Here is a 72,089-nt window from a genome sequence, read left to right on the forward strand (position 1 = left end):
AGACAAGCCTGCCAAGAGCGCGGGCCCGAGAGAGAGACAGAGAGAGGGACAGAGAGAGAGACACCAAGGGGTGCGGAACCAGGGAACTATTTACATGGAAAACGGGCAATCTCCCCAGACTGTACGCCTGTTTCACTGTTACCTGGATACCTCTTGGGGGATATCCTCTATATCCTCTTGGGGGGAATATCCTCTTGGGGGATATTCTAACAACAAGTGATTATAAGACGATCTGTCAAAGTGCAATGAAATACAATATGCTGGACAGTATGCTTCTCAAAGTGCTTTACGGGATAACAACAATAACAACAACAATTTTACAAGTCCTGGGAGGAAGAATATCATCAATATTAATAATAATAAACTTTATTTTATATAGTGCCTTTAAAGGTGGATTTAAAAAAAAACTTTTTTTAAGTGCATTTGCATTTGCACGCAGAGCAGTGTTTACTTGAACATGGAGATGCCATACTGAATAATTCCTGCACACAACCATTGCAGTGGAATTTGCATCGTTTGGCAGGGCTATGATTCATACAAGTGGTGGTGGATTTGGAGACAAAATGTATTTACATTGGGTTGCTGTAAGTGGAGCGCTAACAAGCCCAAAGCTCTCTACTTATTATTTTACAAGAGAATGCGCCTGACAAGCTGGACAGTATGCTTCTCAAAGCGCTTTACAGGATAACAACAATAATAACAACAACAATTTACAAGTTCTGGCAGTAAAAATATGATCAATATTAATAATAATAATAAACTTTATTTTATATAGCGCCTTTAAAGGTGGCTCCTGAAAGTGCTTTACAGGATAACAACCAATGAAACAACAGTGGCTGGGGGTTGAAAATACCTGGGAAACTGGTTTGTTTACAATGTACTGTAGACACAGAGTGTTACACCAACGTATTAGCATGTTAAAGCGATTCCATTGAGGAGCCGGGCGCGATAACTGTTTTATTCCTTGATATCTGATCTGCAAGGCCATTTTGCTGCAGCGAATGTGAATTCTGTCTGAAAAAATAAAAGTATTTTAATCAAGATTCCTTTATAAAATTAACGTGAAACAAAACAAAAACTAAAAATAAGATACAATCTACAGACATTCACAACAAACATATCTTAAAACATTTACATATATTGTTAAATTATTACTTTAAATATATACTTTAAGTTACTGAAACAGCCAGTTAATAAAATCGTTGCAATTTTGTTCTTGTTTGGAGGTGGGGATATTCTGACAACAATTGATTTAAAGACAATCTGTCAAAGTGCAATGAAATACAATATTACGGGGGTACCTTTAAAGCGGAGACGACGAAAATAAAGTTTATTATTAATTTGCTGGACAGAGAGGTGAAAATTATTATGCAGAGGACAAAGATAACGATTTACGTTGCATCACCAGATTGTGAATCAATAAAAATATTTAATTAAACACGGGTTTGCGATTTAAATGGAAATGGGGGTAACGGGAACTCTTAATCTAAATAAAAATAAAATAAATAAAACAGATTTCGATAGTTAATAACCACTTTTTATGCGCGAAACATTTTTCTTCCTCCTGATCAGCTTAGAAATCTGTGTACGCTGAAAGGTTTTTACTTCCTAATTAAACTTTTAAAATACGCATTTTGAATAGAAGCAGCATATGCTCACGTCTTCCTGTTATGTAGAACAGATCAGCAAGTTTTTTTTTCCCCAGTCAGAGGGGTGTCAGATGGTGTCAGCCAATCACCATTCTGAAGCCTACCGTAATCTCTGGTATAGGAACACCCCAGAATTCTGTCGCATTTTCATTTTAATGAAAAGGCCCGTCCGTGCCTTCTTAATTCATCCCCACCTTCCTTTATCTGGGTCTACATGGAAACCTACGTCTACATGTCTTCTTGTTACTCTTTCTGTGAAAGTGCACAGTTGTCTGTTAAAGCCTAAATGGATTGCGGAAATTTAATATATGGAATTTGTTAAGAACTTAATTGTCTTTTCACAAATAAATACAGAATGATACAAAGAAGACATTTTATAGTCATAAACTGGAACCAGTAACAGTATCTACGCAAACATTCAGAAGAGATTACAATGCCAATAGAAAAAAGCATTTGCTCCGTTAAATTAGATCACTTATCATTTTAAACCATTTTTTAACGCAACATTTGGTGGTGCTAGTTTCCGCGATGAACTAAAACACATTTTTTTCTCTTACAGGATTTCTCGTTTACTTATCAACGAGTATAGAAAGAATGGGGAATAAAGCAGTTTCGCAAATAACCCAAAGGTCTGTCACCCTTTGGGAGATGTCAAGCACATTGAGCTCCTTGGACATAAAAAGTGCCATAAAAAAGCCAAAACACGACTGTGGAACTGACTTAAGGACGTGCAGAAACTCCCTGCACACAAGCTATCCACCACAATCAAAGAACGCCCGCAGTTCCTCACTCTTTCGTTTTCTTTACTACAGAGTTAATTCATGGGAATGAAGAAATAAGGATTGTGTTTCTGCACCATTTCGTGCACAGTACACAATTTTTATCTAACAATAACCTGTTTCTGGACTAAACGCATCTACACATCTACTGCTACATCTGTTCTCTTTCTTTTTCTTTTTCTTTTTCCCGTTTACAACCACTTTTTGTGCAATATATGCCAGGGACCTGTGCAATACATTTATATTTATATCTATAGTTACATCTATATTTATATTCATATGTGTGATATGAGTATGATACGATTTTCTGTGTACTGTTCTGTTCTAGTTTGTTCTTGTGCGTCCGGACTGTGAGTAACTCTTGTATTGTATTGTATGTATTGTACTATTATTATATAATTCGTTACACTGTGGCTGTGTTGTGTGTGTTAAGCTGCTGTTGCACTGCAATTTCCCTCACGGGATCAATAAAGTATCTATCTATCATCTATCAATAAAACAACAGACACAGCAAGGGCTTTACACGCAGTATGGGTAATTTCCCCCTTTTATATTTCTGCCACTTTATATCGAACCTGTTATACTCCTAAAAGTGCGCAGTAGCTTGCACTTAACAAAACTGAAAAGTTCACCGCTGGTATAAACATACAGTATGTGTGCCTTGTTTGCCTTTGTAAGCATTTGTTTAAAAAATAAGTTCACAATACGTTAAAACACAAAAAGCACAAACTTAATAATACATCGATACAAAATCAAAACCAAATCCAAAAGCCAATTAAGTACCTATCCTTTGAAATTAGAGAACACCTTTATATCTACAATAAAAACGTGACATTTGTATCTACGTTTGAATTACTGTACAAAGCAGACAGAGCAGTCCCTGAATTCAAAGATCAGATATTGGCGAAAACAAGACAATCAGACGTGAGCTAAATTCGGAACAAGAGCCTCTGCTTCGTCGTTTATTGAACTCTTTTATCAAAATACACAAAAAGCCTCTTCCTTCAAGCTGGAGTCAAACCAGCATCCTAAGGATTCCCCACTGTTTCCACTATAGTCCGCAGCGCTACCCACTGAGCTATCGAAGGGAGATCAGCTGCTGCTCTCTGGCACATACTGCCCAATGTAGTGAAATGTTCCGGGTGATTTAAATTCCAGTTCGACATCAAGTTTCCAACTCGTTTCCTTAGTCTTGTTTACCTTGAACTTAAGCCACGAACCAGTATTCTACTGTATAATCCAGGGATATTACAAAATGTTTGATGGGGCATCAATCATTCCAGGCGGAAATTGACTCCTTTTTTTTCTCGAGGTATCATATTAAACATTTCATTAGGATGGAGAGGAGGATCACCATGAGACACAAAACAAACAGCTTCTTTCTGTCTTTATTAGAAAGTAGCATTTGTGCTACATTAATAATATTTTTGTAGAAATATTGATTGTTGTAAATTTTAAAATTTATATTTGAATCGAAGTGTGGGTTTGAGTTAAATATTAGCGTGTTCATGAAATTAGTTTGTGTTTGTCATTACTATATATATATATTGCCATGTTACTAGAATTTGTAACTGAAGTTTACTAGTTGTGTTTTTTATGATGATTAATTTTGTTTATTACAATATTGTATATAATGTATAATTTGAACTACATATTTTTAAGGTGTGAATAATTGTATATTTTCAGAATAAATTTCTAAAACAAATCAATGGTTTGATTCTTTCGTTTCTACACCTATAACATCTATCTTTGATGTATAATAGAGCTTTAACCATATATGTATAATAGTCCTCTAAAGTTATCCGTATAATAGAACTCCAACCATATATGTATAATGAACATATAATCATAGATCTAATTGACGTATAATGATATACGCATATTAGAATTTCATTCTAGACGAATTACGGACCACATTTATATGTCTAATATATGAGTTTAATAGACGTATATTCTACATCTTTTGCCCACTGGGATGTCCCGATTTTAATTGAACAAAGCTAGATACACATTTTATAATGCAGCCTTAATTACAAGACAGTTTATTTCTCGAAAGCTTGCTATGTAAAAAAGAGAAAAATGAAAATATATTAATGACAATCCTTCAAAGCTGAAGATTTTAATTTTGAAAAATTGACATTTTATGTATGCAGTGGCATTCACTGGTTTTAGACCTTTGCTGTGCTTTCTGAATCATTTTCAGTGTTATAAACTGGGTGGAGAAGGAGCGATCTCTTCGTAAAGCAGTTGATAGGCTGGAGCTGTTCAGACTACTCTTGTTATTTCTCAAATGCTTCCATCATTTTTCTGTCATGCTATGATGCGAGTGTGTACATGTGTTTGGTTTTCATTTCACTGATTCTCATTGAAGATTTGGGAATTAATGACGAAAGAATCAGTTGGCTCGGAAAGCAGAAGCTTTGGTTCACAATGATCTTGAAGACACGCCCATGTAGAGCAGCATGTGATATTTGTACTATAAAAAACCAAGTGCTCAAAGTTACGTCTGCGGTTACCGTTGAGACTTTTCATCTCGGGCGCACTTTTTTGCTGAATCGCTCCACATCTTCTGTTAGCAGAGTGGCACAGCGGAAGCGTGCTGGGCCCATAACCCAGAGGTTGATGGATCGAAACCATCCTCTGCTGTGCACGTTTTACACACGATTGTTCAGCACACCATCAGTTTAATGAAGTGAATTAAAACTGATTTTTTCTCTTGTGTGTGTCCAAGCTTCACACTTACTGTATTCGTTAATCTTTACCAATAGCAGATGCCCAAATGTATCTTTGGTTGTTCTGAGATCCTTGATAGTTTCCTCAAATCCTTCAAATGAACATCCATATCAAAGCAATTATGTTTATATTTATTACAATTAAGGTACATATACAAAATATCAACACACATTTGTATAATGCTCATTTAATAATGATTGTCAAGGATTGTCAAGTTCTCCAACAAATATGTGTTCTAATTTTAAAATATTTTTGCTAAGGATACAACGAGTGTATAAATGAATTCTCCCAACAGCCAGTTGAAGATAAAATTCCACACGTGAAAATGTTTTTCTTGGACATTGACTTAGGTACTTAATTGTTTACTTGTAGTTCCACACGAGTAAAATGCAAATTTCCTGCAAAGTTCAAGAGGAAATCCCATCAAGTTTTAGCAGAGATTATGGTTACAGCGGAACAATCCCCTCATGCCTGAGTGGGTTTGAACCACCAGCCATATGTTTAACAGCTGCACAGAGACACACTCCCGTTGCTTTTCACCATTCACACGTTTGTAGTTGAAGAAAATAAAATACTGACATTTTCCTGCCAGCCGGCAGTATTTCTCCTGCACTGACCATGAATATCCAATAACTTTATTTAATCTTTCGCAGGCTGTAATCTACAGAAAAGGGAGTGAATACATGTATTAAGCTAAATCAAGCCGATGGAAATGCACTGCCGTTGTTTTTCTCAACTTTTCGTTAAAAGGAGAAAAATCACTGGCATTTTCTTGCGGTATTTCTTCTGTCCTGATAAGCAAGATAAGCAAGAGCAGTGGGACTCAGATCACACAGAAGAAGACCTGTCTGTGTGTGATTCTACACCAGCCCTGGGATTCAGCTGCTCTCAGAAGTGTCTCACAGGCAGTCTTATAAATGTACAATTAGATAAAGTCTTGTAACAGTTATACAGTTAATTTAAATCATCAGACTACCTATAGAGCTGAGAGCTGGGTTGAAATAAAACCAGGATACACGTTTTAACCTCCAGGAACATGAGTCTGATCCTCCTGGCTTCTATACTCTGATGATTCGTGTAAAACCCTTGAAAGTGCTTATTTCAGGGACTCATGCTCGTTCTCTACTGCTCCACATGGGTACACTTTGTAACACATTAATCTGTGAAGTAAATGCTTTTCTTTTTGCAACATTTCGAATACCTCTGGCATTCATGAAAAAGACACTCAAAAGCAGCAGAGACGCGCTCTGCTCTGTCAGAATAAGCGCTGTGATGTCACAGACACCAGCCAGAGCGCCGGGATCAGAGAGAGAGAGAGACCGCGGGAGGCGCACGGAGCGCACGGAGAAGAGTTATTGATCACTTATCTATCGACAACCAATTATTTAAACTGAAGAACCGTAGAAAAATCGATTAACTTCACCGATTGGTGAGTACTGATTCATTTCTTGACCCTGTTTAAGTATCTAGAAAACAGTTAATAAAGACTGTATCGACCAATTATCATAGTGCGTTTAGGGTTAATAATGTTCAATCCGAAATTAAACAATGATTATTCATATTATTATTTAGGTAACTGTATCCCAGAGCTAGAAAATGATATTTCAAGTTCATAAATGTATGTAAGTAACAGTTTAAATGCATTTTTCCAGTGTTTATAAATCATAAGAATGGTAATCACGGCAACAGGCGCCCCGTCACTCCTCGCGTATAAGTGTCTCGCATTTGTCACAGAGAGCGGTGTGACGTCACGGGTAGCAACTAATACTAATATCAGTGTCTTCATGTTAATATTAGTGAGATTACAACTGGTAGTTTTAATGCTAGTGTTCATGTGAGTATTAATGACAGTGGCACTACTGATTGTTTTAGTTTTAATGTTCATATTCATGTTAATATGAATTATAATTATAGTGTTACTGTTGAAGTATTAGTAGTATTTATATTTGTGTTAGTTATCGTGTATCTGTAGATAAGTGTATTTGTGGTATCTGTGCGTGTGTGGGTGCGTGTCTGGAAGTGTGTGGTGTCTGTGAGTGTGTGGGTATGTGTCTGTTAGTATGTGAGCGTGTGGGGTCTCTGAGTGTTTGGTGTCTATGAGTATGCGTAGTGTCTCTTTGTTTCTGTGAATGCATGACTGAGAATGTGTGTGTATGGTTTATGTCCGTGAGTGTGTGGTGTCTGTCAGTGTGTAGTTTTATATTTGTAAGTGTATGTGTGGGCATGTCTGTCAGTGTGTGTAGTGTCTATGTGAATATTAATGATGATAGCATTATTGATAGTTTTAGTTTTAATGCTACTATTTATGTAATATTAGTGATACTTATAGTGTTAGTGTCAGAGTATTAACACTCATCATCATCATGTTAGTTTTCATGAGAGTATTACTGTTATTATAAGTATTATTAGTCTAGTAGTAGTTTTTGTCAGTGTTAGTAACAATGATAGTGTAAGTTTTGGTGATAGTGTTACTGTTGTAATATTAGGAGTATCTGCATTAGTGTTAGTTATAGTGTATCTGTACCTAAGAGTGTATGTGGTGTCTATGTGCGTATATACAGATGCAGCCATTCAAAGTGCGCGGCACAGACACCGCGGTACAGATACCGCAGGTATGATGACACGGGATACCGCGGTGCGTGATTGGTTGACCGACAGGGGCACTCGTGGTCCGTTGGTCTGTCATAGAAAGACTTACTGTAAACGTCTTTACTGTGCCCGTTGTAGATATTGAATTTTACCACTGAAGGGAAATCTTAGTAGCTGAGCATAAAAAGAATAGGAGCATACTGTAACGCGTGTGAAGGCCATAAACGATATTAATTTTGGAACGTAAACATACAGTATATAGCTGGTCTTGGTACTTTAAAGAAAAAAATACACACCGGTATTCCATTTCTCCCTAAACATTGTAAGCTTCGAAGTCTTTAACTAACGTGATACCGGAGTCAACAAGCATACTTTTAGAATTTGATTAAAAGGGAATATAATATGGAATCGCGTATCTCAAGAATTTAATAACGGTATGATTATATCCGTGTACTGCGGCAGGGCTGTGTAGGGCTGTTTCGCCTGCCTGATCATGCGAGCTCTCTTGTAGCCTACTGGTCTAGGTGTGTGACTACCAACTGGCAGGTTGTGTGTTCGAATCCAGCTGGTGCTGAACTTTTATTTTAACAAATATTTCTTCGAAAAAATAGGTAAGCGATATTATGGACAATCAGTTGACTTTTATATTTCAAAATATCGCAACATGATCGATATTTGCGATATTTTGAACATATCTTCCCTTCTGACAGCGGTTCCTGCTTCTATTGTGTGTGTGTGTGCAACAGTAAATTTTTATAGAGAAATGGAGGCTGGACAGTATGCGTTACAATATAAACAATTATATTGATTTAAATCGTGTTCTGATTTAAATCGCAAACGCGTGTTTAATTATGTGTTTTTAATCATAATCAGGCTAATGCATTTCTACATTTTCTGTATGAACCAGCTTAGAGGTTCATACAGAAAGACAGCTTGTGTTTAAATTGAGTGTAAGGTAATTTATGCTTCTAAAGTCATGGTCAGTATTATTGTACTGTGCTGTACTGTGTCACATTATTTTATAGCGTTTTTATTGTGTTCTTAAATCCGGTGGCGCTGTGTTAGTTTCCTGACTCACATTATTTAAACTACCACATTGATCATTCATCTCTAAATAAACTTTATTTTATATAGCGTTTTAAGCGATTAGGTAATTAGATTGCTCATAAACCTAATCGCTTTTTCTACATAAACACAGCGTGATTGCTCTCTGAAAATGCTTTTCCTTTATTTTTAAAGTAGGCTCAGATTTCAACTATAGATCGTATTATTATAAACTTTCTTGGAAAAATGTATTTTATGTAAACCATGTTTCCTATTAATTCATTTAGGGCTAAAATACGTTCATTGTCTTCCAATCGAGTCGAGTTGACATTGGAAGCCTGCCACACCCGGACTGTTAAACCAACGCATTAGCACGTCAAAGCCCATTGAGCCAGTATCGGCTTTAGTATCCCCCCTTCTCCCCTCAATTCAATTCAATTCAAGGTGTTTTATTTGCATGACAGATGGGTACAAGCAGTGTTGGGTATGTATATTGTAACGCTTACGGCAGAAAGGCACTGTGTAAGAGCCGGCGCACCAGAGCAGCGCACCGAGGGAGCGTCTGCATTTCTAACTTAGTTTTTAAAATTAGTCAAGCAATATGAAGCATCTCCTTTTACTTAGTGCCTGAGCATAAAAAGAATAGGAGCATACTGCAACGCGTGTGAAGGCCATAAACGATATTAATTTTGGAACATAAACATACAGTATATGGCTGGTCTTGGTACTTTAAAGAAAAAAATACACACCAGTATTCCATTTCTCCCTAAACATTTTAAGCATCGAAGTCTTTAACTAACACGATACCGGAGTCAACAAGCATACTTTTAGAATTTGATTAAAAGGGAATATAATATGGAATCGCGTATCTCAAGAAATTAATAACGATATAATTATATTCATGTTGCAAAAGAACTGCAACGGACATAAAAACTCCCTTGCTTTTAACAGAGCGTTCCATAATTTCTAACTACGAAAATGCCAGGTGAAAGGATTTGTAAACATATTTTGTTAAAGCAAGTCAGTTTTTTCCACAACACATAAAAGACATTTTTCCAAGAAAGTTTAGCCTTTGTCACTAATGAAACCACTAAATAAAGACACAAAACTTTATTTGATATATCACCATTAAAGGTGGCATCTCAAAGCAATACAGTAGATGTAAAAACAGATAAAAGGACCACAGATTACAAAGTAAATGCATATAAGAAAGACAAGCAGTTAGAGGTGCTACCAAAATTAGAAAATGAAGCAGATACAGACACTAAGTCTTCTGAAAAGAAAGGTTCTGAGGTTAGATTTAAACTGGCCTTGGTGTGTGTGTGTTTGTGTCTGTCTGTCCTGTGATGGACTGGCGCTATGTCCAGGGTGTATTCTGCCTTGTGTCCGTCGCTTACTGGGATAGGCTCCAAATCCTCTGTACAGGTTAAAGAGATTAGAAATGGATGGAAGTAAAGGCACTGTGTGGATGGAACTATACACAGTGTTAGAAACCCACTATGAAATGGCAGCATCTGGCTTAAGGAAACAGCCTTTCCACCTCTCTTGCACATCAGTATCCATACCTAGTTATTTAAACAAATTGCCTCTAATTATAAACATCTTAATATGCTGGCTCTGTGGTCCGCATCAGCTATGTTTGCCCATTCCTTCAATTCATGTGCATCCAACACACAGTTCAACGCTAGCAACTACACAAAATCTAAAATATGAGCTCTACTTGCCACTTACAGTACCAACAGTACCAGCTAACTTTAGTAGTGACATTTTCATGGATCTTTTTAACAATAAAATTTACAACATCAGACTTCAGACACAATTAAACAGGCCTCAAAAAAGTCTGGTACAAACATTTTCAGCATGGAATAAACCGTTACTTTAATGGTATAAACCTTAAATGGATTCATATTCTCAATAAGATTTGGTGCTCAGTAACATGACTTAGAAAATGACAGAAGACATACGTATCATGCTTATCCTTCTATTTTTCATAATCGTAAACTCCTTAAGGCAGTTACATTTTCTCTGTTCTGACCTGGAGTTACAGAGAAATTTAAATTCTAATAAGAGATTTGTAATGAGGAAAGTCATACCAATCACTCATACAGTACCAGGATTTGCAATTACAATACAAATACTTTCTTTCTGTATGTGTTTATTTTGCAGTTTGAGTCTATGGCATTCCTTTGGGGGTCTATACTCCAAGGCATGACTTTTTTATGTATAAACATCAGTATTTACTGCTATTAATTACTGTACGATTTATAGTTGAAATCTGAGCCTAGATATAAAGTTAGATATAAAGTTAAAATCTCGACAAAGCAATGTAGGAAATACAGAGAAAATAAATCCTTTCTGACATCTAAAATCAGTTTCGATCAAGGTCTCTAAAACGAACAAGAAAAAGAAGATTTTCGGAGGGCAATTACGCTGTGTTTATATAGAATAAGTGATTTATGAGCAATCTAATTTCTTGTTCGTTTAAAACAGTGAAATGTCAGCTGTAAAAGATCGCACCAGAAACAGCACTCTCTCTGCCTGTCATAGACATTCAGGAAAGGCTGAATGAAGTCATGTCAAGTACAATAATTCGGAGATCAATAATAACAGTTGTAGGACAGTATATAAGGAGGATAAGGATTTTGAAGTTGACTCGAAATCTGATAGGTAACCAGTGCAAGGACTTGAAAACAGGTGTAATGCATCCCTGATAGGATTCTTGCTGTCATATTCTGAACATATTGAAGATTGCTCAGTGTGGATTTAATTTCCTCAGTGAACAGGATGTGCATTTATTAATTCTAGAAAAAAACTAGATTTCTCTAGTTCTTAGTTTCTCTAGTTCCCTTTAAAATAAACTATTATTCCACAATGCAGAGTATTACATGGCCAGTATTTACACATGATATTTGTGATTTAAAGAAATTAACACAAGCAGCTTTTGGAGATTTAAGTGTTGGCTGAGTTATTGCAGGATAAAAGACTAGAGATGTTGGCAAGAAGAAGATAGTTTGGGGAAAGCTGAGGAATACACTTATAACAAGAACACTTCCTAATGGGGTTAGGCATACTTTTGATGAAGATGATGAAGTTAACAGACTATATGTTTACATAGATACTGAAATAAGGATTGTATTTTAGATTATGTGTAGTTGCTGGCATTGAACTGTGTGTTGGATGCACATGAATTGAAGGAATGGGCAAACATAGCTGATGCGGATCCACAGAGCCAGCATATTAAGATGTTTATAATTAGAGGCAAGTTGTTTAAATAACTAGGTATGGATACTGATGTGCAAGAGAGGTGGAAAGGCTGTTTCCTTAAGCCAGCAGTATAAAATATTTTATTCTCAGTGAGATGCTGCCATTTCATAGTGGGTTTCTAACACTGTGTATAGTTCCATCCACACAGTGCCTTTACTTCCATTTCTAATCTCTTTATCCAGTACAGAGGATTTGGAACCTATCCCAGTAAGCAACGGACACAAGGCAGAATACACCCTGGACATAGCGCCAGTCCATCACAGGACAGACAGACACAAACACACACACACCAGGGCCAGTTTTCCCATAAACCGATTAACTTACCAGTATGTTTTGGAGTGCGAGAGGGAGTCATATCACACATATGGAGAAAAACCATGTAACCCAGAGAGAACATGTAAACCCCACACACACAGAATGGCAGGAATTGAACCTAGGACCCCAGTGCTGCAAGATAGCAATGCTAACCACTTTGCCACCATTATAAATGGATGGACATCTTAGTTATCTTTCTAGTTCACAGGTTTGCATGCATAATTTAATTTTGAAAGCCACTGAGACATCAGGTACTACTGTTGTATTTATGAAAAAGAAACAAAACAAAAAACATACTAACAACTGTGCCATCCTACTCCTTAGCTAATACATTTTATTATTCATAAACAGTTAACATTGTTAGCAAAATATTTTGAATTATATTTAACCCTATTTTTTCTTTAGTTTTGTATTTAACTTATTATATGATAGTCAGACTTAATGTATATTTGAACAATGAAAATATATTTTTACAAGATTTTACATTAAGCACTTAAAATTAATATGGTTAATAATAGTAAACTGTAACATGCTGTAACAAGATCGGTTAAACTGCGAAGAAAATGCTTTCAGAGAAAATGTTTCAGGTGTGAAGAACATAGATCTCCAATGCAATTTCAACCAAACCTGTTCCCACACACCCTGCCCCCACTACCATTAGAATATACACAAAGCACTCAAATCTTTCGAGCTAATGATCAGGTGACCCGAGAGAGAGCGAGAGAAACACCAAGGGGTGCGGAACCAGGGAACTATTTACATGGAAAACGGGCGATCTCCCCAGACTGTCCGCCCGTTTCACTGTTACCTGGATACCTCTTTATTTAGAACTCACAAACACTGATTTTTAGTTTAGAAGGATTCAAGTAGGGTTTTAGATGAAAGGCAGCGACCTTAATCAAGCCCAAATCACAATTGAACCCATTCAGAGCCTACATTACATTTTAGCGTTTCATTCTGAGCAGAAGACCCTCACACCTGAAGAAGGGGGAGGTGTTTTTCGCTGGAAATCTCGCCTGCTTCTACTTTACAACCGGAGTGCTGGCTGTGACGAATTAAACCGGTTTTACAAGTTTCAATCACAGACCATGTGACATGGGAGTCAGGAAACTCCACCGGATTTGATAACGCTATAAAAACGTTATAAAATAATGTGACTTGGCACAGAACAAGTTTACAGCACAGTACAATAATAAATGCTGACCATGACTTTAGAAGCATAAATTGCCTTACACTCAATTTAAACACAAGCTGTCTTTAGCCCTCTAAGCTGGTTCATACAGAAATGTAGAGATCCAGGCTCAGAACACACAGCTTCATTAGCGAATACATATGCAGGACAACTAGAGAAGACGTTTTACAGAGGATGGATTTTTAGAAACATCCCATCAGTGACATCACTGAAGTCAACTCCTAGGTACTGTAACTGTCGTGTGGATAGTTTCACAAGAATCAGACAAAGGTTTAAGCATCGCTTGTTCTAGATAAAACTGCATAAAAAAAACAACAACCCATAATGTACTTCTTTGCGGCTCTGTTTGCCCAAATCATATATTCACAACGTGAAATCTAGAAAATAATATTACGTAACCAAAATCCGCAATATGGAAACAGAACCTGTGTAATTGTTGATAGATGATGTACTCGTAACATTTTTTCAAGACGAACTACAGCATTTAAAAAATGACTTGTATGTACTTGATATCTCTAATCAATCCACGGGTCCCAGCACGAAACGAAACTAAAACGCATACCGTTTCGCGCTTCTTATTAGTTGCTCAAAAGTAATTTGACCTTATGAAATGCATAATATAAACCTAGAAACATATACGTGAGCAGTACTTAAGCACTGTAGTATCGGTGTTAAGACATACCTCTCAAATACTGTAAATCAAGTTAAAAATATCTCAAGACAGATTCTGGTCATAATGAAACCATGTTTCGTGTATGTTTTCTTTAAAGTACCGAGACCAGCCATATACTGTATGTTTATGTTCCAAAATTAATATCGTTTATGGCCTTCACACGCGTTGCAGTATGCTCCTATTCTTTTTATGCTCAGCTACTAAGATTTCCCTTCAGTGGTAAAATTAGATATGAATAGTCAATACTTAAACGGGCACAGTTAAGACATTAAATATACATATACATACTGTATACAGTACAGTTTGCATACGGTAATATGTTTATGTTCCTAAATCAATCTCTTTTATGAGCATGTGAAAGGCATGGTGAATCACTGTACTTTGCATGATTGGAAACAAATGCGTGATTGCGAAATGCTCTGGTGTTACTTTTACAAAGATGGTCAATGAAAAAAAGAATGTTGACCAGGGCAATACTTTGAGTTTACACTTACAGCTTGTCCAAGGTCATTCATTATTAATACTATTAGTAATATCTTCGTTAAAGACTTTGATGGCCACAGCTCAAACATGAGAGGTTGAGCTTTATTAGCTCCACCTTGCGGAAATTCCGGATACTATTATTTTGCTTGTCGTATTATAGGAGAATTTACGGTAACTCGCGGTATTTACCGGTAGCTTGCGGTAGACTGCGTACAGCGTACCGCAAAATAATGCGGTATCGCCCGCGCATTTTGAATGGCTGCATCTGTAGTGTCTATTTGTGTATTTGTGAGTCTGTGAGTGTATATATGTGAGTGTGTGAGTGTCTTATTGTGTGTATAATTGTGTGATGTGTCTGTGAGTGTAAATGTGTGTGAGAGTGTAGGTGTACAGTATATCTATCAGTGTGTGTGAATGTGTGTGTAGGTGGGTATTGGGTTCCACTGATGTGTCTGACAGAAGTGACCCATCAACAGGTGTTGAGTTCCAGAGCCGATTGCAAATAAAAAGACTTTCTAGAGTCCAGGCCAATGTCCAGAGAGCTGTGAGGTCTCTGTTTTTATCAGTATTAGTAATAATGACAGAAGTAATTCCCACGCAAATGATTATTAACCAAAACAGACATCAGAAAATATCGCCTTTGCAATTATGTCACTCCTCTTTTTAATGAATTTTCTTTAATGACATTTCTCTGTCTGAGTGCCTGCTGCGAATAGTGTGACAAGCCATTTCTTTCCAATATTTTCTAGTTCAGTTATTTATCGCATACAAAATATTATTTTACCTGCAAAGTCACAGTGAAACTACTACGGCGAATGAACTTTTTATGGGTGGAAAACGTTCAAAAGACTTAATGCTCCAGGGAAAGCTTGAACACACAACCTCATTATAACTCCACTGTGCACAGCTACATGCATACCACACACTAACCAACTGTGCCACTGGACCTCTGTAAGGCAGGCTCCTACACCAAATGTAAAACTGGCACAAACGTAGGGCGAAACACGGGGTTTTGGCTGTGGATACATCTCCACATGGGGGAAAGGGACAGTCAAATAGTAAGGAAAATAAAAGAGAAGGAACTGAAATATACAGTATGTGCTCACTGTAATGTAGGAAGAGGTGGTCAACAAGCAAAACAGCTTTGCGGATAATGTGAAGCGACATTGTTTTGTGTCAATTAGCCCATGGATTTCGCTTCATGTGCCTTAAGCTGTGCAATTTGTATGATTGTTGAATGAGATTGGTTTCTTCACAAGCCCGGTCAATTGCCAGTGGAGAGCTTGACGACGCACACCTTCATGAAGACTCTCTTTAAGATGATCACACCTTTCATTGTCAAGTCGCCTCCTTTGCATACAATAGTAGCACCAACACTAAGAGAAAGGATGAGAAATGGCTTTTATCAAGTGATTGCAGTGTTTGTTTGACTGAGGATCCTTGTGTGCTGAACTGTGTAGTGCAGTAAAAGAGAAGGTTTGTGTCACTCAAGACTGTAACGGAACAGAACAATACAATTACAATACTTTTATGAAAGTAAATAATACTGGTGCATCACAGTTCTTATAATGGTGAAAATAGGAGCACCTTCTCTACATTTTTGACTGACGTATTTAAACGGCAAGAAATACTATCACTATGCAATTAATTAATGCAGTTGAGCTCCTCTAAATGTTCTAGTCTGATGAAACAATGTATAGAATTAGGTGACAATATCGGAATTCATTCAAATGCACAAGATTAATTTTCAGCAGCAAAAATACGCTCGAAAATATTTTACAAGAAAGAAACCTTACATTCACCCTCTACATTAACAGAGAACAGTAGGACAGTTAGTGTCACTGGACACTGCATCACAGAGGCTGATCTTTTCGGACTTCAGTGAGTCTTCCGACTTGTCGTAGCTGTTGAAGAAGCACCTGTTGAATCTCAACCGAGATTTCCTGAGAGATCGTTCAGCGAGCGAGTCCTCCCTCTGGACTCCGCACTGAGCTGAAAGCTGTGCGAATTCCTCACTGTATGTCCTGTACTGTTACATCCATTCTTGTGTACGTGTTATCTTGTGTTATCTACGTGTAGAAATGTGACAAGAACACATCGAACTTTTTCCATGTGTGAAGGAAAATGCTAAAGAGCCTGAAAACTTTGAACATTTAAGTTCGCGTGCTTTATATACTGTATATTTTTTACTTTACTTTATATGCTTGGGGTGGCTAAGGATCTGTGCCTGTGGCTGGAAGGTTGCTTGTTCAAATCCCTCTGCCGGCAGAGGAATCCTACTCCGTTGGGCTCCTGAGCAAGGCCCTTAACCCCAACTGCTCCAGGGCACCATACAATGGCAGACCCTGTGCTCTGACCCCAGGCTCTCTCCTTATCTGTGTGTCTCATGGAGAGCAAGCTGGGGTATGCAAAAAGATAATTCCTAATGCAATAAATTGTAAAGGGTTAATAAAGTGATGTTATTATTATTCCTTACAGCAGAGCAAGCAAATTGTTACAAAAAACACCAGCTAATGTCCACCAGCGGAATTAACATTAATATACTGTAAGGTGCTGTTACTTGGGAGTGTTAATCTACAGATAAATTAAACAAATGGTATTTATAGCTCTAAAGAGGTTAACATAGACGTCTGTAACAGATCTTTTCAGTTCATTGCTGTTCCTCTGACTTGGTGAGCCTTTGGAATTTTAAAAGCGTTTTGCTTGCCTCTCGTGTGGTCTGTGTACCAGTCCATTAAGAGCCCCACTATCACTGTGTCGTGTGTGGTCCTACACAACTACACAGCTATCTACTGGAGTCGTCTTCTGTCCGTTGGTAGTTGAGAACAGATTTAATACGGAGCTGCGCAGAAATTTCTGTGGCAAATATCGCTGCAGAACTAGCCCGTGCACAACAACGAAGAGAAAAAGAAATACCACAGTGTTGCCCATAAGAGGGAAAAATAGAAATCAATTGTTCAAACAATTACAACATTCTTACAGTGGTCTCATGTTATTTTTCTTGCCATAAGAACAGTGGGATTGTTCAATTGTATTGTTCCCCAAATGGTTGAATAATAATAATAATGATAATAATAGTGGTGGTAGCTGATCGTTCTTGTCCGTGGCAGAGTGACCTGTGCGAATAAAGTATGTTGATTTATTCTCCACAAGGCATCACTTTAGCGTGGGTTTTAACCCATTCAGTGCTTATTTCAACTAACGCCACGTTCCTTTTTCTAGGTCTTCAAATAGTTTACAATGTAGAGGTATCTTTAGTAATAAGAAAAAAGCTGCACCTCGGAGATCCATCTCACAAAAGCAAAGACTTCTTAAAGTGCACTTATGAGCTGTAGAACCTGAAGGAGTTCTCTCTCCTAGATATTAAACGTGCAGATAATGAAATCAGTGATTTACGATTTCCGCAACCTTCCAATAAATACATCTAAGACATGTAACAAACACATTGTTCAGCTGCAGTGGTGCATTACATAGTGGAGTCATGCCGAGGTTGTGAGTTCAAGCCTCACCAGTGGCAGTTTTGCCTGTGATTTCAGCTGCAGAAACTTGCTGTTGGATTTTGGTTGGTTCTTCTGTTACTTCTTCCGCTCGATGGAGCTTTATTAATGCAGGCACACCTGCTTCCCCTGCATTTTATTTTATCGCTGCTCACAAACCAACATACTGCAGACACCTCTGATACTGTTAATGCTTGTGGGCCACGTGTTCCTGCTGTCAGCCTATTATACCATGTTCATGCGCGTCTAGAAACATTACTGCTCTAGTACAGGAGCGAAAGACTAAACGAAATCACACGCACTTTGAAAAAATCACGTTTGACAAACCATAGGATGACGAGAATGGGATTCTTTGGTTGTTTGAGTACATAAATCAAAGACACTGCGTTCAGCATATTCACATCAGGCTCTCGGACAGAGATAAACCCAGAGAAACTCTTCTCACGTTTTAATCTGTAACTGCAGGAATCAACAAATTGTTAATTATCTCAACTTCACTTACAATTTTTAAACAATTTACAAAGCCCACAGTTGATGACATTTGGCTCCGGCACACATCAGTTGCTTGGAATATCATTGTAATATTTAATTTGCTTTCCTGTCACACCACTTTTATTAATAATGAAGTTTATCAATAAACGTTTATTTAAAACATGTCATTTATTATTGATACAGTTTCATTCTGTCTTTATTAGGAGCTGTATCACAGCTAATGCATGTAAAGCCTTCAGGATGCGATGGTGAGAGTTCAGTTATCCCAGGGAGTGAAGAGAACTGAAATTTAGTAAATACATATTTTAATAGAGTGAAAATCTTCAAAGTGTTCTGTCACTTCAAAAGCAAATTACAGGAGCAGGGATTGAACCCACATAGACATTTGCTCAGTGGGCTATAAATTCAACACCTTAACCACTCAGCCATCCTGATCGACAGTTTCAGCTGCTCAATTGCTCAGCCATCCTGATTTCACCTTTCCAGCTCTGTGTTACACAGTTCATTGAATATATTAATTTAATAAATTTGTTATATTTTTGAATGGAATGAGACGGTACACTGGTGGTTCCCAGGGGAAAACAGGGTTATTGAGCCATTTGGTATTCTGAGAATAAATTGGGTGGGTGAATGTAACCGTGCGGTAAAGTAAAACAGTCCTCTTAGATGAAGCGCTACAAATGCAGCCCCTGAAAGTGTATAAGACTTACATTTATAGTACTGCTGACACAAATGGAGCCTCTACATCAGACCGAAATAGCGATGTGTTCGCTTAATTGTGCGTAGGATCTCCTCATGAAACTGTCTCATTCATCAGTGGAAATAGAAGCCATTACAATACGATACATGTTCACCTTCAACCCCGCAGCTGTTGGATGTGCTTGTTTTGGGACTATTTGCAATGAGTACTGAATTACGAGTTAGGTGTCCATACTGGTATCTTCTAAACTGTGAGGGACATTGGGTTATATACGAACAGGACAGAGACACAGTAAAAATCCTATATTAATGTGTCCTGCATTTTAATTTACTGATCAGATAAATTGAAATGTTCTGATTCAGAGCCCGTGCAGTTTGTGCTAATTATAACCACAACAATACCCCTGTGTCCTGAGCACCACACTGAGCACACGTTAAGCTGGGCTCTGACTTTGCTCAGCACGACTGCTTGTTGCAGTTGAGCTCAGAGCTGGAGATGATCTCCATATTCTACTGCACTAACTAGTCCGAAACTTAGTACACAGTACACACTTTCTAAATGAAGTCAGGTTGTTAAAAAATTTAACCAGCGCCCTGTCACAGAAACGTAACCCGGTCTCTCGCGCGACAAGCGAGGTTACTCAGCACTGTACTAACAAGGAGCGCTTGTCCGCAGCTGAGGGTGAGCTCAGTTTACTGTCAGCAGACATTTCCTCTTTTCCAAAGACGTTTTCGACTTCTCTCAGCTTTTTAAAGACGGTCATAAACGCTCATGAAGTAATTCATGTCAGTTTGAAGTCTGTTTCTGTTGTCTCAGCTCTTGATAAAGAAAAGCCGTGCGTGGGAGACTCCCTCTCTAAAGAAGTTTGCCGTCACCCTGCAAGAGAGAAGAGCCATCAATCACCGAGGCAACCACTGAGACAATTAACATTAAACACGTGAAATGCGAGATGTTGTGATTTTTTCCCACTTAAGGCTTCTATCGTTTCTACTCTAACGAGAAAAAGAGTACTTATTAGAAGTACGATTTGAACAAACGTCTCCAGAGGAAACTGCGACCTGAACGCCTTAGACCACCAGCCATCTTGCCTTTAGTTCTTATAATGAATTATGTATTTTATTTCTTTCTCCTCGTTGATCATGGAATCATGTAACTAGAGAAATTTCTTTTTTCATGAGGAAAACCAGCACAAGCAAATGTAAAGTTTAGAGCAGCGCTCAATAAAAACGATCAGAAACGAAAGCGCTTATTTTGCGGATCAGTATATTCCGATACCGCTGGTTCTGCAGAAGAAATAAGAAAAGCCGGACTCCTAACACTGTGTTGCCATTAAGGCTACTTAGTTAAAAGAAAAATGTATCGTCACCTTTTTGAACGTGATTATTAGAGACCTGTTGAATCTCCACCGGGGTTTCTTGAGAGATCGTTCAGCGAGCCAGTAATAAAAAACTACTTCGCTCAATCTCTGCTGTCACTGTAAACTCGGACGTGATGTTCCACAGATGTGCAGAGTGTGCTTTTCCTCTTGTTGTATTCAAGAGTACTCGCTGTGTGAGCTCCTCACTGCGTTTCCTTTACTTTTCCTGTGATTATCTACGTGGAGTGCGGTGACAAAATAGTCTTGAACATTTTCGGTTTGTGAAAGGAAACACTAAAGAAAATACAAGTGATGAACTTTTAAAATATCAACAGTACAGCTAGAAGAGTGGAAGATAAAATACGATTTATAATGAAATTCACAATACACTTAAGGAAAACATAAACGCCCGAACAGGGACTTGAACCCTGGACCCTCAGATTAAAAGTCTGATGCTCTACCGACTGAGCTATCCGGGCCCTGGAAAACGAACGACACTGTCGGGATCCTCGTAAGTCACATATCTCTTCTTGTGCCGAAGCGCAGTCATACCTGACCCGTCTGGAATGACCACTGACAGACTTTATCCAGAAGCGACGACACCTCACCCAGTAGAATGAGTGAGAAATACAGCATGACATGGGGAGGTAAGGGGCTCCCACAATTAATCTTTCCTCACATTACTGATTTTTTCAATAGCATTTTGACCTTTTTTCACATTCAGATTTTTTCGCATTTAATAAGATCTTTTAATCAACAACATTAAGAACGAAAACAAATGGAAAATTTTTTGGAACAACAATTAAAAAAAAACTTTCAATGCCTTGGTTCTATAAGTGTGCACACCCTTTATAAAGGGAGTTGTAACTATGTTGAAATTTAAAGAGCATTTCTGTAGAGAAAACAAAACATTTTCTCTGCCTTGATGTTAAGCTCAGGGAGCCTGCCTTTTAGAAATTCTATCTCTAAACACCTTGCGCAGCCTCTCGAGAGACTAACAAATATTGTTTTGAGAAATTGGCTCACACACCGGAAGGCACTAACGTTTCTCTTCGTTAGTGTATGTGAATAACTGTTTAACCCAAGATGTTTGTAATTGTGATTTTGTTAAAATTCAATAAATCGTCTATCAGCAGCAAGAAATTACTATGAAAGTAAGATTTTTTTTATATCATAAACTGTAAGACATGAAGAGAGTTTACAGGTCGTATCCTTCGCTTTGTCTCTTAAATTAAGCGTTCAGGATTCAAACCTGTGTTCGGACTGTTGTGTTTCTTGAATTTCTTATAATCATCAAATGTCATTGTTTAGTCCATCAGTTTTTTTCTCAGTTGTACAATGGAATTCACGCAGCTTTCAGCTCAGTGCGGAGTCCAGAGGGAGGACTCGCTCGCTGAATGATCTCTCAAGAAATCCTGGGTGAGATTTAAAAGGTGTCTTCTTCAACAGCCACGACACGTCTGAAGACCTCTGGATTTCCTGAATATAACATAAAATTAGTTCAAATCATTTGGTAGTTAACAGAGCTAAATGCTTTAGAGGTACATTTAAAACAGCAGAGTAACACCATAGCACTTCGAGTGTGCCTGAATTTAATTGTGTAAATCTGGCTCTCTATGAACACGAGCAAAGAGTTCACATTCAACAGAAGATTGCGATGTGAGCACAGTAATATAAAGCACCTAAAGATACCGGGATCTCATACATGCAAAGCATGCCTTCTATCACTGAGCTAAATCCTCAACAGACCTATCAATGGAACTGACTTAGAGATGTGCTGATACTCTCTGAACACAATCCACCACTCACGAAGAATGCCTACAGTTTCCCGCTTTCGCGTTTCCTTTACTACAGAGTAAATTCATAGGAATGAAGAAATAAGGAAGGAAAAATAATCGCATCGAAACTTCCAGAGACTGGGTAAAAATGAATCAGTTATTTTTATATCCAGTCACACGGGCGACAATGATTGATTTATCGACGGGGGAGTGCTTTTTTACCTCCTCACTCGACTACCTTGATTAAACTACGCATAGAACAACAGCAGTACTGATGATTTTCATGGACCGACTTGTTTTGTACAACTCGAGTGATAAAGCCCTGTCTGCAAATATTGTAGAAGAACGAAAAAGGGCGAAACAACGCTCCAACGACAGGAATGGTAACAGGAAGGATCATGTTATTTAATATGTCCTTTGGAGATGCCTTGTCAACGCACACAGGCGTTAGAGCTGGACAAATAATTGATAGTGGTGTTTGTAAACAATCATGGAACATTATTTCTAAACCAGGAAGAAAGGAGCAAACTTAAACTTTAAGAGACAGAAACGACACCTTATCACAGCTAACATTAATTAAAATGACATCACAATAAAAGAGCGGAGCCTTGAGTGAATCAAATTAGTTTTCATTGGACGTCTGTCTCTTCATAACTTTGTAGGTGAGAGGGAGGATTGCGGAAATGTGCCGGTGTTTCTCAGAAGTGCGTTGGTGCTATAGGTGCCTTCTAAATAATTGAGCCGGGTTTGAATCCCGGCAAGTGCATCCCCAAATCTTTTCAAGAAAATCTGTGATCCGGTAACATATCTTTTGAAACTAGCATTCAAGGTAGGATACGTGTTCTTAAACACCAAAACACTCAATAAGGAAAAAGCAGATCTCTGTACACAAGACGGCAGTGCGATCTTAGAATTCCTGTGTTGTTGACGGATTCAGACTCCTTCTCAGAGGTCTTTGCTAGCCAAATAACTTTGCAGCTGAGGAAGAGCACTACGGAAAATACCAAACACAACCAGCGAGCGTGCTCTTAATGCAAGGAGCTGTTTTTTTTTTTCCTCGCAATAATCATTATTAACCAAAAACAGCAGCACAGGTAGGTCGCATTTGTGATTATGTCACTTCTCTGCTTCAGGAGGTCAATAAAAGACTCTGAAAGTAGTAAAGCAAAACTGAACTCAAAATCATATTAGGAATTCTGAGCGATATATCCATACAGGTAATCCAATAAGAATGTTGAAATATTTGAATATCATCTCTCTATATATTTCGCTGCTTTTTACCCGGAGTAAAACTATTGGATTGAAGGAATGCTAACCGCTGGGTTAAAATGTATAGTTGTTATTTGGAGAAATCTGTAAACTCGTGATCTTATATGTTTTAAAAGACAGCACAGGAAAAAACGACAGTGCTGATTATTTTCCGGAGACGGAGCACTGATGACCTATCCGAGCTGATTGATAAAGCCCACCCAGTGGATACTCTAGTAGAACGTCAAAGAACATTCACCATTGTATCCAAAGAAACCACAGGAACAACATCAGGAAGCACAATCAATTCCCCTTTTAAATCTTTCCTGTAAGGTATGCTATGTGAATTCATGAAGTTAATCCTCTGATCTCTTTTGACCACGAACAAAGTATTTCTGATGGAGCGCTATGTTCGAAGATTTAATAAGCTTTACCCCTGCCAATGATTCGGCGTGAAGAATTAAAAGTTTCACAGACAAAAGCAGCTCACCACCACAGCCAATATTAAATGTACTTGCCGGTACACTATCATGTGCACTGCCTCAAAAGTGATCTCGGCAGATGTTGTTCCCTACATAAAGCTGAACATAATTACAAAGATAATTTATGTTGAGAAAACAAAATATTTTTGTATCTTGATGTTAAGCCTGTATTTTAGAAAGTCTATCTCTAAACACCTCCCGCAGCCTAACAAGAAGTGCTTTTACTGATCGTATTGCAGGTCTTAAAGCACTAACATTTGGCAGCGGTGGGATTCGAACCCACGCCCCCAGAGAGACTGGAGCCTAAATCCAGCACCTTAGACCACTCGGCCACGCTACCTTCCTCCATGCCCAACTTCCTCACATTGCTGGCTTGGTAAATGCCGGGGGCTTCAGCTCTTGTCGTCGGATCTAATGATATCATGACGTGGAAGTGACTGCACCTTTATCTTCCGAGATGCTTTCAATACCACAAACACTACTTTCACCGGCACAAACAGCAATAATGAAGGAGGTGGGATTCATCCTTTGTGCTGTTTGTAGGGGCGCAACTCTACGGTGATCTACTGACTTAAAAAGCAAAATTCAAAATCCTCTGCTACTACTGTTGCTTTTTTCATAGTTTCTTCAGATCCTTCATTTGAACGTCGATTTTGAAGGATATTGATGATAATACCACATAAATTGTGGTTTTCTTGTGCTCGCCAATTTTATTCAAATACCAGCCTTTTTTACAGTTCCTTGCGTGTTTCACAAGGTATAATATCCCCCTCGCATCCTCAGCTAACATATTTTAAAATTACAATAAATTATACAGCATGCATGTTTACATTTATATTAAAATTAAAGTAAATATACCAGAACACATACAGTGCTAACCCAATAATTATTGTCAGGTTCTCCAACAAATCTGCGTTGTTATTTTAACATGTTTCAGCTGAGGGTGCAACAGGAGTATAAATGAATTTTCCCGCCAGCCATTCAAAGACCAAATTCCATGAGTGAACATTATTTTCTCAGACGTTGCCGGCATTGGACTTTGCCGGTGGTATTGAATTATGTCCACAACTATTGTAGTAGTTCCTTCTTGAAGTTCGACACGTGCAAAGCACTCGTAATATCATAGGTGTTAAAGTTCGCTGAGTCTATTCGAGTCGTGGTGTGTATCTCTGCCTATCATTGGGAGACGGGTAGCTTTTTTACACTCAGATTCCAATCTTCAATGCTTTGTGTGAGAGCTTACATAACTTTCATTTTCTCACATTTTCTGACGACTGTTCCAAAGGGGCACCCTGTCAATTCTGAATACTTTTCAAAAATCTGCCTGCATGTTTGATTATTGTCACTTCATTTCGAAAAAGTTCAATATTGATCATAACTAAAGAAAATAATGATCACGAACAAAAAAGGGATAAAGATGCCAGTCGATCTTGAATCACTGCTGGGTGACACGGGCTTCTGTTCTGATATGGTTGTACGAGAAACAGGAGGAATCGCCTATCTCCTATAGAACATGAGTTGAATCAGGAATGAGACATTTTGTATACTCGTGCATATGTCAACGCCTGACCTACATCGTAAAACTAACATTAAGTTGTCAGAGACATTCATTTATATACAAACAAGAGACAGACCAAGTAATAATTCTACATTAGTTCAGGTGGGTAAACCTGAACTAACTAACAAACCTATTAATAATTCTACATTAACGTGTCCTACACTGATCAGACTAATTGACATGGTCTGATTCAGAGCCTGTGCAGTTCGTGCTAATTACAACAACGACAGTTCTGAACCCTCATCACCGAACTGAGCACAAGTTCAGCTGTTCTCCAGTTTTGTTAGGCATGGTTTTTCATTGCAGTTCAGAGCTGGAGCTGATCTCCAGACAGTACAGTGTTTTGGGTAAGTTGTCGAAATTCGCATGAGGCTGCAGACAACTTACCCAAAGTGTTTTCTATAGCTTTCAGGTGCAGTTCATTTATATAAAAGAATGTAAGTGGTATAAACGCAACAAGCCAGACGGCAGTAGAACCTATAATTTTCTGACGCGAGGCCTGACGCGCTAGTCATTACGCCACTGACCCTGCTACTGTAGTGCTAAAAAAACACGTTTTCTACATTTATGTCTGTTTAAAAATCACTCTCTAAAAAAGACAAAGGGTTTGTGTGTCGCGCTAAAATTCCGCTTCATTTCGAATGCAAATAAAAACCGTTTTGTTCCAACAAATCTTAAATTTGTCACATCCTTCATACTATACTTCTCTCTTGTATTAGTAAAGCATTTTGGTTTAAACTGAACAATATATGAAAGGTTTCATCTATACACTTACACATAATAAGTATACGAATAAATACTCGGAAGAAGCCGCAGCTCAGGTATTAGAGAGATTTAAATCGGATCGGAGGATTTAGAGTCCAGACTGCAAAAAGACAGCTGACACAAGTCTTTTATAGAACCGTTTTGATTTTCTCTCCTTTGTCCCCGTGGCGTCATTGTTCTGCTCGCAGCCGAGCCCGACACACGTCTGGTTTTTGTCACTGGGCGCACACCCTGCGGTCCATGGGGGTCATAATACACCAGTACAATGACGGAACACTAAACTGTAAACAGGTGCCGTCCTTCGGCTGAGACGTAAAACCGAGGTCCTGACTCTCTGTGATCATTCAGGAGAATATGGCCTCTAAATTCAGCCGTATAATCCAACATTGGCCTCTAAATTCAGCCGTATAATAGAACTCCAACCATTTATGTATAATAAACATATAATCATAGATGTCTAATTGACGTATAACGATATACGTATATTAGAATTTCATTCTAGACCAGTTACGGAGCACATTTACACGTCTAAGGTATGCGTTTGATAGTCGTATATTCTACATCTTTTGCCCACTGGGATGTGCCGATTTTAACTTAGCAAACCAAGATACACATTTTCTAATGCAGCCTTAATTACAAGACAGTTTGTTTCTCGAAAGAGTGTTATGTAAAAAAAGAGAAAAACGAAAATATATGGATGACAATCTTTCAAAGCTGAAGATTTTACTTTTGAAAAATTGACATTTTATTTATGCAGATGCATTCGCTGATTTTAGAACTTTGCTGTACTTCCTGAATCATTTTCAGTGTTAAAAAGTGGGTGTAGATTATTCTTTCACGCAAGGACGCAAGTGTGTACATGTGTTTGATTTTCGTTTCACTGATTCTCATTGAAGATTTGGGAATTAACGACGAAAGAATCAGTTGCCTCGGAAAGCAAAAGGTTTGCTTCTCAACGATATTGAAGACACGCCCATGTAGAGCAGCGTGTGATGATTTGTACTATAAAAGACCAAGTGCTCAAAGTGACGTCTGCGATTACCGTTCAGACTTTTCATCTCGGGCGCACTTTTAGAAAGCAAAGATAGAGCAGTTTTGTTGAATCACTCTGCAGCCGCTGTCAGCAGAGTGGCGCAGCGGACGCGTGCTGGGCCCATAACCCAGAGGTCGATGGATCGAAACCATCCTCTGCTATGTACATTTTATGCACGATTGATAAGCACACCATCAGTTTAATGAAGTGCATTAAAACTGATTTTTTCTCTCGTGCGTATGCAAGCTTCACACTTACGGTACTCTTTCATCTTTACCAATAGCAGATGCCCAAATGTATCTTTGGTTGTTCTGCGATCTTTCATAGTTTCCTCAATTCCTTCAAATGAACATCCATATCAAAGCAATTATGTACATATATATATTACAATTAAGGTACATATTAAAAATATCAACGCACATTTGTATAATGCTCATTTAATAATGATTGTCAGGGATTGTCAAGTTCTCCAACAAATCTGTGTTCTAATTTTAAAATATTTTTGCTAAGGATACAACGGGTGTATAAATGAATTCTCCCAACAGCAGTTAAAGAAAAATTCCACACGTGAAGATGGTTTTCTTGGACATTGACTTAGGTACTTAATTGTTTACTTGTTGTAGTTTCACACGAGTAAAACACGAAGATTTCCTGCAACATTCAAGAGGGTTTGCAAAGAAATCCCTTCAATTTTTACCAGAGATTATGTTTACATCATCACAATCTGAAGCGCGTCCCTGAGTGCGTTTGACCCACCAGCCTTTTGTATAACAGCTGCACAGGGACACATTCCTGTTGCTTTTCACAACTCACATGTTTGTAGTTAAAGAAAATAAAATACTGTCATTTTCCTGCCAGCTGGCAGTATTTCTTCTGCACTGACCAAGAGTAACCAAGAACTTCATTTAATCTTTCGCAGGCTGTAATCTACAGAAAAGGGAGTGAATACATGTACAGTATTAAGCTAAATCAAGCCGACGGAGATGCACTGCTGTTGTTTTTCTCCACTTTTCGTTAAAAGGAGAAAAAATCACTGGCATTTTTTTGCAGCATTTCTTCTGTCCTGATAAGCAAGATTTGTATTTTATCTTTCAGAAGTTGTATGAATTTCTTGAAGTTCAGAAACAACTTGTTACAGAAAAGAAATGAACACTTGCTTCAAAGTAAATCAAGACGTATGTCTCTCTTGCTGTGTGTGCTCTTATCTGTCCATCTCTCTCTCCTCTTCTCTCACTCTGGCAGTCTGTGCAGAGTATCTGAAGGGGATGTAACACCACTTGGCAAAGAAGAAAAATTCTCAGAGGCAGAATAAAAAATCATTATTCTCTTCTCAGTCAGATTCACAGCTTAGACTCACACTCAGACTGAAGCTCAACTCCATAGTGATCTATATCCTGAAAAACCTAAACCAGAGGGCATTCAGGCAATCAGTGCTGCTACATAAATAATATCAGACAGAACAGCCTGGACTCAGGTCACATCTCCCCCTTTTCTCCTTCCTCACAGCCGCTTAGAGACATAAAAGAGCTCCTGGTTCTCCTCTCTGTGAACTGGGCTCAGGGGTCACTGATCTGGCAGTTGTGGGCTCTGTTCCAGGTCGGAAGCAAGAAGGTTCTATTAACCCTTTCCAGGTCTTCCAGCCCTTCAGTATTACTTTCTTTACTGTATATCAGGCTCCAAACATGTTTTTTAAGTGTTTTATAACACAAGTGAGTGTGGAATTATCTTTGTATTTATGTAATAAACACCAGTATGGACACTCTGATCAGTATATTGATTATTAGTAGCCAAAGGCCGATGGTCGTGACTAAAATAGTGACCAGTTGACCAGTCTGTAGCTCTGAGCAGTGGGACTCAGATCACACAGAAGAAGACCTGTCTGTGTGTGATTCTACACCAGCCCTGGGATTCAGCTGCTCTCACAAGTGTCTCACAGACAGTCTTATAAATGTACAATTAGATGAAGTCTTGTAACAGTTATACAGTTAATTTAAATCATCAGACTACCTATAGAGCTGAGAGCTGGGTTGAAATAAAACCAGGATACACGTTTTAACCTCCAGGAACATAAGTCTAATCCTCCTGGCTTCTATACTCTGATGATTCGTGTAAAACCCTTGAAAGCGCTTATTTCAGGGACTCGTGCTCGTTCTCTATTGCTCCACACGGGTACACTTTGTAACACATTAATCTGTGAAGTAAACGCTTTTCTTTTTGCAACATTTCGAGTACCTCTGGCATTCATGAAAAAGACACTCAAAAGCAGCAGAGACGCGCTCTGCTCTGTCAGAATAAGCGCTGTGACGTCACAGACACCAGCCAGAGCGCCGGGATCAGAGAGAGAGACCGCGGGAGGCGCACGGAGCGCACAGAGATGAGCTATTGATCACTTATCTATCAACAACCAATTATTTAAACTGAAGAACCGTAGAAAAATCGATTAACTTCACCGATTGGTGAGTACTGATTCATTTCTTGACCCTGTTTAAGTATCTAGAAAACAGTTAATAAAGACTGTATCGACCAATTACCATAATGCTAGTATTTATGTAATATTAGTGATACTTACAGTGTTAGGGTCAGAGTATTAACACTCATCATCATGTTAGTTTTCATGAGAGTATTACTGTTATTATAAGTATTATTAGTCTAGTAGTAGTTTTTGTCAGTGTTAGTAACAATGATAGTGTAAGTTTTGGTGATAGTGTTACTGTTGTAATATTAGCAGTACCTGCATTAGTGTTAGTTATAGTGTATCTGTACCTAAGAGTGTATGCGGTGCCTATGTCCGTATATAGTGTCTATTTGTGTATCTGTGAGTCTGTGAGTGTATACAGATGCAGCTATTCAAAGTGCGCGTTACAGACACGTACCGCAGGTGGCATCGCGCAGCGTGACGCAAGATGACGCGTGGCACCGCAGTACGTGATTGGTTGACCGACAGGGGCACTCGTGGTCCGTTGGTCTGTCGTAGAAAGACTTACAGTAAACGTCTTTGCTGTGCCCGTTGTAGATATTGAATTTTACCACTGAAGGGAAATCTTAGTAGCTGAGCATAAAAAGAATAGGAGCATACTGTAACGCGTGTGAAGGCCATAAACGATATTAATTTTGGAATATAAACATACAGTATATACAGTAGCTGGTCTTGGTACTTTAAAAAAAAAATACACACCAGTATTCCATTTCTCCCTAAACATTTTAAGCTTCGAAGTCTTTAACTAACGTGATACCGGAGTCAACAAGCATACTTTTAGAATTTGATTAATAGGGAATAGAATATGGAATCGCGTATCTAAAGAATTTAATAACGGTATGATTATATTCGTGTACTGCGACAGGGCTGTGTAGGGCTGTTTCGCCTCCCTGTTCATGCGAGTTGTCTTGTATCCTACTGGTCTACGTACCTGGCTAACAACTCGTAGGATGTGTGTTCAAATCAAGCTGGTGCTGGACTTTTCTTTTAACAAACATTTCTTCGAAAAAATAGAATAGCGATATCATGGACAATCAAATGACTTTTATATTTCAAAATATCGCAACATGATCGATTCTAAGTCATTTTTGATAACAACCAACAAACAAACAAACATTTCTTTGAAAAAATGAGACGTTTCCCTTGGTCAGAGATATAAATATATAATATATAAATAAATTTAATTTAACTAGCATGTAAAATAGCGTGTGAAAAAGTGGTAGTTTTAAGCTTTTCTGCTAATATAATATGGAATCGCGTATCTAAAGAATTTAATAACGATATGATTATAGTCGTGTACTGCGACAGGGCTGTGTAGGGCTGTTTCGCCTCCCTCTTCATGCGAGTTGTCCTGTAGCCTACTGGTCTACGTGCCTGGCTAACAACTTGCAGGTTGTGTGTTCAAATCCAGCTGGTGCTGGACTTTTCTTTTAACAAACATTTCTTCGAAAAAATAGAATAGCGATATCATGGACAATCATCTGACTTTTATATTTCAAAATATCGCAACATGATCGATTCTAAGTCATTTTTGATAACAATGAATAGTCACCTTCTTCCCTTCTGACAACGGTCCCTGCTTCTGTTTCCTGCTTCTATTGTGTGTGTGTGTGTGCAACAGAGTAAATTTTTATAGGAGAAATGGAGGCTGGACAGTATGCGTTACAATATAAACATTTATATTGATTTAAATCGTGTTCTGATTTAAATCGCAAACGCGTGTTTAATTATATGTGTTTTTTAATCATAATCAGGCTAATGCAACATAAGTTGATACAGTATCTTTGTCTTCTAGGTATCTTAATAAACTTTCAGCATAGCTTTCTACCCGTTTAGATTTATATTTCTTGGGATGTTGGGATCAAACGTGGAAGGATTAGATTGTAATACGTTTTAGAAAAGTGTAATCTATACCTGCCCAGACTGTACGCCTTCCTAAACTAGTGTCCTGCCCTTCCCCGCGCACCCCAGCCGGGCGCTCTTCGGCCTGTGCCCGGGACGAATGTATATTTTGATATTTACACCCGGCGCGGCACCGAGGGAGCGTCTGCATTTATAACTTAGTTTTTAAAATTAGTCAAGCAATATGAAGCATCTCCTTTTACTTTTAAGTCCCTTAAATACATTGAGCACAGCTTTCTCACCACTTAAGATTACTTTTTTGGTATCATCCTTACACAAAGCAGAAACTTTCCGATGACATACGGTACAAGTGGAAAGATTACAGATTTTAATCGTCTTTAATTTTGTTACGTTATACGTTTTAGGAACGTTTCATCTAAACAAACACCACAAAACTATTCTCGATTGTATTTCTGAATGTTATGTTACACCTACAGTAGTTCACTGCTTTAAATACATCGAATTAAGAATGTTAGGTGTAGCACTTTAGATCTTTTTTTCTGAACCAGTGAAAATCTGATCATGTTCCTCTATAACAATAATAAAAAACTTTATTTTACATATCACCTTTAAAAGTGGCATCTCAAAGCAATACAGTAGATCGAAAAACAGTTAAAAGGGACCAAAGTAAATACCAGACAAACGCAAACGCGTTTTTAATAAAATGCTTTTATTCATTCAGCAGGGAGTGAGAGGGACATCCAGCAGAGAGAGACACACACACCGGTTTCCATTGACAAAAAGTAATTGTTTTTTTTACATGTTTTGTTTGTGGACAGACTGTCCACAAATGTGAGACTGTCTTTCTCAGACTTACATTCCCGAATGTCCCCCGCCCCGGTCAACAATCCTAGGAAGAACACGAAACAGCCTGTTAATAAAATTGTTACAATTTTGTTCGGTCAGTTCTTCCTCCCAGAATTTATAGATCGCATCGATCAGTTCCTGCTTTGTGGTGGGCTTAGCGGTTTTCCGAACGTAGTCTTTCAACGAATGCCAAACCATCTCTATCGGATTTAGATCTGGGGATTCGGCTGGAGTTTTCACCCAGTTCACTCCTTCTGCTATAAGCCTCGCCCTTGCTGCTGTGTGTTTCGGATCGTTGTCTTGAAAGAGACGGTGCCTTGATCCAAACTGCTCCCTGATATATGGGGCAGCATGCTGTGTGACCACGACATCCTCGAAGAATACATGGTCCATAATTCCTTCAAAAATAAGAAGTGGTCCCGGGCCTCTTCTAGATATACCCCCCCAGATGTGAACCTTCAGTGGATGTTTGGGCTTTGGCTTGTCCACATATCTCCCCTTTTTACAAAATGCCATTGTTGAAAACTGTTCCAGAGCCACTGTTGTTTCGTCGGTAAAAAGTACATCCTGAAATGCCTCCCCCTGTTCAACCCATTGGAGAGCTTGCTTGAGTCTTTCCTCTTTGTTTTTTAGCCTTATCATGGGGCATGTGTTGGTTTTTCTGTATCTCCATCCAAGCCTCCTGTGTACTCTTCTTATCGATGTCGGGCTAATATTCGCACCGAGGTCAGCCCATAGCCGTCTTTGGACTTGCATCGCCGGTAGCTCATCATTTTCATCAGTCAGTTTGTCGATAGCTCGCACAATAGGACTTGAAAAAAAGAGATCAACAGTTAGTTTTAAAAATAATGTGCGTAGTTGTATTTACATGCAAGAAAGATATTTTTAGAAATTTATTTACCTTTGAATCGTCCTCGGTTTAGATTCTCTTTGCCTCCTCTCCCCTTTATAATGCTGTCTCACTGTGCTTTCAGAAACGAAGATGTCCATCGAAGCCAACTGCTGTACAATGTCCCGTGTTGACTTCCCGTTTCTTTTCATCTTCATTATTTGGTGTGAGAGAGTCTTCGTGATTTTGGCCATTGTCCGTCTCCTTACCAAAGCGATACAGTGGTGCAGCTTGAATTCTGTACCTATATACTGTATGGTATGGTACAGATAAACCTTACACCATACCGATGAGCTAATGCCAGGGAAAGACACTCCTATTTTATTTAAAACACAATACGCCAGGAAATGTGTCTGATGCATTAGCAAGTTAAAACAATTGGGTCGAAAACCTGGGCGTAACACCATTTCCTTTTTCTGATCACTCGCTTTCTGGATACACATCTCACCTGTCCTGTTCTTTGTTTTCCTGGTTTGCTGATTATGCCTGCTGCGGTCCACTCCTACCCTCACACCTAAAGAATACTATTTTAAATTTCTTGGCGCAGTTCATTAACCCTTGTATGTGCTGTCCGCGCCCAAAATGCAATTTAAAAAAAGTCAAAAACCGCGCTCAAAATGCAATTTAGAGCTTAATAGGAGACACTCCACAGGCATTCACAACAGCAACATATGAAACGTTTATTTTTTAATCGCGTATCTAAGGAAATCTCAGTATTTCAAATAGAGAAAAAAGACCTGACTGACAAGCCGATACATACTCTTAGAGTTTGATTAATAGGGAATATAATACAAAAATATAGTACTAAAAAAGGTACTACCACTTTTAAAGGTGATATGTAAAATAAAGGTTTTTATTATTGTTATAGAGAAACATGATCAGATTTTCCCTGGTTCAGAAAAAAAGATCTAAAGTGCTACACATAACTTTCTTAATTCGATGTATTTAAAACAGTGAACTACTGCAGGTGTAACATAACATTCAGAAATACAATAGAGAATAGTTTTGTGGTGTTTGTTTAGATGAAACGTTCCTAAAACGTATAACGTAACAAAATTAAAGACGATTAAAATCTGTAATCTTTCCACTTGTACCGTATGTCATCGGAAAGTTTCTGCTTTGTGTAAGGATGATACCAAAAAAGTAATCTTAAGTGGTGAGAAAGCTGTGCTCAATGTATTTAAGGGACTTAAAAGTAAAAGGAGATGCTTCATATTGCTTGACTAATTTTAAAAACTAAGTTATAAATGCAGACGCTCCCTCGGTGCCGCGCCGGGTGTAAATATCGAAATATACATTCCCAACACTAATTGTGCCCATCTGTCATGCAAATAAAACACCTTGAATTGAATTGAATTGAGGGAGAGAGGGGAGAGTTGTGAACAGCAACACATGAAACGTTTGCACATATAGTTAATTATTACTTGGTTTTCAAAGTGCAATGAAATACAATATTGTTGTTGTTGCTGTTCTTGTTGTCTTTATCCTGTAAAGCGTTTTGAGAAGCCACCTTTAAAGGCGATATATACTGTAAAAGCGCTGATTCTTATGGAATGTGTTCCGCCGGGGATTCAAATTTTTATTTATTTATTTTTTAATCGCGTATCTAAGGAAATCTCAGTATAACTTTGTTCATGAACAAACAGTGGCATGTTACATTATTATTAGTTTTTTTATTTCGAGAGACTGGATAAGTTGTTCAAGTGTTTTTTTTAACTTCCTGAAAAACAACTAATAATTTAACTATATGTGCAAACGTTTTATGATATGTCGCTGTTGTGAATGTCTGTGGACATGTGCTGGCTGGACAGGAGGCTCTACTGTACACAGAGAGCTTAGAAGACAAAGATATCAATTTATTTTAGTCAAAAATTTATATATCACCTCTAAAGGTGGAATCTCAAAGCAAAGTAAATACCCGACACTGATCGAACCCATCTGTCATGCTAATAAAACACCTTGAATTGAATTGAATTGAGGGGGGGCGCGCGAGATAACCAGGACACAAGGCAAATAAGATACTGTACACTCCACAGGCATTCACAACAGCAACATATGAAACGTTTGCACATATAGTTAAGTTATTACTTGGTTTTCAAAGTGCAATGAAATACAATATTGTTGTTGTTGCTGTTCTTGTTGTCTTTATCCTGTAAAGCGTTTCGAGAAGCCACCTTTAAAGGCGATATATACTGTAAAAGCGCTGATTCTTATGGAATGTGTTCTGCCGGGGATTCAAAGTTTTATTTATTTATTTTTTAATCGCGTATCTAAGGAAATCTCAGTATAATGTTGTTCATGAACAAACAGTGGCATGTTACACTATTATTAGTTTTTTTGTTAACAAGGCTCGCCAGCTAATGTGAATCGAAACCTGTCTTGCTAGCTTTTAAAGTCGTGCGAGGTGTAAACGACAATACAAATAGAGAAAAAAGACCCGACTGACAAGCCGATACATACTCTTAGAGTTTGATTAATAGGGAATATAATACAAAAATATAGTACTAAAAATAAGATACACTCTTCAGACATTCACAACGGCGACTGTCAGAAGATAGGACACAGCGCTCAGGCACCCGCTGAATGGAAAAGGGGCACTTTAATGTTCTGTATGGCTAATACTAAAGCCAATACTAATATTCAATACTTTAATATCCTTTTCTGTATGTTTAACAATAGTGGGTACTGGCCTAATTCGTCCCTGCTCCCGTTGTTAGGTGTTAATGTGTTGTTAAGTGTGAATTTGTACCTGTGTCCCTGAGGTCTGGCTTTTTTTCTGGAAAACCATAACTCTGGTTTTGTTCAGTTTGACTGTCGGCGCCCAGGTCTGACAGTGCTGCTCCAGCAGTGCCAGGTTCTGGCGCAGCCTCTGTTCTGTGGGCGACAGCGGGACCAGGTCGTCCGCACAGAGCAGGAACTCAATTTCCATAATTAATGCAGATCAGTAAATCAAGGGACAAAACAACTATTGCCTCCGGGTCCTCAATGGGCTTTGACGTGCTAATGCGTTGGTTTAACAGTCCGGGTGTGGCAAGCCTCTAATGTCTCCCGACTTCGGCAAAAGGCACCCGCCTTTCATTGGAAGACAATGAACATTCTAGCCGTACATGTGAATATAGCATAAATACACCAAGGGATTGGGTGAGCTCCCATCACAAAAAAAACTGCGAACCTGCACTACAGCGAACACAGTACAGTATGGAGACCAAGACCTTTTACGGGAAGAGACGGGGTGCTTCTGCCGCCCCTGCTTCCAAAGAATGAAGGGTAAGCAAATACAGCAGACTTCATCTGAAATACGCGATTACAGTGCATATTACAAGGTATTATTGCCGTTTTGAATTTTAAATTCAATTATAATTATTTCTTCGTAGCCTGTTCTTCAAGAAAACACCGCACGGGCAAAACGATCTTCGAAATCTACCACCAGGACAGTAAAAAAGAAAGCGGTAAGACGGAAAAAAAGAAAAGTTTATTTTGATGTCTGTTCCGCGACTGATGAATACTACTGTGTGACTATTTCTTACATGAATTATGTTATTTTGCCAAAGGCCGTGGGTCTCTGCTCTCGGCCACTGGCCAGGGTGCCAACCTGTAGAAGCAGCACCTGTGTGGAGACTTTTCGGCAGCAGCGGGAGCAGTACAACGCATTACTGGGGAGGATTGGGAGGCTAGAGACACTCCTGAAAATGCAGAGGAAGGAGACAGTATGTTCCAGCAGTCAAACAGTTGAGCAGCTGTCTCCCGAAAAGTGCCTCTCCCCGCTGCGCAGGTTGCAATGCCTGGCGGAAGCTCTGCCCCCTACAGAGCACACACCGCCTCAGGACACTCCATCCCAGCCTCTCCACTCACCACTGCGCAGGAATTTGTTGATGCTGTCCCCGCCGTCTATCTCCCCCCAGGAAGCACTGTTTACAGAGCAGAATTCACAGACGCCAGTGGGACGAAAAATTCTCCCATATATCCAACTGTTACCCATCACTCAAGAGATGGAGGGGGGGTTGTACTTGCAGTGCATCGGCATAGACGGGAAAGCAAGAGCCGACCGCCACGCCACCCTCGTGTTTCGAAATCTTGTGACTTTTGAAATTTACTGGGGGTGGACGACGTCTGTAAATTTCGATGGGTCCAGAGGCAAAAGTGCCTTGCCTTGCAATCTCCGGGAAACCATTAGTAGCATGGTGAATCGGAGATTCTCAACCCTTACTTCGTGCGACTGGAAAAGAATTCGTGATCGGATCAACGAAATGCTTCATAGAAGGAGGCGCTCTTTTCCTCTAGTCTAACAGTCTGTCCACAAACAAAACATTCCTGTTAGACAAGAGGAATTGAAAAAAAAACAATTACTTTTGTCAATGGAAACCGGTGTGTGTGTCTCTCTCTGCTGGATGTCCCTCTCACTCTCTGCTGAATGAATAAAAGCATTTTATTAAAAACGCGTTTGCGTTTGTCTGGTATTTACTTTGGTCCTTTTTAACTGTTTTTCGATCTACTGTATTGCTTTGAGATGCCACTTTTAAAGGTGATATGTAAAATAAAGTTTTTTATTATTGTTATAGAGAAACATGATCAGATTTTCCCTGGTTCAGAAAAAAAGATCTAAAGTGATACACCTTACTTTCTTAATTCGATGTATTTAAAGCAGTGAACTACTGTAGGTGTAACATAACATTCAGAAATACAATCGAGAATAGTTTTGTGGTGTTTGTTTAGATTAAACGTTCCTAAAACTTATAACGTAACAAAATTAAAGACGATTAAAATCTGTAATCTTTCCACTTGTATTGTATGTCATCGGAAAGTTTCTGCTTTGTGTAAGGATGGTATCAAAAAGTAATCTTAAGTGGTGAGAAAGCTGTGCTCAATGTATTTAAGGGACTTAAAAGTAAGAGGAGATGCTTCATATTGCTTGACTAATTTTAAAAACTAAGTTATAAATGCAGACGCTCCCTCGGTGCCGCGCCGGGTGTAAATATCAAAATATACATTCATCCCGGGCACAGGCCGAAGAGTGCCGGCTGGGGTGCGCGGGGAAGAGCAGGACACTAGTGAAAGGCAGGGTTTAGGAAGGCGTACAGTCTGGGCAGGTATAGATTACACTTTTCTAAAACGTATTTGAAAAATAAAAACAATTACAATCTAATCCTTCCACGTTTGATCCCAAAATCCCAAGAAATATAAATCTAAACGGGTAGAAAGCTATGCTGAAAGTTTATTAAGATACTTAGAAGACAAAGATACTGTATCAATTTATGTTGCATTAGCCTGATTATGATTAAAAAAACACATATAATTAAACACGCGTTTGCGATTTAAATCAATATAAATGTTTATATTGTATCGCATACTGTCCAGCCTCCATTTCTCTATAAAAATTTACTCTATTACACACACACACAATAGAAGCAGGAAGCAGAAGCAGGGACCGTTTTCAGAAGGGAAGAAGGTGACTATTCACAAGTCAAAAATGACTTAGAATCGATCATGTTGTGATATTTTGAAATATAAAAGTCAATTGATTGTCCATAATATCGCTATTCTATTTTTTCGAAGAAATGTTTGTTAAAAGAAAAGTCGCATGAAGAGAGAGGCGAAACAGCCCTACACAGCCCTGTCGCAATACACGAATATAATCATATCGTTATTAAATTCTTTAGATACGTGATTCCATATTATATTAGCAGAAAACCTTAAAACTATCACTTTTTCACACGCTATTTCACATGCTAGTTAAATACTTCGATGCTTAAAATCATTAGGGAGAAATGGAATATCGGTGTGTATTTTTCCTTTAAAGTACCGATTCCTGGAATCTGACTGGCTGACACCCTTCTGAAGTGGTTCCATAAAATCTGGTATACGGAAAAGAAAGCGTTGATAAAAAAGCCTGGATTCTCATGTATCTGATACAAGTATCTTTTAATACAGTCTTTGCTGTGCTCTTGAGGATCCTTGTGATATTTTGAGCTCTAGCTGAATGATAAGTGTCGCATTTTAAATCATTTCCGTAGTAAGAAATTATGAAACGCCCTGTTAAAAGCAAGGGAGTTTTTAATGCCCGTTGAAGTAAAACAAAACGCCTGACAAAGTATGGCTTGGACAGATTCCAAGTGCTTGTACAAATGTGCTAAAGAAATTATACTTTGAGTATACAGCTTGTCCAAAGTCATTCATTATTAATACTATTAGTAATATCTTCGGTAAAGGCTTTGATGCATAAATATTTCCGATAAAGGTAGGTTGTGTACTTTTGTCCAACTGAGCAATCTTGCTTTCATAAAATATACCAACATTTTAATGACTGATGATTAACATGCTGTAATACACAGTTCAAAATTAAAAGCTCAAATGCTGTACATGAGAGGTTAAGCTCCCCCTGGCGGTTTTACAAGGTGAGGCCAGATAGTTTCCGGCGTGACGTCAGAAGACACGATTAACCGCGTGATACTGCGTGATACCGCGACACGCCCACCGGGGTAGGCCGCGAAATACCCCACCCATTTTGAATGGCTGCATCTGTACATCTAACTTCCTCCAAGTCCCCCTCTACAAACAGCCCCACTTGTTCCCAGTGGAACCAGCCTGGAGCAGCAGAACAGAGGTTTTTGTTTCTTAATAGTGTCTGCTGTTGTAAAACAAGTCATCCCTTGGGGATAAAAACTCTCCTTTGAGGCTGGTGGGTGTCTCCTGTATTTGCCCCATATTCCCAGGGCTTCTCAGCTGAGTGATCAAAAGCTGAACGACAATATGCTGAATTCCACACTGGATTACAACAGACCCTACTGGGAGAGCGGGCAGGGGAAGGGACTCCCCAAAAGGGGACACTCCTATCTTTATCTCACATAGCCCGCCTACATTAATGAGTACAGAGTTTGCGTGAGTGAGGTCAATAACGAGCAAAATCAGACCCAATCTACTGCTTTCACCAACAACAGCCCTTTATTTTGGGTTTTAACCTCCACCTATTACCCCTCAGACTCAATCTTTCTGAAACAGGGTTATAGTTTTGCCCGGCCCTGTTTGAGCAGAAAAAAGAAATAATAGCGCTATTCTCGAAGGTCTAGCACAGTAACCACCAACTCCAATAACTTTAACTACAGAAAGAATCCCAGCTTCAGCTCAAAAGAAATTTTGAAATTTTAAAGTTTTTATTGCTACACAAGCAATAACAATTTACACTATTAAGTTCTTACATAAAATTAAATAAGATACAAAAGCAAAGAATAAAAACACTAGACAGATTTTGTGCAAGGCAAGAGGCATCACAAAAAAAAGTTTCAAACATGACCTGCTGAAACATGACTTGTGATCCATCACCATTTGATTGCAACATGCTTGGGCCATAATGTCAACTTCCAGACCCTCTCAGTTTCTTTCTCCCCAAATCTTCTCCGGTGGATCAAAATGTAGTCTCTCAAATAAGACACAGCCTTCTGTATCACTGACAGAGGCAGAGTTTTTTCCATTCTATATACCAATGTAGTTCTAGTCTTCCATAAAGCTTCCCTTAGGCAACAGATGACCTGCCAGGCTTTGCTTTCTTCCGATTTCAATAGCTTTTCAAGTCCATGTCCATAGAGCACTACCTGGGGGTCACTTATACCGCAAGCCAGAAAGCACCTTATCCAGCTGTTAGCCAATGTCCACACCTCTTTTGCGATGCCACAGTCCCACAGGACGTGCCGGATGGATTCTTCTTGTCCGCATCCTTCCACTGGACACCTTGATGTCTTCCCCATGCCTCTCGAATGCATCACAGCCCTTGTTGGTAAAACTTCATGTGCAATCATCCAGCACATGTCTCTGTGTCTATTCAACAAAACCGTGTGGCCAACCCTTTTCCAAACATGGCTGGGATCCCCAGCCACGAGGCCACGAATTTGACATACTGCACCTCTACCCTGCACAACAAGTTCCAACCTTCTTGCACTTGTCAACACATCCAGTGCCTCATTTTCCAAATTCTGTTCCCTTAAAAATTTCTTTATGATAAAATATGAATATGGGAGGTCAAAAGCAACAGGTGCTGTTAAAGGGATCTCTAAAACTTTCAATGTCCTTAAATAAAAACCACACAAAAAGCGAGACATAAAGGATACTTTCCCCCTGTTCCCTACCGCTAAAGACAAGTGTAATGATACATATTTGTACATTCGGAAAGTGAACAGTTCAGGCATGCCTTTTCCACCCATTTCCACCTTTTTTTCTACAACCACCCTCTTTACTCTCTCCCATTTTGACCTCCAGAAAAAATAAAAAATAGCCCTCTTTAAAACCAATAAAACAGACCTTGATGGCATAAAAACAGCACTGACAAACAACAGTAATGGTAAAATTACAGTCTTGACAACTAAAACCTTGCCTTCCATTGTTAATTCCCGTAAACTCCACAGACCGATCTTGCTTTTGACTTTCCCTACCCCCCTATCCCAATTCCTACTCCCCATCCCTGTCATTTCTGTCAAAGTTTATTCCCAAGATCTTTATTTCATCTCTACGAATTGTGATTCCCACATTTTCCTCTTCACTCCAGTTCCCATATTGCATCAGCACACATTTGTTTTTATTCAGCTTGGCCCCTGATGCTCCGCAAAACTGGGTTGTCACCTCCAAGCTATTTCTGACTCCCTTATAATCTGTACAAAAAACATTTACATCGTCCATGTATAGTACAGTTCTCACCTCTTGGGCCCCACTCCCAGGGATTTTAATGCCTTCAATCCCATTCTCCATTCTCAAGGCTTGTGCCAGTGGTTCTATACAGCAAACAAAAAGGAGTGGGGATAACGGACAGCCTTGGCGAACACCGCAATTCACATTAACCACATTTGACATGCTGCCATTAATCATTATTCTACTTCCTATATCCTTATATAATAACCTTACCCAAGTGAGGAACCTGGTTGAAAGCCCCATCTTTTGTAGTACTCTAAACATATACTCATAAGAGATACGATCGTAAGCTTTCTCAAAATCCAAGTTTAAGACTGCTAATCCAATATTCCTCTCTCTCACATAACCTATGGTATCTCTAATCAGTATCAGGCTGTCCGTGATCCTCCTCCCTGCCACACCACAAGCTTGATCTGGATGAATGACTTCACTCAGGACAGATTTTAATCAAAGCGTTAAACACTTGGAAAGCAGTTTAAGATCACAATTCAATAAAGTTATCGGTCGCCAATTTGCCAGGTCCGTGCGATCATTCTTTTTGAATAGTAAGATCACAACTCCTGTCTTAAAGCTGTCCAGCAGTTCTTCTAAAAACTCAAATTCTTTAAAAATGGTTAAAAGATCCAATGCTAAAATATCCCAAAAGGCCCTGTAAAACTCAATGGGTAGACCACCCAACCCTGGAGTCTTACCCGTTTTGAAGGTCTTCAAACTTTCCATTAACTCTTCTACAGAAAGGCCTTTTGATAACACAGTATCGTCTTTTACACTTTTTGGAATGACTTACACAAATTTTTCTAACAAATCCTTAGACACTTGTTTCTTTCCAAACAACTCCCCATAGAAATCCTCAGCTACAGTCAACATGTCTTCCATACTAGTTTGCAAAACCCCCTCTCGTCCCTTCAATGCAGACATTAGTCCCCTCCCTGCAACCCTTTTCTTGAAAAAGAATCTTGTACATTTTTCACCTTCTTCAAGCTCTTTCACTTTGCTTTGAAACATGATTTTTTTAATCTTTTCTCTAGAGAGATTTAAAAGCTCATTCTTTAATTCTTCAATTTCCTCACTGAAGTCCCACCCCTCTTCTAATAACTTAACATACCTCTGCAATCTCTTTTGTAATCCGTTTTCAACCCTTCGTATCCTAGCCTGTTTTCACCTCCCCATCTCTATGAAGAATGCTTTTGTACGCTCCTTCACCTCCTCCCACCACTGTGCTCTTATGCCAAACAGGACGTACAAAGACTGCCATTCCTTATATCTTTCCCTGAACCTGCTCCTCACTTCCTCATCCTCCAGAAGTGAAATATTCAGCTTCCACACACCCTTCCCCACAGTAACAACCGTTGGAATAGCAAGTGTACATGACAGTAAACAATGGTCAGAGAAAAAAACAGGGGTTAAGCCTGCAGTTGTGCAAGTAAAATCACATATCAAAACAAAATCTATGCGTGAGGCTTGGGTCCCATTAGACTTGTGCCATGTGAAACCTGCCCTCCCCTGACTATGAAGTTTGAGGGCATCTTTCAGTTTAAAATCTTTACATACCGTTTGCAATAATATTGATGATTTATCAAATTGGACCGTCTCTCACCCCTCATTCTGCCTTCTCTTTCTAAAAGGCAATTAAAATCCCCAGCTAAAACCAGTGGTTCCCATCCCAATAAATATTCTCTCAATTTCTGAATTAGGACATATCTGTCGTGTGGGCAACTCGGACAATACACATTTAAAATTTTAAATTTGACATTCGTGAAACCCAGATACACCACCAGTGCTCTCCCTGGTTTCACTACAAGGTACTGACGTACCTCTACCATCTTATTTTTAATTAAAACAGCTATACCATCAGATTTATTCTCATTGGACCCACTCCAAATTGATGGGCCCAATGTCCACAGTTCTTCCATATCCTTATAGCTGTTTTTAAAAGGTAATCCACACTCCTGTAACAACATAATATCAGCATTTACCTTACTCACAAATGATAATATAGTCCTTGCCCTTAACTTGGATCGAATGCTTCTCACATTTATGGACACAATGTTCAGAGCCATACTTAAAGTTAGACCAGGGGAGACTAAAAACTCTGGCTAGAATCATTCAGTCTGTGACACCTACTATACAGGCCTTTTTCTTTTACCATTTGCTCTCCTTGCCTCCTCCTCCACCACCCCCGCCATCAATAGGATGGTTCTCCACCTGCCCTCCTTGAGTCTCTAGTTCTAAAGCTGGATCAGTAGGATTGGAGAGAACTAATCCCATGGGAGAACCTGCCATCTGAGGACTCTGAAAATGATCTTCCCTCACTTTTCCACTCGGAGTTAGATCACTTTCTAAATCAGATGTCTCAGCAGACCTTTTAGACTGCACCCTCTGTTCTATACATTCCATTTGAGCGCTTTCCGTCTCCACGGGTGGCAGACGATCAGGAGAGATGCTACCACTCAATTCAGAGTCCACCTCACTTTCCACATCATTATCATTCTCTTCTACCTCAGCCTCATCTCCTTCACTCCATTCTGAACCCTCGCTCTCTTTTCCACTACTTTCTTCAACGTCAACCACATCCAGTTCCTGATCCAGAACCACTGCTCCAGCCCTAAATACCTCTTCAAACTCTTCCTGTTTTTGCATCGGTCTTCCCAGTTTTGTTCTATTTGCAAAGGAATTTGGACAGTCTTTAAACACATGACCTTCACACTCACATAGATTGCATTTCCTCACGCTTGTACATTCAGTATATGCATGTCCAATTTCCTTGCACTTACCACACACCACCTTTGTACAGGCATCCACAAAGTGACCCAGCTCCCCACACCTCCCGCACAGTTTTGGCTGCCCTTGGTAGAACACAAGGCCTCTATTTTCACCTAATCCAATCAAAGAAGGAATGTGTTTAAATCCACCATAACCATTTTTGTCTTCATGCAACGAAATAGGTACTCTCCATGCACAGTTCCAGATCCCATCATCATCATCATCCAAGACTTTCTGAGGCTCACCTTTCACTAAACAATACTTAGACAACCATGTCACAATATCTTCCTTCATCACCATCTCATTAAACATGCGAACAATCACAGTCCTATTAGAAAGATCTGTCAGCTTCTGCCATTCAAACATTCTAATCAGGCCCACATCTTTTTTCTCCTCTATTTTTCTCCCAAATTCTTCCAATAACTTTGCCGATTTGAAACTAATGTCAAAACCAATTCCCTTCGGCAAAGTAATTAAGCAATTGACATCTAATGCCTTAACCTTTAACTCTTTCTGTAACACCTTCCTTGAAAAGTCCAACCGTGAAATATCACCCGAGTGAGCCGAGCCCTCACCACACTTGTACACCAAACGCGCGCAAAAGTAACGGCACATGCCGACCCTACAGGCCGCCATGGCCGTTACAAATGTGGCAAAAGCAAACCAAACCAAACCTAAACCTCTTCTGTGCACCAAACCCTATTCCCTTAATCTTATACTCGTACAAAAACTCTACTCTCAACTTCTGGGCTTTAACCCTTTAATTCTCCAACACTGGCTGGAGACTCTCTGTGTCCGGGCTCAGCGGTTATATAGGACAGGACACGGCGCGCAACAGGTGCGGCTCATTGCTCTGCGCTCCCCGTGCGGAATGCGCGTCTCTTCCCTCCTGACTCGTCACACCGCCTTCATACTCTACAGCGGGGAAAAAAAAACTCCCCTTTACTGTCTTCATACATCCCTCTTAAATCCCAGAAACACAGAAACTCCGAGGCGTTTTTGTGAGTCAGTACTGGGTTTTTCTGTTTGAGGTTACAAGCAGAAACAAAAAAAGCGTTGAAAGCAGGAAGTTATTTCTGCTCGTAGGCAATAACGTGTAAAAATAAATTTTCTGATTCCTAAAACCTAATAAAATCCATGTAAGTCTTCCTTTCGTTCCCAATGCACATTACTGAATATAAACCAGTCAAGTTCAGGTACTTTTCTGATTTATCTGAATAGTTCTGGCGCAGCAGTTACAACAAAGATACTTACAAACTATTTTTTTTCCTTACGAGCTCTTGCCGTTTTTAAATTGAATATTTTTTTTTCAATTCGCTAAGTCACAAGAAACACCAACAACACTCATCATAAGCATCTGACCAATCACATTCCTGAATTTTAAACCCATTTAGTATTTATTTTTAAATTGTTTTATTTTTTTTATTTTACACCTGTTTTACGTATTCTTGCTGCTGTCCTTTTACAGCCACTTGGACAGACCGCTCTGAGACATCTGCGTTCAGTAAGCGCTGAGCCTGCTCTCAGAGCAAATTGCCTCTTTTACATAGCAGCCCCGACACTGAGATTGTAAGTTTCTCAGATTGTAGGCTTCTACCTGGCTCGTGTAAATGTTATTCAAGCTCCTCAGTAATAGATGTCTATTATGTAATGAAATGCACCTGAAAGCAAACGCTGGGTCTGTTTCCTTTCCAGCTCAAGTCCAATAGCGGTTTTTTTTTCAAGTGACATTTACAGACATCAGACACTTTTTAATAAAACAAAAGTATCCTGAAACTCCCTAACTTTCAGGTTTGTTTAAACCTGTAATAAAAAGGGATCTGAAACTTCCAGGATTTCATTCTCTGATGTAGCTGTCTTTCAAGTCGGACGTGATGTTTCGCAGATGTCGACTGTGCCTTTTCTCTTGTGTTCAAGGGTATTCGCTGTGTGAGCTCCTCACTGCGTGTCCTGTACTGCTCTTTCATTTAGATTATCTATGTGGTGTACAGACAGAACCCAACCGCATGGTGAGAATTCCGGATTCAGCACCAGCAGAACCTGAAAAACTAAGAGCTGACCCCGACGTGATTTGAACACTCAACCTTCAGATCGGTAGTCAGACGCGCTACCGCTGCGCCACGAGGTCACACCGATCCTTCCCTTTTAAACCCCCAGAGGAGAAAAATCAGCGTCGCGAAATTTTTTTTTTCATTCTCTCCTGTGAGGAGCACCGCTCTTCTGAAGAGAGTATCTTCTTCCCAGACCACATTTCATTCTTCCTGCGCAGCCCTTGTGCAGGTGTTGTTCTCGATAACAGATCCAGGAACACTGATTGTTATTCTATTTGTTTTTTAATTAAGTACCCCATGGTGGAATGGTAGCACGTCTGACTCTAAATCCCGAAATTAAGTTTTCAAAGTACATGGGAGTCAACTGATATTGATCAGGTTCTTCTGCTGCTGCTGAACCCACAGTCTTCACCTTAAAGTCAGATTCCCTAAGCCTGCTGACCTTTTATGTCCCATCCCTTCTCGTAAAAACTCGTATTTTCACAGGGTACCCTTCAGAAAACGCAGTATAGAATGTAAAAAACTCCAGTAGTAAAAATTTTACGGAGTGTATCACTTTCACTGAGACCGAGGAGTGTTAAGCTGTTTATGAGTCTTTGTGGCTCGGCTGTTAACCAAAAGGGTGGTGGTTTGAGCCTTCCCAGGGACGCTATGAGCCTTTTAATGTACACACCCTCCTCACTTCATTTCTCCATGGCCGGTCTTGTACCGCATTCAAATACTGCCCGTAGAAGGCAGCAGGCTCGTAAACATAGCTCACTGTGTATATAATGAAAAAGCGAAGGTTAGTTTCTTATCCGCATGTTGCAGAGCCTTACGCACCTCGTACCAGCAGCTGGGGTTTGATCCCTGCACGGGCTATTAGTTGAAAGACCATTGTGTACGACGTGCAACAGATTTATTAAGATGGCTTTTATGTTTCACACTATATTGCGATCTTGAAACCAAAATTATTAGAAGGAAAGCTTTTTTTACACTGACGTTACTCCTTTTAATATAACCCAGATTGTGAAAACAACTCCGCCCTGTCAAAAGAAAATGTTACACAAAAGTTGGAAAGCACACTCTCAATCCATCTGTATATTTGATTTCCACGATCCGTTCAAGGCTGCTTAGTGCTTCGCAAGCAAATCATTTCAGGGAAGAAACTCAGTTTAGTGAACTACTGTTGTATTTTCACTCATTGAATTTGATCGTTGTACTCTCTTTGCATTCTCAGCAATAATATTTCAAAATTACAGTTCGGATGTATTGGAAAACTTCACAAGCATTATTAGGTTAGTATTGTAAAATTGTATTTTAATATCTTGGTTTATTTACCTTCATTTTATTATAGATATAACCATAAATGTTGTTAAGCATATTGTACTTTTGTCGTACTTTTTAAAACATTTAAGCTGAGGACTACATGCAAGACATCTGTAAACGAAGATATAATTACAATAAAATTGGCAATTAACAGAAAACCACAATTTGTATAATATTTTTCATTGATATCGATGATCAGTTGAAGGATTTGAAGAAACTATCAAAGAAACAGCAGATGATTTTGGTTTTGAACCCATCTTTACACCTCAATAATCCATTTGTCCTCGAAAAAAGAAAAGACAGGCATATTTTGAGTCTCATAATTATCCTCTTCTTGATCCAAAAGAAACGTATACATTTGATTGCTTCTGTAGTATTTTGGATTTTCTTACAAAGATCTCACAAAGTATTACCAGGATCTATATTTAGCTTTCGGTAGCGATAACACTGCTGATATTGATTGAGTAAAAATCTATGATGTATTGACAGCTTTATCTGAAGCGAGAAGTCCTCGAACGCCGCTTATGAAGTGTTGGGATTCATACCAAGAAATACTTTTTGTTTTCCCACCCAAAATGCTGCTATTGCATTACACATTATATGAATATTACCAGTTTTGGTAGATTCTGGGTGCGATTTTCCAAAACTGAAACTACAAAATTATTTAAGATGAACCATGTCCGAAAATTGTAAATCATGACTAATATTAATATCAACTGAAATTACTACAGAAAAAAAGATTTAACCGAAATATTCATAAGGCTATGCAAGCCTAAAAGTAGAACAATTAAATTCATATAACTTTTATTTATTTTTTTTTTAAATGGGCTCACACACCTGAAGACACTAACGTTTCTCTCCGTTAGAGTATGTGAATAACAGTTTAACCCAAAATGTTTGTAATTGTGATTTTGTTCAAATGCAATAAATCGTCTATCAGCAGTAAGAAATTATTAAGAAAGTAAGAAATTGTTTTATTTCATAAACTGTAAGACGTGAAGAGAGTTTACAATTCGTATCCTTCATTTTGTCTTTTAACTTAAGCGTTCAGGATCCAAGCCCGTGTGTGGACGGTTGTGTTTCTTGAATCTCTTGTAATCATCAAAAGTCGTTGTTTAGTCCTTCAGTTTTTTCTCGAGTTGTACCATGGATATTTTATACGATGCAGCTTTCAGCTCAGTGTGGAGTGCAGAAGGAGGACTCGCTCGCTGAACGATCTCTCAAGAAATCCCGGGTGAGATTCAACCGGTGGCTTCTTCAACAGCCACGACAAGTCTGAGGACTTCCTCTGAATTTCCTGAATATGACGTTAAATTAGTTCGAATAATTTGGTAGTTAACACAACTAAATGCTTTGGAGGTATATTTAAAACAGCAGAGCAAGACTTCAGGCACTTCGAGTATGCATGAAATTAATTGTGTAAACCTGGATCTATATGAACAAGAGTTCTCTTGTTCATAATATCTTTTTATATTTGTTAATTGAATATATCAATTGAGTATATCTGTTATATTTTTGAATGGGATGGGACTGTACACTGGTGGTTCCCAGGGGAAAACGGGGTTATTGAGCCATTGGACATTCAAATAGTATATGTTGTGTGGGCGAATGTAACCGTGTGAGAAAGTAAAAAAATCGTCTTAAATGATCAAAGAATAAGTTGGGTGGGTGAATGTAACTGTGCTCTAACAATCCTCTTAGATGAAGCGCTACAGATGCAGCCCCTGAAAGTGTATTCGACTTACCTGTATAGTACTGCTGACACAAATGTAGCCTCTACATCAGACAGAAAAGGCAATGTGTTTGCTTAATCGCGTGAAGGATCTCCTTGTGAATCTGTCTCATTCACCAATGGAAATAGAAGCCATTACAATACGATACATGTTCACCTTCAACCCCACAGCTGCCGGACGTGCTTGTTTTGGGACTATTTGCAATGAGTATCGCATTAGTAGGTATGTGTCCTTAAAAATGTAAGGGACATTCAGTTAACGGGACAGAGACAAAGTAATAATCCTATTTTAACGTGTCCTGCATTTTAACTTACTGAACAGATAAATTGAAATGTGCTGATTTAGAGCCCCTGCAGTTCATGCAAATAAGAACCACAACAATACTCCTGAGCCCTGAGCACCACACTGAGCACACGATCAGCTAGGCTCTCACTTGTTCAGCATGACTTCCTGTTGCGGTTGAGCTCAGAGCTGGAGATGATCTCCATATTCTACCACACTAACTAGTCCTAAATGTAGCACACAGTGCACACTTTTTTTAAACAATTTAAAGTATTACACAAAGGCTGTAAAGCACACTCTGAATCGATCCGAATATTTGATTTCCGCGATCTGTTTAGGCAACAACAGACAACGTGGCGCTTCTCCAGCAAAGCATTTCTCAGTTTTGTGAACTACTGGTGCTTTTAACAAAGTGGTGTAAGGAGCTTGTCAGGATAGCCGAGTGGTCTAAGGTGTCACACTCAAAGACTCCTGTCTTTCCAATGCTTGGGTGTTCTGGTCTCTGAGTAGCAGTGTGGGTTCAAATCCCACTCCTGACAGCTGCTCTCTCTTCCCTCTCTTGCATTTTTCCCGTCTTGTTGTGCCCACTGACAATGACAGGAAGAGGAAAATGGAGAAACCAGTTTGAGGGCACATGATGGGCAGGGAAATGTTTCGTGAACACTTACACGTTATTAGCAGAAAGTCAAATAGGCTTCGATTTCTGCCTTAAAAACTGTTTGGGGTGCCTGTAATCGAGTAAAGATTTACGGCCAAGCTATGCATTAAAAGGTGAAAGACCGAAATATAAATCCAGAAGAAGATTTATTAAAACACGCGTGTCCTCCCTCCATTATGACCTTCATACACTCCTCTTAACATTAAGCACTCCTCTTAACTCTTAGCAGAACATTAAAGCTTCACAGACAGAAGCAGTACGCCAGCACAACCGACATTAAAACACAGTACGATTTGCACTGACTGGAAAGTGATCTCAGCAGACGTTGTTCCCTGCATAACGCTAAAGGTGGCAAAGCGCATTTGGGTTGAGAGGACGCAATACAGCTTTTGTTTCCTGCCTTGATGTCAAGCTGACAAAGTATCTCTAAAAACTTTGCTTAGGTTCTCAAGAGACTGTCAAAACAAAATTCCACTGATTGCTTTCCAAGTCAGAAGAAAAAGGGTCACAGAAGCATCTGGCAGCGGTGGGATTCAAACCCACACCCCCAAAGAGACTGGAGCCTTAAGCTAGCACTTTATATAAAATATTCTTTACTCAGCAGCTTATTAAAAACAGCTCCCATGATGTTCAAACCGACACTGACACAGCTTTGTGTTCTGAAACTCTTTTTCTCGTGCTTTTATTTAATGTGGCACAATGCACTGGGATAGAGGTATTCTGTTCACAAACTAATAGCTTTTAAACCACAGCACCCACAATGCTGCAAGTAAGTGTTTTGCACACTAAGCAGGTCCTCTGACTTTTCCCAGCTTTGTTTTGGGTTGTGGAACCTTTATTTTTTTATGATTTTTTGAAGAGAACACTACAGGTAATACACTGGGACAGGTGGGTCGTCTTCATGGCTCAATAGCATTTCAAATACAACAGCCACACTGCTGAAACCAAGTGTTTTACACACCAGACAGGCCCCCAAACCGTTTTTATGATTTTCTGAAGGTTGACTGCTGAGGATAGGGATCCAATGCGGTGCCCTTGGTAGGGTTGGCGCGAGACGCAGGCGTAGTTGGAGTAAACAGGCAGGGGTCCGAGTCCGGGAAGGCGTAGTACAGGCGTAGGCACAGAATCGACAGGCGAAGGCGTAGTTGAGGGACTGGCAGGGGTCGGAGTCCGGGAAGGCGTAGAAGTTGCATCGGTGTGGATTCAGAAGGCAGAGGCATAAACGAAGAGACAGGCTGGGGTCAGGATCAGAGAAAGCTTAAAACAGGCGAAGGTACAAAATCGAGTGGCTAAAGCGGTAGTCGGAAAAGCGGAGTCGAGGTCCAGGGGAGAAGTCGTAGTAAGGCAAAGGCGTAGTTAGTAGGTAAGCTCCGGGAGAGAATCTCAATCGTGAGCAATGACCGGGGGACAGATGAGGGTTTAAGTAGACGACTGATTGATGTGTGCACGTTTGGTATGGGGAGAGCTCGTGGGAATGCGGGAGCGCTTGCCTGCGTGAGGGAGATTCGTGACAGAACCAACAGAATCAACCTGAACTCATAGAAAAACAAGAATGCCCCCGAAACACCTGCACCCCCCTCCTGGACCACTCTGGTATCAACACCCCCAAACCCATCCATACCAGCTAACAAGACTCAGAATCGGTGCAACCCTTCAACCTGGACCAAGAGCAGGATGGGACAAGAACCTGAACCACACTACGTACACAAGTTTGTATTTTTTGGCTGAAGATGAAAATGTCTAACATAGATTGTTTTGGTTCTAGCAAACAATAATAATAGTTGTTAAAATCCAAACACACATAATGAGATCACTCTCTGTCAGTATGTGTAATATTCTGGGTCTGGGCTCCTCTGTATTTGGGCTAAAGAGAGTTCAACAACATTATTAAATGCACTGACATCATAATCTGACAAGAGACATTGTTTAGGGGAGACTTGACCACCCACTGTCCCCCTGGTATCGTGAAGCTCATTGTCCTTTAGCTTACCAAAACCAGAATCACTTGGGTTCATCAATCATTTGATAATTTTTCAGCATGGAATAAACCTATTACTTGTTCCTTGGAGACAATCTGCTGATAAGATATGATCACTATATTGACCATATACAAATTCTTGCATAAGGAATTCATATTTTGCATACACCGATCCCCCCGGAGTCCCAAGTGATTCTGGTTTTGGTGAACAGAATACCGCTATCCCAGTGCATTGTGCCACATTAAATAAAAGCACGAGAAAAAGAGTTTCAGAACACCTAGCTGTGTCAGTGTCGGTTTGAACATCATGGGAGCTGTTTTTAATAAGCTGCTGAGTAAAGAATATTTTAATCTTCCTGCTGTCAGTAGTATTGTGAATATAGTTGACCCTTACCTGAATGAAAACAGGACGTAAAGGAAGGGTTTCAGAAATCAAACAAAACTTTATTCCCGTGCTTACAGTCTGGGTAATTGGAGACTGCGCTGTTCTGTTTCGTATGGTCATATACGGGTTTTTCGCACGAAGCCGTATTGAACAGTATTTCTCGCGTTGTGAACGTGTGCACACAGCGGTCCCCCGGGTTCCAGTTAGTGCGTAATTACGCATCGATGAAAAGCCGGAGGTTTAAAAAAAGATAATTAGCTCACTGATAGTTTGGTGTAAAGGCTGTGGAAATATCCACAAGTCGTGGTCTTTAAAATGCATTTGGTTTGAAGGCGTTCTGTGCTTCCATTGCGAAGATATCGACAAAAGAATATTCGTGCTTGGTCAAAAAAATGTCATAAAAACGAAAAAATAAAGGCTGAGAAAGCATTCACAATGTATTTTATACACAAAGGTAGTATTCTCGCAACTCTAAGAGGTTTAGTGTAAACGCTACAGGCGTGCCAAAATCGTTTTCGAACTTCAAGCTAACTTTACCCCGGTAAAGTGAATTTCCAGAACGCCATATTAAAGTCTCCCATCCGTTCGTTTCAAATACATGAATTAGATGAGTTCGGGTACTTTTCTGATGTATTTTAATAGTTTGGCACTGTGCCTTGTTAAATATGTCACAAGCAAAGTTTATCAACTTCACTTTCATGCGAGGTTTTGCGTGGATACAAAAACATTATATGATATCTATAACACACGTGAAGAGTGAATCTGAATTAATCAGAATGCCTCGCTGCACCAGAATTGTCAGAATACGTATTTTAAAAATACATGTGGTGCATCTGAAGACAGAATAAAACCCAGAAAAGGACGACAGACCATTAAACTGTCTGGTGATATTGCTGCATGGGGCGCAAGATCACAATAGAACACGTTATTGTAAAAAATGTTAACATTCGTGAATGAGAATTTTTTTTATTGTACCAAATGTCCGTTAAATAATGAATGACGTTTTTCAGACCATAAACACTATTATATGAAAAAAAAAACATTTACTATATATGCATTTAACTTGCTTTTTTAAAAAACATTACAATACGGTAGATGAAAATTGTTGTTCACGCTCTTGTATTAAATATACTCTAGTCATGTGTCAGAAATAAAGTGTATAAAATTTGCTAAATCAAACAAAACACAAGCGCTACGAAAAAGAAAAAAATGTGTTAATCCTGCAATTTTATCTCGTTGAAACGTTTTTTTTTTCTCTGTGGCACTAACGGGCTAACGGTTAGGATTCCTGGTTTCCTGATTACATAGAAATGTGTCTCTCTTGCCTTACGATGTCCAAATGATCAGTTCAGTGTAGAAAAGAGCAACGTAAAACCCCGTCAGGCGTGCGAAACGTATAAATAAAAGAGATCGCTTTGTTTCTGCCCGCTTTCTCACTGAAGCCCTTTGGTGTGTTAATAGAAGGTTATAACCGCTACACTGCGCGATGTGGGGAGGGGTGACTTGCAAGCAGAGTTGACCTTTGAGAAAGGACTCGTCTCGGGAATATATTTCCACATTTTGAAGAGATTTTCTCCATTTCTGTAGCCTGATTTCCACTATTGCTAGAGAGCTGTAGAATCTGGAATCACCTATCCAGCTCTGGGAACAGTGTGTAGATGACAGGTTTGTGACTTTCTCATGAGCACGGTATATGAATCCATCAGATTAAAGAGACTGTGAGCATTTGAATAAAATTAACGATAGTCTGTCCCAGCTTGCCGCGATGGTATAGTGGTCAGTACTTTGTGCTGTGACCGCAATACCCGCGCTTTGAATCCGGGTGACAGCAGCCCAAGACAAGAGAGTTTCCTTCGTCTATGTTATTTCAGTGAAGGGGGGCATGCGTGTACAGCGAACGATCATCGAGTTGATGTGTTGCCCCATATAAGTAATGTGAACCAACACTGCTTTACAAAGGAGCACGGTCTGATCTTATAGTTGATAATTTGGAGACCAGACCGACCTCTTCTCTGACGAGAAGAAAATGACAGGAGCCGCAGTATTTAATATAAATAAGAAAATAATTTTCTGTGGCGCAACTAGTACCAAACACTTAATCTCGGGGTTGTGAATTCGAGCTCCACGCTGGTAAGAAATCATATAGGTTATGATAAATTTAAAAAGTAATATTATAAAACTTTCCCGATACCAGTTTGCAGGTGACATGTTCTTTATAAAAATAATCTTTAGTATGGGATCAATAACCGCGCCAGAACAAATATCGGAAAGAAATCGCCTGTAACTAAGGAATTTAAGTGAAGTAGAGACATAATCAGAAAACCTACATATAGGAAATGTTAGTTACTTTGTATGTGCTTTAGCGTTTTCTTTTATATACCGAAAAAAAAGTTCAAGGCGTTCTAGTCGCTGTACTCCTCGTAGATAATCTCAACGAAATCACAATACAGTACAGGACAAGCAGTGAGGACCTCACGCAACGAATAGTCTTGAACATGCCAAGCGTAAAGGCACACTGCACATCTGCGAAATATCACATCCTAGTTAAGTTACAGTGAGATTATAGACTGAAAGCTAGGAAGTCTCAGATCACTTTTTTATTAAAGGTTCAAGCAAACCCGAATACCTTTGCAAGAGACATTTCAGAATCTCAGTCAAATCCAGTACGATTGCTGGATCCCTCTAATTCGGCTATATCACAGATCTGCAGTCCACGATTAGAATACTTTAGGTGCGTTGTGTAAGACATACCGCCCAGAGCATTTCTAAGACAGGAAAAACATTTTCGTTACGAAATGAGATATACTGTACGTAGAGTGAAATGGTCTGGTACGAGTCCTAAGTTTGAATAGTTCAAAATAGACGAAAAGGGGTAATTACAGACTCTTTCGAAATGTAAGAACATTAAAGCTGTGCGGACCTTATCTTGATTTACCTAGTTTAATCGTTTTCAGAAAGTGTAATTGTATTATTTTATGTACCCCTGACGATTCTACTGATGTTATAAGTGCTCTTGTTTATATTGAATCTATTTTGTTGTTCAAATAAAAAGTAAAAAAAAAAACTTTCCGGATGCGGCTGCTGTAAAAATAAAATGACATCAAAGGCGTTGTACGTAGAGTTCTGAAGCCTGCTCCACAGAAGAACTAGCTGAGATGAAAAGTTCAATATTCTACTGAGAGGGCTATTCCCGTCAACTCAGTTTCTTTCTGAAACAACGTTTTTCAAGAAAAACTTACACTTACGCAAAATTTGAAATAAAATACTTGCTTAAAAGTGCAGATTATTTTTTTCCCAAAAACTGTAAAAGGAGAAAACCGACCCGTTGGAGTCTCTGTCGTACCATTGCTCAGTGCGGTCAGGTCGGGACTAAAATGATAGTAAGGTGCTGTTTCAAGCACATCTAGGCACGCCTTTCTCACTATTCCATCGTGAACATCATCTAGAGAAAAAGTGGCATGTAATGTTTAATACATTATTGACCTTATTAATAATTTGAGGGAATACAAATGCTTTGCATGTATCGAATTACAGCACGTAACAACTGACTACCTGAGTCGATATCACCGGGCAATTTCCAATAACGACCAACATCAGAAACTTCAAGAAAAATAAGATTCCATATCTTGGAATGTAGGGCGGGAGAATTCATTTATACTCCTGTTGCATCTTGAGCTAAACTTTTTTTTAAAATATGACGCAGATTTGCTCAAGATACTTGTAATCCCCTTAAAGAGAGTTTTCATGAAAACGTACATCGGCTAGCTCTCCACTGTTAATTGACAGAACTTTTGAAGAAACTGTTCTTATATAAGCAACATACAAATTACACATCTTAATGAACATGAAGGGAAATCTATGGAAGCCCGTTTCCGCCAGGGAGTAAAAAAAAAACGCGCTATGGTATCTCATTGTCTGTCCTTTTTTACTTAAAGAAGGTCTTCTTTAGCTCAGCTAATAAGACCTGGGTTCGAGCCAATGCAGTGAGGCACGAACTAGGGTGGGAGCGGCGAAGGCACAAGCCCTAGAACCCGAATCCGTTACAATAACAAAAGGACAGACAATGAAATATGGGCTATTTCGAAGTCGCAAATGTGAGATATAAAGTCGGAATTCTGAGTTACTAAGTCGCAATTCTGAGTTGCTAAGTCGGAATTCTGACTTACTAAGTCGGAATTCTGAGATACCATAGCGTGTTTTTTTTTTACTCCCTGGCGGAAACGGGCTTCCATAGAAATCCGGGTTGTGAATAACAACTGTCACTACACACGATTGAGTTCTTGAGGCTGGCACCTAAGACCACTCAGCCATCCTGACAAGCAGTGGAGGATGCCCGTTGCTTTGTCAAAGGATTATTAACTACTACTGACAGTTCTTTTCTTATTATTACAGAAATTTCTACATTGCAAGACAATTGACGATTTAGATAAAGGTAAGTCGTGGTAAGCAAACCAGGCACGGACGGGGCTTGAACCCGCGCTCTTCGGTTTACGAGACCGACGCCTTAACACTTGGCCACCGCGCCCACAGTTTAATTTTCTTTCCCATCAAGACTAATATATTTTGAAAATAAATAAAAAAAATCTTTGTGCACAAATTGCAATGGCAGGAGTAAAACAAATATGATTATGATGTACAGTAATTGTTCACTTAGTGAAATACTTTTTTTGGCCCACTGAATATAGTTCTTCTGTGGAGCTGGCTTCAGACTCTGCTTATAGCGCCCGTCAAATAAAATAGATATTTTATTTTTACAGGAAGACGCATTCCGAAATGTATCTCTGCAGTTTTAGAAAAGTTTTGAATGGCATATTTTATACAACGCACAAACCGTATTCTAATTGCAGACTGCAGATCTGTGCAGCAATCGTACTACATTTCACTGTGATTCTGAAATACTTCGAGAAAAGATTCAGGTTTCCTTGAACTTTTAATAAAAAACGACTTCGCTTTCAATCTCTGATGTCACTGTAAACTCGGACGTGATGTTCCGCAGATGTGCAGTGTGCCTTCTTGTCTTATTCAAGTTTACTGGATTTTTGAAACGAAAATACAAACTGGACAGTTTCAGACAGATGAAGACTCATAAATGTCACTACAAATGACAAATTTGTAGTGTAAATCCGCCGGGCTGATTTACCTGTCTGACCATCTCTCTCCTCCCTCTTTTGCAGTGAGCACTATTTTTTCATTTTCTTCCCTTGTAGTTTCCTCGCTCTTTTACTGTCCCTTTCTCCCACGGAGAGACGGAAAACATGCCGAAATCGTTTTCACTGTGTTTGTGCAACGTCAGTGTGTGAAGGGAAGGCAATCTACGCGGCTCCAGTGGCGCAATCGGTCAGCGCGCGGTACTTATACAGCAGTGCACAGCGGAGTCATGCCGAGGTTGTGAGTTCGAGCCTCACCTGGAGCAGTGTAGCCTGTCTTTAGCTACTGAAAGCAACTGTCCACTTTAGTTACTGCTACTTATAGGTCGTCCTTAACACCTTATCTAACGGGATTGTAGCCTGTTAGGTATTTGCTGGAGACCCGGTCTAAATTAACATCAAAGGAACAGGTAAAGGTTTATTCCACGTCACACCCGAAGAAGGGTCCACGTTGTGTTTCCTTCTCTTTTCAGCGTGGAATAAACCTATACTTTTTCCTTTGCAGCTGATGCAGGTCACTACTTAATTTCCCATCAGCTGTGGACCCCCTGCTGGTCTCTACACAGATAGATGAGAGATATCTTCTTAGCCGAGAGGTCTACTGGGACTAAGGGAGCACGATGGGGTACCGAAGACTTGAAAAAGCTCTCGCATTAGATTCTGTTTTTGTTGTTTCCCAGATTTGTTTTTAATGTTATTTTTGTTTTGAAGTTGTTCCGTTAAGTATTTTTTTATTTTATTTTCTGTAGTCGTTAGACTACTACAGTGATTTACCGAGGTTCCCGGAAGGCTTCTTGCATTGTGGTTGTTGTGTTTTTGGGTTACAAGTATTTTTTTTTCTATTGATAGGACCCCACGCATTACTGTGGGACTAGTTAACTTAAGTTCTTACATTGTACCTGAAATTACCACATAAACTACTACTCTGTTTTTCCTTTTTTTTTAATAAAGGCACAAATGATGTTTTTTTTTTCTTGTGGCTGATTGGCAATGTCCCTACAACGGGTCATTGCTACGAACCTGGCTGCTGAAATTTGTCAGCAGCTCTGTACTAAACCTGTTCTCAACTGCAACAAACCTAAAATAACATCTGCTGCCCATTAGATCTTACTGATGTAGGAGACTAACTTAAACCACCTCTTCACAGGGTTTAAGTAACTCAGTAGTGGAACAGTCGATCGCTTTTGAACTGTTCTGAATGTAGTGGAAATAATATGGTCACAAAGTAACGAACATACAGTATTCACCACTCGCTTGAAATATTTAGCTAAAATTGTTTTCTAGACACCACAACTATTCACAATGAATTTGATCAGTACATGTCTTTATTAATAAAAGTGTAATTTATTAATAACTAAGATTAATGTAAACCTTTATTAGTAGCTGTATTACCGGTTAATCTGATGAGAATTCAGAACACGAGTCTCTCGCTCAGTAAACACGCTTTATCGTTTACTGAGCTTTCGATGAACGTCTAAGTGAAAGACAAATTTACTATTTTCACTTTTTGTTTAAAGAACACTTTTATCACATATTCTGCACTCCCGATGGTGTTTAACGGTGCTCTTTTCTACACGCCTGATTTGAGGATCCCCAGCTAAAATATTTTTTACTTATCAGGCTGGATTTGAGCGTCTTTACAGAGAGCTGATTTGGAAGCCTCACATATGCAAATGGTGACACTTTATCTTCGCTCCACATAAGAAACTCATAAATCTTTGAATGCTTTCCTCTTCACCTGCAGCACTAGCATTTGTCTACAGTTTGTGGCATCTTTTCAACACAATATATTTCACCATGGACTGAAAGATCAAATGGTTTTGGCAAAAGATAAGGAGATCTCCTGGCCTGTAAGGGATCAAACCCACAACTCTGGAGTTATTAGAACGACAATCAATCCAACTGAGCTACCTGACCACGTACATGTGAGGCTCTCTGTGCAGCATAAAATTTAATTTAGAGAATTATTTTTCCCTCTGAATTTAAACCCTCACAATTATGTGTACTGGCTTTCTGGAAGTGGTGGATATGATGAAAAAGAGATCAGCCTCTGTGATGCAATATCAAGTGACACTGATCTTCTGTTATACCGTTCCCTGCTGCATTTTAACCTATTGGGGAAATACTGGTATCCATGCATGTAAGGTTTCCTCCTTGTCAAATTATTTTCAAGCACATTTTTGTTGTTGAAAATAAACCTTGTGGATTTACATGTTGTGTCCCTCTTCTGTTAGTATCACCCAAATTGATACATTGTGCTCTGGCGATTCTTCAGATCATACCATTTTGTACAATACTGTATCAGTATTGTAGAACTCATATCATTAAAGAAAATAAGGCTTTTTTGTATATTTTATTATAATTGTATTTATATGTGGAAATATGTTATTTTAATATCGACATGTACATTTGAAAAATTATTTCCCCCCCTAAAAGCAGGCAGCCTAACATTTTCAGCTGACAAAAAATTAGATGAATTTTTAAAGATCCAGACTGAAAGTTTACAAAATATTGTTTTACACTATATGCTGCTGTTTTGGAAGTATACTTATTTTACAGGTGCAACTGTGGTTAACATTGCTGCCATGCAGTGCTGGAGCTCTGTGTTTATTTCCTGACCTGTTGTTCTATCTGAGTGGAGTTTGTATGTTCTCCCCATGTTTGTTTGGAGTTTCCGCCAGGTGCTGCAGTTTCCTCCCACAGTCCAAAAACATTGTGATATCATTTTAGGAAGTGAATTTCATGATCATAAGTTTTCTAATGTCATTTTGTCACACCTGTCAAAGTGTGAATTGTTTGAACTTTCATCTTTCCTGTCATGTGAACCCAGATGCCTTTGTAACAATCTGTAGTTAATATTTCTGCAGTTTTAAGTGAGGTAGCGATGCTGTATATTTCGACAAGCCGTCCCTTCTTGCAGGACGAGGACCCTTAATTTCTCTTGATTTGTAGGGAAATGTAAATAACAGTCAGAATGTCTCATGTTGTGTCTGGATTTGTCCACAGTGGCTTTTCTCCTTTGTGTGGTCCAATGTATACATATTGATAACAAACATTTAAGTTTCCCTTTCCATTGGGGTTGATATTTTCATTGTGAGTTGCCAAGAGCTCCTTCATTTTTAATTGATAGTTTTACAGGATAGTTGGTACAGGGTGTACTCCTGCATCTTATTTATAATAACTCACCTGACAGAGTCTGGACTCTGGGGCACACTCTTTTTCCAAAACTCTCCTCCTCTCCATCTTCTCCTTCAATTGTTGCTTCTCCAAAACTCTCCTCCTTTCCTCTTCCTTCTTCATCTGTTTCTTTACCTCCTTTTCACAAACTCTCCTCCTCTCCTTCTCCTCTTTTGCTTGTTTCTTCTCCTGCTTCTCCAACAGTTTCCTCCTCTCCTTCTTCTCCTTTGCTTGTTGCCTCTCCTCCTCTTCCCAAAATCTCCTTCTCTCCTTTTCCTCCTTTGCTCATTTCTTATTCTCCTCCATGAGCTGATTCCTCCTCTCCTCCTCCTGAGCTCGCCTCCATTCCTCCTTCTCCTTCTGCCTCCTCTCCTCCTCCTGCTGCAGGGGTTTCTCCAGCCCCCGAACGTAGGCCTTCCACCTCTTCTGCTCCTTCTTCTCCCATCTCACCTCCTGCTTCTGCTGCTCCCTCCTGTTCTCCTCCGCCTCCTGGGCACGTCTCCGCTCCTCCTTGTTCACGGTCCTCCTAATTGCATCTGCTGCCTTGGTGCATCTCCTCTCCTGCTTCTCCTCAGTCTTCCTCCTCTGCTCCTCCTCCTTCTTCCGTCTCCTCTTCTCCTTCTCCAGCATCTGCCTCCTGTCCTCTCCCTCCTTCTCCCATCTTCTCTCCTGTTTCTCAAACACCTTCCTCCTCTTCTCCTCCACCTTCATCCTCTCCTCCTCCAGCTTCCTCCTCTCCTTCTCCTCCTGCACCTCCTGTCTCCGATCCATCAACCACCCTTCCTGCTTCTGCCTCCTCTCCTCATCCCGCTCCTGGGTGTTCAGGGACCGGTGCCTCCCGACCCGGACACTCCTGACTTTCTCCACTGGTGCCGTTGTCCTCTTGCCCCCTTGCGGCTCTTTCCATCTCTTCAGCTCTGTAGTGTTGCTCTTATCCTCATCGACCCCGGAACAGCACAGCATCTTGGTGATGGAATGGGAGGAGCTGACCTGCTTTGAGAGAGAGGAGTTAATATAGACACACTGACTGGACACTCCAGTACATTAACACTGCACCAAGAGAGAGAGGAGTTAATACAGACACACTGACTGGACACTACAGTAAAGGTTCACTCCTCACCTCTCCTAGAATCACAGGAGCTACAGGGTCCTCTAGGTGTCTCAGCACCTGTGTTCTGACTTTCAGCAACTCTGGAGGCCTGTCTTCAGGACTTGGACCTTCCTGACTCTCCTGATTCCTCTGCCTCTTCTTCCTCTTTTTCTTAGTCTCCTACACCTCAGTCTTCTCCTGGGAGGTGATGGGAGGGAGGTGAGGGAGGGGTCTGGGGACAGGTAGCTGGCTGGGTAGTGACCTGGGGCGGGTCAGTGTCAGGATTGGAAGAGGTGGACATGTTGTCCTCTTCATCTTTTTCAGGGCTGACTTGGAAAGCACGCCTCTTTGCACCTGGACACTGAAGGCAGACACAGGTCTTTGCTGCTGGGGTCAGTTCTTGACTTCTTATTCTTAATATACCCTCAATATATGCATTGTGACTGTAATAAGATCCTGTACAGGTGAGTCTGTACAGTGTGTCCAATAAGAATCTGTACAGTTGACTCTACTCAAGGACAGAGGTTCTGTTCGCTTCTCACCTGTCTCAGAAGCTCAGGAGCTCTGATGCTCCTTAGAGGAGGGAACTCATCTGGGAGTTGATGGGGGCAGCATGGCGCAGTCACCAGGGGTTTCTCTGAGTTCAGCGGGGTCACAGGTGATCGAAGTGGGAGGGCCCAGGGGCGCCAAGATCCAGGAGAGAGAGGGATGGACAGCTTGGTTTCTTCAACAGCCTCACCAACCTGGATCATGCGTCTCCTGGGCTGTGGAGACTGAAGACACACAGAAGACTTTTCTGTTCCTGCTGAGGCCTGCAACAGGTCAGACTGTCTAAGACAACTACAAAGAGAAAAAATAAACCTGCTATTCACAGACCTCAGCTACAGGGATTCCCAGGTACTTCTGCAGGATGAGGTTGACGTTGACGTCGGCTGCAGACTGGCGAAGCACTTGTCCACCTCAGAGAAGTCACACCTGACTTTCGTGTTTTCAAAGTAGGACTTCAGTGTCTCCTTCGCCTCCTCGTAGTCAACCTGCTTCTTGATTCTTGTGCCCTGGAAGGGAAAATCCCAGGAAAATATGAAGAGAGATTCAGGCAAGATGTCCTGACAATGTCTGCTGCTGTCAAACCAAACCTCCATTATCAGAGCTCCCATTGTGTAGCCTGTTGTCTTCACTGTTTTAATTTTGGGATTTGGTATAATTTCTTATAATATCCTCCGTGAAACTTCACTAACTCAGTACCAACTCCTGTACCAGAGAGAGAGAACAAAGACAGTGAATCATCATCATCATACCTCCACAGTGCCAGACAGGAGATGCAACTTAGGGGTGGAACTGTGGTATTTCTAAAGCCAAAAGAGAAGGGGGGGGGTCACCACAATGTTGATAGAGCCAATAGAGAGAGAGAGAGATACACCCCACTGTTAATAGAGCCAATAGAGAGAGGGGAAGTCTCCCCACTGTTAATAGAGCCAATAGAGAGAGGGGGAGTAACCCCACGTTGCCATCGATGACCAAGAGTCTCACCGCTCACTCTGTGATGCCCCCTAGTGTTGATCTGTAAGCGGTCTGTCTTTCAGCCACCCACTTGAAATAGAGTCCCAGCCCAGCTCCTGTCTCTCTCCGCTGGGAGATTTCCAGGTTGAGTGGGGTGACGCAGGTATCTTGGAAAGCTGAGGGGGTCAGGAGAATCGCCCCAGCCCCTGTACCGCCCTGATACCACAGTGTGAGCTGGACAAGGGGGAGGGGTTTCAGGGACTCACCAATCCCACATATGCTGCCTCCGATCCAAACTTGGCCAGGACCACATCGTACAACTCCAGGCAGTCCAGCTGGATGGAAGACATCGCATTCTGATCCCAGGTCTGTATCCAGCTCTCCTCAACCTAGAGCAGCCGCTCCAGTTCGACCCGCAGGCCCTCCCTGAGCCACCACAGGGCAGCCAGGGTCTTACCTACACTCTAACCTACAGTTACACTATAACTAACACTTACACAAATACTGCTAATATTACAACAGTAACACTGCAATTAAGGCTTATAGTTTCATTATTACTAACAATAACACAAACTTAGTAGTACACTAATAATACCAATAATAACAGTAATGCTATCAAAAGAACTAACATGACAATGAGTGTTAATATTCTGACACTAACACTATGATTATCACTAATATTAACATGAATACTAGCATTAAAACTAAAATTAAAAGTAGCTCTATCATCACTTATTCTCACATGAATACTAGTATTCAGTAGTGCTATCATCATTAATACTCACATAGACACACAGACACTACACATACAGACACACACCCACACACATCACACACTCACAAACACCCACACACTCACACATATCCACACACTCACAGACACCACATACGCTAATAGTGATAAAAACACAGCACTCACAGATTTCTGTTCATTGGTCTGGACTCTAGAAAGTTCTAAAGTGCTCTAGAAATTCGCAAGCGACTCTGGACCTCAACACCTGTTGATGGGTCACTTCTGTCAGACACAGCATTGGAGCCCAAGCCCACCTACACACACATTTACACACACACTGACAGATATACACCCACAAACTCACACATATTATGACACACTGACAGAGACACAACCACACACTCACACACATTCACACACTGACAACCACACACTCACACACATTCATACAGACACTACACACACTCACAGATACACACTCACAGACACACATTCACAGACACACACATAGACACAACACACACTCACAGGCACCACACACATTTATACACACAATCAGACACTCACACACATACTCGCACACATTCACAGATACACACAATAGACACTACTAATACTTACAGACACACACCCACACACTGATAGACACCACATACTTGCAGACACACACCCACACACTAACAGACACACACGTACACAATGACAGATATATCACACTGACAGACACACATTCACACACTGACAAACACCACACACTCACAAACACCACAAACTCACAGACACACTCTACATACACTAATAACCACAAATACACTATAACTAACACTAACACAAATACCACTAATATTACAACACTAACACTATCACTACGACTAACACTATCAATATCCCTAACAGTGATACAAACTACTACTACACTACTAATACTAATAATAACAGTAATGTTATCACTAAAACTAACATGACCACTAGTGTAAATAATCTAACAGTAAATCTATAATTTGTACTAATATTAACATGAATACTAGCATTAAAACTAAAATTAAAAGACTTACACTATCATTATGACTAACACTGACACAAACTACTTATAATAACAGTAATGCTATCACTAAAACTAACACTACTGCTACTGTTAATACTGTAACAGTAACACTATAATTAAATTTAATATTAACATTAATATGACCATTAAAACTAAAACTATCAGTAGTGCTATCATCATTCTCACATGAATACTAGCATTAATATTAAAACTACCAGTTGTACTCTCACTAATATTAACATAAATACACTAGCATTAGTATTAGTTGCTGTCTGTGACATCACACCACTCTTTATGACCTAGCCAGGCACAGTGACGTGCCGCGTGTCGCCATGGTTACCATACTTATGATTTGTAAACAAATGGAAAATGCATTTAAACTGTTACTTACACAAATTTATTAACTTTGAATATATTTTTCTAGCTCTCAGATACAATTCCTAAATAATAATTTGAATGAATAATTCTTTAATTTCGGATTGAACATTATTAACACAAAATGCACTATGTTAATTAATCGATATTGACTCTATTCTAGATTTTAAAATGGGTCAAGAACGGGAAAAGAATCAGTGCTCACTAATCAGTGAAGTTAATCGATTTTTCTACTGTTCTTTAGTTGAATTAATTGCTTGTCGATAGATAAGTGATCAATAACTCTCCTCCGTGCGCTCTTCGCTTCTTCCGCGGTCTCGCTCTCTGATCCCGGCGCTATGGCTGGTGTCTGTGATGTCACAGCGCTCTTTCTGACAGAGCAGAGCGCGTCTCGGCTGGAGGAGACTCCTGTCCGGAGCCTGGGGGGCTTTTCTTATAGATATAACATCTCCCCCCAAAAAAACACAGGCTGTTAAGAGAAGCGATTCATAACAGCAGGAGGAGAAGAATGACATACTGAGGAATGAAATTCATTAAACAGAAAAAAAATGTTTACTTCACAGACTAATGCGTTATAAAGCATACTCCTGTGGAGCAGAAGAGAAAGAGCACAGGTCTCTATAATAAGCGCTTTTAAGCGTTTTACACGAATCTCCACAGAATAGAAGCCAGGAGGATCAGACTCCTGATCCTGGAGGTTGAAGAGCATCTCTTGGTTTTATTTCCACTCGAGCTCTCAGTTCCTCAGCTTGATTATTTAACTAGCTGTATAACTGTTATCAGACTCTCTTTAACTTTATATTTATAAGACTCCCCATGAGAGACGTGTGGGAGATGCTGAATTCCAGGGCTGGTGTGGAATCACACACAGACAGGTCTTCTGTGTGATCTGAGTCCCACTGCTCAGAGCTACAGACTGGTCAACTAGTCACTATTGTAGACACGACCATCAGTCTGCTGCTGCTGATAATCATATTATACTCATAAGAGTGGCAATACTGCTGTTCATTAAATAAGTAAAAATAATAATAAGAGATAATCACATATTGCTCAATTGTCAGTCAAACACTTCTGACAGATGCTTGGAGGCTGACTTACAGTAAAAATAATGAATCACTACAGTAATACTGAAGGGCTGGAGGTCCTGGAAAGGGTTAATAGAAGCTTCTTGCTTCTGACCTGGAACAGAGCCCACAGCTGCCAGATCAGTGACCCCTGAGCCCAGTTCACAGAGAGGGGAACCAGCCACAGCCTCACAGTACAGCCTGGCTTCCTGTGCTGGAGGAGCTCAGAAGAGCACAAACCACAGACTCACTGCAGAGTCTGACCTGCAGCTCCAGTGAAGCTCTGTCTAATATCACCGCTTTTAGGCTGTGTAAACAAGGAAAGATTTTTAAAAGAAATCATCATATCATTGCTTTTTCAGACTGACTCTTGCACTTATGCTCCTGCTGCTGCAGTTATTATGGTGAGGCTGTAACACAGGAGCTCTGCTATATTGAACAGGAAAGTTTAAATACAGCATAACTACTAATACTACTACAGCTATTACTACAACTACTCCTGCCACTGATACTACTGCTACCTACTATTACTATTTATACCTACTACTAATATTTTACTGCTCCTCCTACTGCTACTGCTACTACTACCGATAAGAATAAGGAGGATGAGCTGAGCTGTGTCCTCACTCTGTTCAGACTGGGGGTGTATCAGTGTATAAGTATTAGTTCAGCTCCACTGTGCTGTTAGAGAGTCTCAGTCTCTTCCTCACAGTCAGCTCCACTCAGAGAGACTGGGGCCACAGCTGAAGGGGCTGGAACATCTGTGTGGACTGGAGCTGCACAGGGACAGACTCAGAGTCTGAGGGACTCAACTGGAAGAGCTGCTGTCCACCAGGCTCAGTACAGAGGGGACAGTCACTGCTGGGCTTTTCTTTCTTTTTCATTTAAATTATTTGGCTCTGTTCACATCCACAGGACACCCAGTTCTTATTCAGTCCACCTTGTTTCTGTATTCCTGGGCTGACCTGAGTGACCTCACTGCCACAGTGGAAGAAACAGTGATGTGGCTCTGATATATATGGAGAAGACTGAAAGGGCCCTGTCTGATTTGTTTTATTTGTTATTGGTTTTATTTCCACCCGGCACTCAGTTCCACAGCTGGACTGATGATTTATTTAACTGTGTTACTCTTACCAGACTCAGAATCATGGCTCTGGAGCCTTCTTTGGGTGTAATACAGAATAAACATTTACTTGTTTCTTTTCATGTTAACTGAGACCTGATCTCCAGAAAATCGTCAGTTGCTTTCAGTAGCTAAATACACAGGCCACACTGCTCCAGCTGAGGCTCAAACTCACAACCTCAGCATGACTCTGCGGTACACTGCTGTATAATGGAGGACAGGCTGAGGGAGAGCAATGTGAGAGAAATGTGGAATGGCATGAGGAAGATCTCCGGATACAAGTTGTCCAGCGGCCAACAGAGTGAGGGAGGCCTGGAGAGGGCCAATGAGCTGAATCTTTTCTTCAACAGATTCGATACAGGGTCCACTGTCCATTCACCTCACAGGCCTTCACCCCAGACACCCTCTTCATGTCCTCAGTCACCCCATCATGTGATCCCTCCTACTCCTACTCCATCTTCCCCTGCCCTCCTCGGCCTATCCATCACAGCTGACCAGGTCAGAAGGGAGTTGAGGAGACTCCATGCAGGGAAGGCAGCGGGTCCTGACGGTGTCAGCTCCAGGGTGCTAAAGATCTGTGCGGACCAACTGGGTTCAGTGCTGCAGTACATCTTCAACCTCAGCCTGAGATTAGAAAAGGTTCCGATGCTCTGGAAGACATCTTGCCTGGTGCCAGTACCCAAAAAGGGGCACCCTAAAGTCTTGAATGACTACAGACCAGTGGCACTTACATCACACCTAATGAAAACTTTGGAAAGGCTTGTACTGGACCACCTCAGAACCCTGGTGAGTACAGCACTGGACCCCCTGCAGTTCGCCTATCGGTCACACCTGGGAGTGGAGGATGCAGTCATCTATCTGCTACACAGAGCTAACTCTCACCTGGAGAAGACGGGGAGCATTGTGAGAGTTATGTTCTTTGACTTCTCCAGTGCCTTTAACACCATCCATCCACCTTTACTGAGAGATAAGCTAAGGGCGGCGCAGGTGGACACTCCCCTGCTGTCCTGGATTATAGACTATCTGACCTGCAGGCCACAGTATGTACGGCTACAGAGCTGTGTGTCCGAACAGATTGTTAGCAGTACTGGGGCTCCACAGGGGACTGTCCTTGCTCCATTCCTGTTCACCTTTTACACCTCTGACTTCAGGTACAACTCTGAGACATGTCATCTGCAGAAGTTTTCGGATGACTCTGCAATTGTGGGGTGTATTAGAGAGGGGAGGGAGGAGGAATATAGGAGCTTGATTACCAATTTTGTGGAGTGGCGTCATCTTAACCATCTCCAGCTTAACACCAGCAAGACCAAAGAAATGATCTTCAACTTTCAAAGGAATAAGTCTCCGCTGAACCCTGTTTCCATCCAAGGTGAGGACATAGAGGGCGTACATTCCTACAAGTACTTAGGGGTACACCTGGATGATAAGCTGGAGTGGTCTGGTAACACTGACGCCCTGTACAAGAAAGGTCAGAGCCAACTCTATTTTCTTAGGAGACTCAGGTCCTTTGGTGTGTGTGGAACATTGCTACACATTTTTTATGAATCAGTGGTGGCGGCGGCCATCTTCTACGCTGTGGTGTGCTGGGGCAGCAGCATCATGACAAAAGATGCAAATAGGCTCAATAAACTCATCAAGAAGGCTGGCACTGTGCTGGGGATGAGCCTTGACCCCATGGAGGTGGTGGCTGAGAGGAGAATGCTGAACAAGCGCACAGCCATCATGAACAACACCTCTCATCCGCTTCATGGGACTGTTACTGGGCAGCGGAGCACATTTAGCAATAGACTGCTCCAGCTACGGTGTTCAAGGGAACGTTTACGCAGGTCTTTCCTCCCGGCGGCTGTCAGGGTGTATAACGCTGCTCTAGGCTAGGACTGTTAGCCCTTCATTTGCTCCTCTATGGACAGCATGTTTACTCCATTGTACTTTTTGGACAATCAGTCTGTATAAACCTATGCACATTTTGCACATATTTTATTGTTTTTACAGCGACTATGATCAGCACATTTTGCACACACCTATGTATTTATTTATTTTTATTTATTTTGTTTGTCTTTTGTTTTATAACTATTCTGATGTCTGTTTTGCTTGTCTTGGGCTGGACTGCTGTAACACATCAATTTCCCTATGGGATTAATAAAGTATTATCTATCTATCTAGTCAAAGTCCTGACCTGAATCCGATTGAGATGTTGTGGCATGACCTTAAAAAAGGGGTTAAGGCTCGAAAACCCTCCAATGGTGCTGAATTACAACAATTCTGCAAAGATGAGTGGGCCAAAATTCCTCCACAGTGCTGTAAAAGACTCATTGCCAGTTATCACAAACGCTTGATTGCAGTTGTTGCTGCTAAGGGTGGCCCAACCAGTTATTAGGTTTAGGGGGCAATCACTTTTTCACACAGGGCCATGTACGTTTGGATTTTTGTTTTCCCTTAATAATAAAAACCTTCATTTAAAAACTGCATTTTGTGTTTACTTGTGTTATCTTTGTCTAATATTTCAATTTGTTTGATGATCTGAAACATTTCAGTGTGACAAACATGCAAAAAAATAAGAAATCAGGAAGGGGGCAAATACTTTTTCACACCACTGTATTTATTACAGTTTCCTATTTTGTGAATATTTGTATTTGTTTGTGAAATTAAAATAAAGTTCTTAAAAATAAAAAAAATAAAAAAATGGAAGGTTTTCTGAAGTCAGAAAGCCAATTTATTTGGTGGAAAAACAGATTGGTGAAGCTCCTCCTCTTCCTTACCTTAGAAGGAGAATTACAAGGTCATCTCCAGAGCTACAATCTAACAGTTGCAGTCACAATCCAGTGTATTTGTTTACATTTTTTGTTTCTGGAGTAGCTGTCATATTAATTATGCTAATATGTAACCTAACTCCAGCATGAATAACTAGAAGAGGAGATCAGCTCCATTCCAGACCACGGGAGACTTGTGATTGGCTGGGCCAGGTCTCTCATTTGCATATTGGATTTGGAAATATAACACTAAACCCTCTTCTTACATGGATTTAATGTACACCCAAGAGTCACCTACTGTGTATTGCCACTTCAGTTTTTTATGAGTAGTTGGGATTACCGGTTGACAGGTTTTATTTGTTGAATTTTAAATCGTCTTGTATTATCACCCTGACTGCCTGTACTCAAAGTTTGGTAAGGTACATGTGTTTTCATTTCCTTTACCAAGTGGAATTTTTGCTCTTTTAGTATTTGTCTCGAAGGCTTTCTGAAGTTAGGAAGCCCATTTTTGGTGAAAAAAGATATTGCACTTTGATATCATGATAAAGC

General features: G+C 39.9%; 1 protein-coding gene and 6 non-coding genes across 7 annotated transcripts; 2 read left to right on the top strand and 5 right to left on the bottom strand.

The window, feature by feature from the left end:
* Positions 1-21,173: 21,173 nt before the first annotated feature.
* trnak-uuu (transfer RNA lysine (anticodon UUU)) lies at positions 21,174-21,246 on the bottom strand. The gene has a single exon. It is a non-coding gene; the product is annotated as a tRNA-Lys (tRNA).
* Positions 21,247-24,533: 3,287 nt separating this feature from the next.
* On the bottom strand, positions 24,534-24,615 carry trnal-uag (transfer RNA leucine (anticodon UAG)). Its single transcript has one exon. It is a non-coding gene; the product is annotated as a tRNA-Leu (tRNA).
* Positions 24,616-47,197: 22,582 nt separating this feature from the next.
* trnag-acc (transfer RNA glycine (anticodon ACC)) lies at positions 47,198-47,269 on the bottom strand. Its single transcript has one exon. It is a non-coding gene; the product is annotated as a tRNA-Gly (tRNA).
* A 10,720-nt stretch (positions 47,270-57,989) lies between these two features.
* On the bottom strand, positions 57,990-58,061 carry trnat-cgu (transfer RNA threonine (anticodon CGU)). Its single transcript has one exon. It is a non-coding gene; the product is annotated as a tRNA-Thr (tRNA).
* Positions 58,062-58,855: 794 nt separating this feature from the next.
* On the top strand, positions 58,856-58,949 carry trnai-uau (transfer RNA isoleucine (anticodon UAU)). The gene is made up of 2 exons: positions 58,856-58,893; positions 58,914-58,949. It is a non-coding gene; the product is annotated as a tRNA-Ile (tRNA).
* Positions 58,950-62,145: 3,196 nt separating this feature from the next.
* Positions 62,146-62,823, bottom strand: LOC148825148 (uncharacterized). The gene has a single exon (XM_088926309.1). The coding sequence runs from the start codon at positions 62,821-62,823 to the stop codon at positions 62,146-62,148; it is 678 nt and encodes a 225-aa protein (XP_088782435.1).
* Positions 62,824-71,988: 9,165 nt separating this feature from the next.
* Positions 71,989-72,046, top strand: LOC148825149 (U7 small nuclear RNA). Its single transcript, XR_016093298.1, has one exon. It is a non-coding gene; the product is annotated as a U7 small nuclear RNA (small nuclear RNA).
* The last annotated feature ends 43 nt before the right edge of the window (positions 72,047-72,089 follow it).

Source organism: Atractosteus spatula, chromosome 10, assembly GCF_055471065.1.
Source record: "Atractosteus spatula isolate fAtrSpa1 chromosome 10, fAtrSpa1.hap1, whole genome shotgun sequence".
Lineage (NCBI taxonomy): Eukaryota > Metazoa > Chordata > Actinopteri > Semionotiformes > Lepisosteidae > Atractosteus > Atractosteus spatula.

Coding starts and splice junctions, on each gene's coding strand:
- LOC148825148 (XM_088926309.1), bottom strand. CDS start 62,823: ATGCTGTGCTGTTCCGGGGTCGATGAGGATAAGAGCAACACTACAGAG.